Below are 72,089 nucleotides of genomic sequence, written 5' to 3' on the forward strand. Positions count from 1 at the left end.
CAGCCCTGATTCCAGATTGTCCTCTTCCTGCTGCTTTGATACGGTACTTCTTTCCTCTAGCTAAAATTAGAACTCCTAGACGCAGATTCTTCCCTGGCAGTTTTAAATACGACAATGCTAGCTTTTAACTTTAATATTTCATTACAGAGTTAAATCTTAATGTTCATTATGTTCCAGATTTGAATCTCCCCCCAATATAGTACTAATGTTATGAGTCAGAACATCAGTGGGGAAAGTCAACAGAAAGCCACCTGTTTCCACGGATAAAAGAGATGTGAGGGACAAGGCAAGGTTTTCTTAGTTCCAGGTAGCTGCTTAGCTGTCATTCAAAAATCTTGTTCTACATAGTCTGACATCACATTGCATATTTTACAAGATCTTTGGACTGACAGGACAAGCAGTTATACACAAGTGTGATCCCCATGCATGACGACGCCCTTTGCAACAGTGCTGTAATGGTGCCGTTTTGCCATTCACACCTAGTAGTGCCCATTACAACAGCTGTACCCAGCCCTGAACACCCAGCGAATGTATCTGGATGGTAATTGCAAAGATCATACACATGCACTTTTAAATGTGTACATTGAAAATGTTTTGTGCCTGAAAATACGGAACTGTGAAGCAGGGCTATCACATATCATGTATTTTATCACAAATACACAGATGGGGGAGCAGACGACTATACCAGTGTGTGCGTGCGCACACACACATCGCAAAACAAGTCACCATGCCAGACATCATGCACGTGCAAGCTTTCCCCTAAATGATGGTTATCTCAGTGTGAGAAGAATGTTGTGTCTAAACCGGATGTAAGCATATGCCATTATGCCATCAAATTCATGGCTGTGGCCTGGCCTTATTGGTGTACCAGAAAATAGGCTTGACAATTTTACTAGCATGAGTAGCAGAATACAATTTTTTTATATTTGTAACTAAAATATTCTAATTTCAGCTCTCCTGTCCTGTTTAGCAATAGGTAAACGCCACAGTTTATTTATGAGTTTTCTCATAGAAAATGTCGGGGGGGGGGGTTAAGATTCCAACTCGCAGGTGTTTCCCACCACCCCCAGCTATGCTGGTTTTAAGGTAACTACCATTCAGAGTTTAATTACTGTTATCCCAAACATCATAACTAAACAGAGCTTTGGCAGAATTGTGCAGAACCCTCTGAAGAATGATTTTTAAGACCTCAGGGAAGTGTGTGGTGCCCTATGGAAGTTCCTGAATCCTCAGCACAAGGAGTGTGTGTGATACCTGAATTTGTCTGACCAAACATGGGGAAAGTCCATGACCAAAATTCAATGCCGCTTAGGTAGAGGCTCTTTGTATTACTTTGTTTGCAAGAGGCAAGAGAGTAAAAGTAAGCTGTAGCCAGGCTCTCCTGCTGTGGTTTAAACTTGCCACAAACCCCCAATGGCTTGACACGGCTTGCACCCACCCTCAAGCACACACACGCTGTAGCTTTGGATAGTTAAAGTAGGACGGATAATATTTGTTTCCTATAGTAATTTTTAGCCATGAAGATTTTTGAGGTATCTGACCTTCAGCTGCTGGCTTATTTTCTGTTCTAGTCAGTTCACAAAACACACCAGGGAATAATTTCACCCACCAGTGAAGTGCAATCATTTCTGGAATAAAATACAGAAATTGCTCATGAGTGCACAAAAAAACCTTACAGAGGTTAGGACACGTGTGAAGTAGATATTACTGCAGAAGTATTTTAATGTGTTCACCATCTGTTCATGAGCTGCAAACAGATCAACATGCTCTAATGAATGCTCCTGGAGGCCAAGCCAGACGTGACGGTGACAGGTCAGTGCATTTAAACATAGATCCAACTGAAGCACATTGGAAGAAAGTGGCAAGGAGTCTGTCTGAAATAGCAAAAAAAAGGGGTGCACAGGTTAGGAGTGCAGACTTCTCTTCACAGCTTCCTTCCTACAGCACACTTCCCTTGTCAGAGTGGGACCAATAAGAAAATCACTTGGAGAGCAGGTCTCCTGTCGCCAACCCTTATCACCCCTTATCACCACCCAAGTCATGACAACAGGCATTTTCCCAGTAAACTGTAAGGACAAGTTGATATCCACATCATATTTTCCCCAGAAACTTTTCTTCCTTTAGGATTTGTTTGTTTACTATTTTCATACACCAATACCATTTTATCTACCCTTCTAAATATTCATCAGTTTAGTGCCTGCATTTTCTTAGCTTACCAAATTGTGAATGACATGTTAGCAAGCCAGCTTGTAGTTCCCTCAGCTGAATTCCTCTGCATGCAGACAGCACAGTTTATTTCAGTCATTTGTTATGGATTGTTTCACATCATCTCAGCTGCACGAGCCAAAATTATTCATATTTCTTCTCTTTTTCGGGGGAAGAAATGCTTTTTATCCTCTGCCACTTTAAAAAATTATAATTAGCCTAGATCTCTGCTTCTAGGTTCATTCATCATTTTCTTCTATTACTCTTCCCTTTTCACCAAGCTTCAGAGAATTGGCTAGTAACATTGCTACTATGTCACGTTTGAAATAAGGATATCAAAACAGATCAGTTTAAATGCCACTTCTTTGCTAAAAGTATAATTGTAAAGAATAGTATACTATGGTACTGGAATGGAAAATTCTCAGCTGGAATGAAGGCTGTTCTCCTTTCCTTTTCCCCCTCCTGGGCAACTTTGTTTAAAAACCAGCTGGAAACTACAACTAGTCCAGAAAACAGCAGCTAGATTGTTGAAAAGGAGAGCTGAAAAGTTCATATTACACATATTTTAAAGTGCCAAAGTAGTGAGTGCATTGCTCATATCTCATTGTTTTAAAAAGGTACACCAGAAACAGCATAATTTTCCTATTTTCCATGGTGTTTTTTTTTTTGGGGGGGGGTCCTTGCCTTCCCCTGCTGTGCAAGAAGCTGCCACTGGTGCAAGAGAACGGAGTTAAAAAAACCTCTGCCCACCACTATAATCCCAAATCCCACTATTTAAAACAAATCCACATCCATAAAATAGGGCCATGGATTTCACCCCTCCTCTAGTTTGGTCCAAAGGAGCCACACTTGTTTCCAAATCGAATAAAGGTTAGCAACAGCAGTGGTGGACCTTGGGCAACACCGTGCAATTTCAAAATTCCGTGCCCCTTCCTCCCTTCCATTATATATTGTAGATGCAGCGTCCTCCGCGGCACCCAGAATGCTCTGCATCCCATGTGACTGAACTGGCCACACACCCCTAAATCCGCCTCTGGCAACAGCTTGAATTGTACCAGGAAAGCCTAGGTTGGGCCTAGGTTCATATGAAGGGACACCTTCTCCAGTATGAGTTAGGTCAGACATTGTCAGAGGGGAACCTTCCAATTCAGGGAGCAGGTTTGCTGGGGAACATAATATTGGGCCTTCTCTATAGTAGTCATAAATGTAAAGGTACCCCTGACCATTAGGTCCAGTTGTGGACGATTCTGGGGTTGTGGTACTCATCTCACTCTATAGGTCGAGGGAGCCGGCGTTTGTCGAGGGAGACAGCTTCCGGTCATGTGGCCAGCATGACTAAGCCGCTTCTGGAAAACCAGAGCAGCACACGGAAATGCCGTTTACCTTCCCGCCGGAGCGGTACCTATTTATCTACTTGCACTTTGACGTGCTTTCGAACTGCTAGATTGGCAGGAGCAGGGACCGAGCAGCGGGAGCTCACCCCGTCGCGGGGATTCGAACCACGACCTTCTGATCGGCAAGCCCTAGGCTCTGTGGTTTAGACCACAGCGCCACCCGCATCCCTTTTAGTAGTCATAATAATGTCCTATTCTAGACCAGTCTGATGGTAGGAGTAATATTATCCATTTACCTGGAGAGGATGGAAACTGGGAGTCTGGCTGCAGACCAAGATCATCAATCACATCCTTTGTGCTAGTCTATCATCCTGGAGGACATAACCCAGCTGTTTCATTTCTGGATAACTTAGCAAGGGGAAAAGATTGCAAAACTTCAAGTAGCATTTGCCCAGGCAGGCGCATTATGTGACTCATGAGAGTAGCAAAATAACCAGAATGTACAACGGTGATATGCCTGTTGTCTTTGTCCATGGAGTTTTCTTGGGAGAAAAGCAATGACAAACCTAGACAGCTTCTTAAAAAGCAGAGACATCACCTTGCCAACAAAGGTCAACAATAGTTAAAGCTCTGGTTTTCCCAGTAGTGATGTATGGAAGTGAGAGCTGGACCATAAAAAAGGCTGATCACCGTAGAATTGATGCTTTCGAATTATGGTGCTGGAGGAGACTCTTGAGAGTCCCATGGACTGCAAGAAGATCAAACCTCTCCATTCTGAAGGAAACCAGCCCTGAGTGCTCACTGGAAGGACACACAAGCTTGGGTTTGCCATGGTCAATCCTCCCCTCAGAGTCCATATGGGGGCCCCCTATACCATGCTGATCCTGATCAATGCTTTTCCTCATACAATGTTCTTCCTAACAAATGAAAGTCATAATTTCACTGAGGGAAAGGAAGGCAAAAAAGCCCCCAACCAAGTTCCAAACAGGTTGAGAGAGAAAAATGCCTTTCTGGCCCTGTCAACCAGTGACCCAAAATTGCACAGTGAAGGCTCTAACCTGAAGCTCTCAAAGGAAAATGGGTATGAGCTCCAGGGGAAGCAACCTTATATAGGCGGCAAGGGCTTGTGGGACAGCTTTTCCCCATGAGCCCATCACACAGGGAAGATACTGAGCAAAACCTTGCCCAGTATTTAGCTGCAATCCATGGGGCACAGCACTGCCAGGCAAAGGCATCCTGTGCTTATTAGGCATGTAACGGGGCTTCTTAATTAGAAATTTTATATCTATCATCTTGACTTAAAATCATCTTAAAATCATGTGCCTGATGTTATTTTCTTGCTGTATAGCCATGCAGATAGCATAGTCCATGCCTTAGAAGAGAAAAACAATTTCCCCAGAATTCTCCATACCTTTTCAGGTATTACCACAAGTAATGAAAAGAATCCAATCTGAATATTCACATCTACCATCTAGAGCTCCCAAGGCAAAATTAGAAATGCAGAGAGCAACAAATTGTAATTTAGAAAGTCAGCAAGCCAACAAAAATAAAATAATCATTTCATTCCAGGTGCCCCAGAGAATTCTAGGAGAGATGCTTAATGGAAAAAGGTAAAGGGACCCCTGACCGTTAGGTCCAGTTGTGGACGACTCTGGGGTTGCGGCGCTCATCTCACTTTATTGGCCGAGGGAGCTGGCGTACAGCTTCCAGGTCATGTGGCCAGCAGAACTAAGCTGCTTCTGGTGAACCAGAGCAGTGCACGGAAACGCCGTTTACCTTCCCGCCAGAGCGGTACCTATTTATCTACTTGCACTTGGACGTGCTTTCAAACTGTAATGGAAAATACAACATTAAATGGCTTCAAGATATGTGTCTACAACTGTCAACTACAGATGGGAGGACCTCTACAAAGTTATTTCAAAACCCAACTTGTCTGTTGGGAATAAATTAATTTTAGCAAATGAAATGGAATATCCCTTTTGTTATCGCTTCAGTGCAGAGCTGACTGTGACGCAGCTCCAGTGGTTGTCTTCTTCCCCTCCTGCTGCTGCTATGGAGGGGAAGGAGGGTTGCAACAGCCACTGGCCATTGAAGCTGCTCAGCCACCACGTTTTGCTCCACCTCGGCGCTTCCAGGTGTCCTGACGTCACATGCCTGACATTGCCACCCCCAAAAAACAAAATCACCATCGCAAGCTGGTACCTCTGCTTGCCATAGAATGAACATGTCGTCTGCTGATCTACTAAGTGTAGGACTGAGGTTGGAATTTTTCACAGGTATGAGAGCTGCATTCTTTGATATTTTCATTTTATTTTCATTTATTTCTCAACTAGAATTGAAGCCCAGCAGAATCTAACAAATTCCAGGTCCAATCAGTCATTGCTGCTGTCGCAAAGGGAACATGGGGACAGTACTTGAGTCTATCCTTTGGTGAAGAACAACAGGTAGTTTCATCCCAAAAACTCCAAAAACTATGACACGCAGGAACTTCCATGAAAGTTTAAGTACACTTTCTTGTACACCTGTGCTACTTGGTAAGTTTTTGCATTATTGAATATTGAAAATGCAAAATGTTAGACTTGATTTCCAATTGGATGGTGACAGTCAGTTATGCAATTTATTTTTTAAAAATATTTGTTAAACCATATCCCAAGAGCTACTATTTTAAGTGAACTATAGTAAATGATTTTGACACATTCTTAATCTGCAGTTTAGTGAAAGCTGATTGGTTCTCCCTTTGATATACAAGAAAAAAAATCAAGGTTAAGAACAAGGGTCACAGAAGTCAGTGAGATGCAGAGGAAAAAATGACAGGAAACAGCTGAACTATGTGATGCGCCTCAGAACACCTGGGAAAACATGGCTCTCTTAGCTTTCTGAAAGTTGAAATAAATACACCTTTCCATCATTTTAATTAAAGGCCATTAATTATTTGGCTTTACACACTTCACAGACTCTTTAGCAATGGTGACAGAGCACAAGCAATTACATCCAGGAGTTCCTTTAGACACCTTTAAAAATGGGAACCAAGGAAGAAAAATAAAGGAGATGGGGAGCAAAACATTAGGGGGAAAGTTCAAAGCAAAAGCATAAATTTGAATGGAGATTCTTTGTAAAGGGTCAGTCTTGAGTTGAAGGGGCTTTACAAAGAAAATAAATAGGGTACCTTGCACTGTGCAAAAATGCATGTGGATTGCACATACCTGTGTCATGCACTTCATAGCCTTAATGCTTATGCACTCCATGTATCTTTCTACCAGCAGGTTTCACAGGACTTCCTGCCTTTAGACCTCTAAAGCCGTGAGGTGTGCGGTAGTGAGGAGTATCTCAGAGGTTCCCTGTTTGCTGAACAGAGAACAGGAATTACTCCTTTCGTCCATGGCAGTAGAAGAAAGCCAGTGCCATTGGGGGGGGGGCGATGATAGCTGGATTTTTTGACTTGGGTGAAGCCTCCAGAGGGGCACCATTGAGGCTCTGAGCCTCTGTGTGTGTGCAGATGTGGGGGGGGGTCCATACCCTCCAACATTTCTCTGTTGAAAATAGGGACAGCCTATTCCAACATCATCATAACAATCATTTTATTATTCATACCCCACCCATCTGGCTGTGTTGCCCCAGCCACTCTAGGTGGCTTCCAACATATATAAAAAACATAATTAAACATTAAACATTATACAGGGCTGCCTTCAGATATCTTTTAAAGGTTGTATAGTTACTTACCTCCTTGGTTCATGGGGTCTCATAACTCTGTACCCTGAAACCTTTCTCTGAGGAAAATAGGAACGTCCTTAGGAAATTGGGGCATTCCAGGATCAAATCAGAAACTGGGATGGCTTCTGCAAATCCAGGATTGTCCCTGGGAAATAGGGACATTTGGAGGGTCTGGATGTGCCAAACTGGGTCTTTGACCTGGGTGAAATAAAGCCAGTTTCGCCCCTAAGAAAGCTAGTGTACATTTGCTAGCACACCTTTTCAAGCAAAATGGAAAGTTTTTATGTCAAGTTGCAAGGAAAATACTCAGAATGGCAGGGGAACATGCTTTCCTGACAACACTTCCTTACCATCTTCCTCTCAGGGACCCCCCCCCCACACACACTCCCATAATCATGGTCCCCACTCTCACTGTGCGGTTATAGGACTTTACCAATGAAATCACTCCACTAGATCCTGAAGTCCCAACCATAATATACAAAGTTTCAAAAATCATAAAATCTCTCCCGCACACTCACATGGTTACCTCTCATTTAGGAAAGCTTCCCCTGCCACAAACAAGCTAACTTCCAAGCTTGTATTGCCCTGACTCACTGGGCTGGGACAAGCAATTTCAGCACATTTTATAGTAGTCCTGAAATAGTTTAACCACTGAGTGTGGCAGCATACTCTGCCATATCTCTGTTTGTACTCTAAATGCCTCGGAGACTGACTCTCCCCATTGTGCCACCAAGACCATCAGAGGACACTTACTGGGCCAGCCATGAGCCTGAACAGCAAGGCCTTGTATATAGTAGGTGTTCTGCTGGTTGAGAGGAGAGGCCACAGCTCAGGGATGGAGCATCTGTTTCAAATACAGAACACCCAGGGTTCGGTCACTAGCACTTCCAGTCTGAAGGAACTCAGTTTGCAGGGCTGGAAAGCATCTTTGCCTGAGACCATGGACAACTGCTGCCAGTCAGATAGACTGCTCTGATCTAGATGGATCAGTGGCTTGATCCAGTATACGGCAGCTTCCTATGTTCCTATGTTGTGGGACTTCATTTTATATGAAAATCCAGACCTGAAGCTTTTCTTCTTTAGGGCTGGTGGACAATAGCCAGGATTAAGAAGGTGTGTGATGGTTAACCAAAATGGGTATTTGGTTTTTAAATTGTGTTTATTGTGTTTTGTTTTTAACTGTTATCCCTTGGGGAATGTACATAAAAGGAACTGAACTAAATTCTCTGCAGAACCAGCCATTCTTCCTTGACTAGGACCTGGATTCCTTTGTTAAAGAATTTATAATCTAGGCATTTCCTCAATGCTATTAATGGCTGCCGTCCCAGTGCATTATAATCAAGAGCATTTTGACATTGATTTCAATGGAATGCAGACTGTACTCAATAAAACAGCATATCAGGTGGGGAGAGAATGGAATGTTATTCAGGAAAATTTACTCACTTCAAGGTTTACCATTTTACACTCACAAGGCATAACTTGACAACTCCAAAAGCATATATTGGCATCATGACAGCATTATTATAGCTTAACTTGCATTTACTCTGTAATTACTAGAGGAGAGAGAGATGCAGAGGTCCAGTGATACAACAGAGCAAACAAAGGAGATGTGTGATGAAACCCTACACTACAAAGTCAAAAGAGTTCACTAATTCTTTCATTGTGGCAACCAGTACAGCCCCAAAGAGCAGCATCTGGTCATTGTAGCCATCATTATTCACCTTTGAGAGTCTAAATATATCCCTAGTGTTAGCTCTTTCCAGGAAACAATTACTTACTCTATTTTCACAATGTATTTTTAAGAGACTATGAAATATTGCGTGCCATCACAAGACTCAAGTACTCAGCATAAGCACAGTGGAAATAACCAAAACAGACTTATTACAGTTTTGCACAAGAGTATTCAGGCGAGTGAGCAGATGCTGGATTTATGATCAACCAAGTACATTCCTTAAGGTAATTAATGACAGATTTTAAATTAAATCAATCGGCCATGAACAATTCTCGTCTTTCAGTAGCAAATTCAATGCCTTTAGCAAATAAGAGAGTAGAAAAGGACAGACAGGAAGAAAGACCAAAATGTGGTCTGTCAAGCAACAGAGAACAACAAAATCATATTTTCTCTGCCTTGAAGAATTTTCATGCTAGGGTTAGCCACTCCTGAAGTGATGCAGGAACTCTTCATCAAAGCCCCAGAAGGCCACCATGACCAATGCTGTATGTTGCAGCCATGGTGGGGAAAGCCATGTCTCCTTGCATGACACTGCTAACATGAACTTGGATTCCTCTGAAAGCCTGGAAGTAGCTGAAGATGGGCTCTGGCATTTTTATACCATTAGTGGTAACATGCAGTTCCTCACAGCTGTTTCCTGGTTCTGCTGGATCTCACCAACTTTTGATACCATCAACCATGGTATCCTCCTGGACCATCTAGGAGGGCTGAGAGTTGGGGGCACTGTTACGTAGTGGTTCCACTCCTTCCTCCTGGGTCATGTACAAAAAGTGGGCAATAAGGGAATCCCTGAGCACTCACTTGTGGGGTGCCTCAGGGCTCTGTACTCTCCACCATGCTTTTTAACAGCTATATGAAGTTGCTGGGGGAGATCATCCGGCTGGTTGTTCACCAATATGCAGATGATACCCAGCTCTAGGTAAAGGTACCCCTGCCCGTACGGGCCAGTCTTGCCAGACTCTAGGGTTGTGCGCTCATCTCACTCTATAGGCCGGGAGCCAGCGCTGTCCGCAGACACTTCCGGGTCACGTGGCCAGCGTGACAAGCTGCAACTGGCGAGCCAGCGCAGCACACGGAAACGCCGTTTACCTTCCCGCTGGTAAGCGGTCCCTATTTATCTACTTGCACCCTGGGGTGCTTTCGAACTGCTAGGTTGGCAGGCGCTGGGACCGAACGACGGGAGCGCACCCCGCCGCGGGGATTCAAACCGCCGACCATGTGATCGGCAAGTCCTAGGCACTGAGGTTTTACCCACAGCGCCACCCGCGTCTACACCCAGCTCTACATATTGCTTAAATCAGAACAAGTGAAGGTGATGAATATCCTGTGTGAGTGTCTGGAGGCGGTTGGTGAGTGGGTGACAGTCTATGGATTGAAGTAGAATCCCAACAAGACGGAAGTACTGTTTCTGGGGGCAAGGGGCAGGAAGATGTGGTCCTGAATGGGGTAACTACCTAAAGGACCAGGTGCATAGCCTGCAGTGGCGTAGCGTGGGGGGTGCCAGGGGTGCCGGCCGCACCGGGCGCAACATTTGGGGGGGCGCGTTTGGCCGGCCCTCCTCGAGGAAGCAGGAACCCCACTGTCCTCGGACCTCCTCCGAAGGCTGGCGGTGGGGCGGAGAGACCTTCTCCCCGCGCCAGCCTTCAGATGGCTGTCCTGAAGACTTGTGGTGGGAGCAGTGGCGTAGCGTGGGGGGTGCAGGGGGGCCTGCTGCACCTGGCGCAACATCGGGGGGGGGGCAGAAGAGACTCGAGTGCTAAAATCCATGGGTTAGGGGGCGCAAATTACTTGCCTTGCCCCGGGTGCTGAGAACCCACGCTACGCCACTGATAGCCTGGGAGTCATTTTGGACTCACAGCTGTCCATGGAGGCACAGGTCAATTCTGTGTCCAGGGCAGCTGTCTACCAGCTCCATCTGGTATGTCAGCTGAGACCCTACCTGCCTGTGCCCTGTCTCACCAGTGTGGTACATGCTCTGGTTATCTCCTGCTTGGACTACTGCAGTGTGCTCTTTGTGGGCTTTGTGGGCTTTGCTACCTTTGAAGGTGACTCAGAAACTACAATTAATCCAGAATGCAGCTGCCAGGCTGGTGACTGGGACCGGCTGCCAGTACCATATAACACAGGTCCTGAAAGACCTATATTGGCTCTCAGTATGTTTCTGAGCACAAATTTAAACTATTGATGCTGACCTCTAAAGCCCTAAATGACTTTGGCCATGTATACCTGAAAGATCGTCTCCACCCCCATCATTCATCTTGGACACTGAAATCCAGGTCTGAGGACTTTCTGGCCGTTTCCTCATTGCAAGAAACGAGGTTACAGGGAACCAGGCAAGGACCTTATCAGTTGCCACGCCCACCCTGTGGAACACCCTCCCATCAGACGTCAAGGAATATACAACTATTTAACTTTTAGAAGAGAACTGAAGGTATAAGGAAGCTTTTAATGTTTGATGTCTTAATTTGTTGGAAGCCACCCTCCCTTGCTGCCTCTTAACAAACAACTGATTCACAAGAATACCCCAAAAGCTTTTTGAAAGTCCAGGTACACCATATCAGCCAGATGACCTTGACCAATATGCTTTTCGATACTCTCAAAGAATGGAAAAAGGTTTGTGAGACAGGACTTGCCTTTGTAGAAGCCAAGTTAGCTCTGCTCGACAAGGCTTGTTCTTCTATGTTCTTGGCTGTTTTATCTTTAACGATACCCTCAACCAGTTTTCCAGGGACAAATGTTAAGCTAACCAGTCTGTACTTTCTAGGATCCCCTCAGCGGATCCTTTTTTAAAAAATGGTGTTGCATTTGCTGCTTTCTAGTCCTTAGGTGTGGCACTTTTATCACATGGAAGCTGAGACTCTTGAGAAGATGGGGTTTCATACCAGGACTACACAGACTTGCCCCTGGTAATGGAATCACGTCGTCAGCCTTTAACAAAAGGATCATACATAATCCAAATGTGCTAATGTTATATATTACTCTTCTTCTGAGGCAGATATTCACAATAAACTTTACTGAGGATGTAGCAGCTTTCAGAAGGGCTCCAGTTACAAGATTTATATCTGATCTCATTTTAAAATGGCATTTGAAGAGAAAAGTAAAGGCATCAACATGATAATTAAACAGGAGGAACCTAGTGGAATGTGTTTAAAAGCAGAGAGCTTTTTATTTTTTTAAAAAAGCTGAAAGATCACAGCAGTAAGAACTTTGGCTAGAAAAATGAAATTGCTACATCATATTTTCTACAAAACTTTATATAGGGGAGGTGCATTAGATGCCTGTCTGTTAGTTTGCAAAGACAGCAAACGAAGAGACAGAAATAAGGGTGTGATTCCAAGTGCCAAAATTAATCTTATAATGACTTCCCATGCTTATATTGTACACACATCTGCCTCTGCACACTATCACACAGAGCATGGACAAGTCACTGACAAGACTGTACTTAACATAATCTCTCTATTTCCCAAATGCCCTTAATACTGTCCGCAGAGAAGTTATTTCAAAACCCAACTTGTCTGTTTGGAATAAATTAATATTAGCAAATGAAATGGAAGATCCCCTTTGTCATCACTTCAGCAAAATATACTTAAGAGTGACATTTAGAAAAAGGATAATAACACATGAAACCCCATTGCCCAGCAGTTCTGTCTTCAATCTGGTTGAGCATTTTATCTGTGATGCTAGGCTGGCAGTTCTTGCAAACATGCTCAGAACCTCACTGATCAAAATTTAAAAGGAGACTCTGATGGTGATCATTGCACGACTTTTGTTTCCGCCATCCTGGCAGTATGAAGCACTTCCCCAAAATATAAGTTAAATTGAGTTAACGGAGCAAAGTTAACATATAAAACGGGGGTTGGGGGCTTGCTCTTCGCACAAAACAGCACATAGGGAAGGGAAACCAATTCTTCTCTGCCTTACTTACATTATTTGTAATTATGGAGCTGGGAAGATTCAGAAACAAGCCAGCTAAATGCTAACGCAGCTGGTGCAGCTTCCCTGTAAGAAAAGGGTTCAGTGTATGGGACTTTTAAGGTTAGGAAAAGGGTGTGGAAGAGGGGACTTAACGGGGCGTATAAAACTATGTCTAATGTGGAGAAAGTGATTAAACTGAATGTAGGTAGGAAAAATCAGGACAGATAAAAAGAAGTACATCTCCACACTGCACACATTTAAGCCAAGGAATTCACTTCCACAAGAGAAAGTAATGGGCACCAACAGATGGCTCTAGGAGGGGGTTAGACAAAGTCATGGACTACTAGCCGTGGTGATTGTTTACTGTCTGCAACATCGGAGGTGGGATGTCTCTGAATGCCAATTGCTGGAGAGCACAAGTAAGGAGGATGCTGTTGAACTTCTGTCCTGATTGCAGGCTTCTCATAGGCTGGCCCCAGCAAAAACAGGAAGCTTTTCTAGACAGGAATTTGGCCTGATACAGTGGGGTCTTCTAATGATTTACTGACTAAATCTGCAGTTCTGTACCCAGTTATCTGAACGTTGCAGCAAAAAGAAAAAAGCAGATACGTCAGGCTGTTGGTTGAGGATGTACCCACATCCCATCACATCAGAATTAAAGTTCTGATGTGGAAGGCAGGCATAAAGAATGATGGCAACACAAAAACTGGTTAAGGACTAGATCCTTTGACATGATGGTCTAGCACTGTGGCCTAATAGATGGGTTAAGTCAACTATTATACCTTGAGGTGTTAATTTTACAGGATCCTACAAGATTTTTGTTCCTTCAGCTCTACTACCCTTAGCAAAATGAAATTCTTAACAACATATTTTTGTCTTAATCCATCAGTCTTTAACATTTTAGACCCTGTCTTAAAATTTAAACTGCACGTTCCCTGGAGCAGAGAGTAGAGACCTGTCTTTTGTGCAGGCTACACTGTAAAGTGGCATGTAGACTGATGGTATTATTTAAAACCAGCAACTAAAACTACAACAGAAGTACCTTGAGGAGGCCTGCATTTTCTGGGAGATGACAATTGCCTAGGTCTGGTGAACAGTGGCTGGTTATTCTTTATCTGAAATGCTGCTGGTCCCACATTCAGGACCGGCTAGGCAGGCACAGCTGCCTAGTATCAACGTGTGGGTGTGACAGTGGCATCAGGAGGGATTGTGAGGCACTGGGGAACAATTTGGGACAAGCCACGCCTGTACAAAAGGTATGGGTTCCACTTGAACCAGAATGGAACCAGACTATTTGTGCTTAAAATGAAAAAGCTGGCAGAGCAGCTTTTAAACTGATTGTTTGGGTGAAAGCTGACAGAGGCTGTGGAGGGACTGATTGGAACAAATCTCCCCCCTGGGATGAAGCTGAAGGTGAAATAAAGTATGATTTGAATGTGGGAAAATTATAAGCATTATGAGTGCAGAGGCAATTCAGACAGAACAATGCACTGCAGGCCAAAATGCAAGTGCCAAAGTCAAGTAGAGAGCAACACAGTACAGTGGTACCTCGGGTTACAGACGCTTCAGGTTACAGACTCCGCTAACCCAGAAATAGTACCTTGGGTTAAGAAGTTTGCTTCAGGATGAGAACAGAAATTGCGCAGCGGCATCACGGCAGCAGCAGCGGGAGGCCCCATTAGCTAAAGTGGTGCTTCAGGTTAAGAATAGTTTTAGGTTAAGAATGGACCTCTGGAACGAATTAAGTACTTAACCTGAGGTACCACTGTATTGGAAACCTGGTGGAATGGAAAGAACTGGTGCAGCACAGTTGTATCTGGATACAAACTCTATACGAAGGACAGGGAAGGATGTGGTGAAGGTGGATGTGCTCTGTACATAAAAAGAGAGCATGGAATAGGATAAGCTAGAAATCCCAAAGGAGTCAGGTTCCTCCACAGAATTGTTGTGGGTCGTGATACCTGGCTCCAAAAGTAATCTATTACTGAGGTGATGCTATTGTCCCTCTGATCAGACTGTTTAGGACATCTAGAGATGGACAATGAGATCAGTGATGCATCACAAAGAGGAAAAGTTGTAGTAATCTGTGGCTTCAACTATCCTCACATAGACTGGCTACATTTGTGTTGCTGACACAATAAATAGGTAAACTTTCTGGCCACCCTAAAATGACTCTGCCCTCGGACAGTGGGTCATGAGCAGTGGTGACCTGGATTTAATTTTAAGTGACACCTATGACCTGGTGTGCAATGTGGGTGTTGTTAAACCACTTGGGAACAATGACCATAGACATATCAAAGTGTGTGTAACCAGCCACTTGCGAAGAAAACCCAACACAGTCATTCTGACTTCAAAAGAGAAAACAAAAGCAAAGTGAAAGGCTAAGTCAAGAGAGTCAAATCATTTCAAAATGCTTGGGAGTTGATTAAAACCACAATATTAAAAGCTCAGCTGGAATGTTTGCTGCGCATCAGGAAAAGTACCACCAGAGCCAAGAGGATGCCAGCAGGGCGACCTGACAGATTCAGAGACGCTATTAGAGGCAAGGAGGCGCCTTTTGGGAAATGGGAGTCTGGTCCACACAAGGAGAGCAAAAAGGAACAGAAGCTTGGGCAAAAGAAATGCAAGCAGACAACAAGGGGTGGTAAAAAAGGACTCAAAGAGCACATTGCTAAAAACATAAAGCTCATCAACAACATGAATTTCAAACACATTAATAACAGGAGACTGGCTAGGGAGGCAGTTGGACCCTCGGATGACAAGGGTGTCAAATGTGCTCTACAGAAAGATAAGGAGATTGCAGAGAAGCTGAATCTTTCTTCACAGCCGGAGATACAGGGCAGATATACAGTGCTACCTCGGGTTAAGAACTTATTTCATTCTGGAGGTCTGTTCTTAACCTGAAACTGTTCTTAACCTGAAGCATCACTTTAGCTAATGGGGCCTCCCACTGCAGCCACGCCACCAGAGCACGATTTCTGTTCTCATCCTGAAGCAAAGTTCTTAACCCAAGGTACTATTTCTGGGTTAGTGGAGTCTGTAACCTGAAGTGTATGTAACCTGAAGCGTCTGTAACCTGAGGTACCACTGTATATGCAGGCTGAGGAACTGAGGCAAAGAGTGATGGCACAAAAAGAAGTTCTAGCCTTAAAGAACAAATTGCCAGGTCTGGGTGATGCCTCCCGGAAAGTTCTTTGAGAATTCAAATGTGAAATTGTTGGCCTCCCAGCAAGAGACCAGCAAGTGTCCCTGACTCCCTGGGGAACTAGACAGCCACCAGGTGTGCCCTGAAGTTAGGGTTCACTCTGGGGGTCTGAGTGCTCCCAAAGCCCACACTCTTCTGCTGAGCTACACCTTGGATTCTCTCTGTCTGAGAAAGTGTTATGAGGATAAACGCACATGAAGCCATTTGCCATCAAACCCTAAAGGGAGAACATCACATGTACGGCAAGTTGGAACACGTGTATTCTCTGAGGTATGCCCACAGTATACAGTACTTGGCTGCTGTCTCCTTATCTCTGGGTCACCATGAGAACAATGAAACACATTCTTTTCCTTGCACCATTTCACTTACTGAGACATATATAAATCCCTATAATAGCGGTGAAGGTCATCGTCAAGTATCAGAGACTCACACATTTTTTAGATTTGCCGGAGGGATATTAAACTTCCAAAGAATATTAAACATCCAAACAATTATCCTTATTAAATGCAAACTGTATCTTTAGAACAAAAGAAATTACAAGCCTCCAAATCAGCACTCTGGCATAAATCTGTAGCAGCACTTGATTCTTTAAGGAGAATCTTAACTTTATCAACTGCACCAAGGGAAAGGCAGTTTCCATTATGCCTTTCTTAGAGCTGCAAAGGCTGGAGGAGGGCAAGCATTGTAGTTTTAGGTGATGTAACTTATCCAGATACATTTTTTAAAAAGTATTTTGTGTCAGATATCAAGGAAGACTCATGATGAAAGGGATTGCAATGGTAAACCATACCACACTGGCCTACGCAAACAACCCGACTTGCTGAGTAATGTGAATGCACATGTATAAAATCCTTTCCACATAGGTCCCACAATCAGAACACTTATTATCTGAATTTTTGGTTATCCGGACACAAAGGAATTATACCCAAACCTCATAACATGAAAGACAGATTCTTATATCCAAACAGCCAGAGTTTGCCCACTTCCTTATTTGTTTGTGTTTTGCTGCTTGGTGGCAGACATTTTGGGCAGAAGTCATGGAAGGCGGGAGAGATCAGACAAATCATGAATTAGAAAGGTTCCTATAGGGAATAATGGAAATGCTAGCCTATTGAACAATTTCCTGGGAATGCGTTTTGTTCAGAAAGCAAGACCTGCATGTGTACTTTGTTGTTCATTGGTCCCAGAGAATAGTGATACCTTTTCACACACATATTACTTTATTTTATTTTATTTTATTTTATTTTATTAACATTTCTATCTCACCTTTCCTTCAAAGTGGCAAACACGGATCTCCATCCTTTCCATTTTGCCCTTATAACAACCCTGTGACATAGGTTAGGCTGTGAGGTACCAACTGGCCCAAGGTCACTATGAACTCCATAGCTGAGTGGGGATTTGAACTCTGGTTCCTCTGGTCTTCCTCGATGTTATAAGGGAATTCTGAAAGCAAATGTTCCTTAAGAGTCGTTTGGAAGCAATCCCGCTTAATGGGATATTGAAGGGCTTGAGTGTTCATTTTGTGCCTTGGTTTCCTTCCTTGAAGCCTGTGTTGAGGTATACCGTAATTTTCACTCCATAACACGCAGTTTTTTGCTCCTAGAAAGTAAGGGAAAATGCCTGTGCGTGTTACGGAGCGAATGCACTCGACCGGAGCCATGGCTGCCGTCAATCAAGCAAAGGAGCTGCTTGCAGGGCTTTGCACGGCTCTAGCTTTGCTTGCTTTACAGCCAGGAGGAGGGGGAGGAGCTGAGGAGGAGGGAGGGAAGGAGAGCCATGGCAGCAAAGCGGGCAGCAGCCGCTTACACGCGAGGAGGGACAGACGGGAGCCATAGCAAGCCAGGAGAAGGCAGGCAGTTCAAAGCCAGCAGGCGCTTTTAAAGTAGCCGGTAACAGCTGCTGCAGCCTCAGCTAGCAAAGGTCCCAGCGCTCTCTAAATGGAGCAATGAGGCTGCAGAGGGACAGGAGGGCTTGGATCAGGAAGGATAAAGTTTAAGCAACCAGCAGCAAAAAAAACCCAAAACCAACCTGGAGCTCTGAGCCACGAGCGCAGTGAAAACCAGGAAGTAAAAGAAAAGGCTATCCCCCCCCCCCCCCGCTTCTCAGCTGTTTTCAGGCAGGATAGATTTGAGCATTGTCTGGGTCCTAGTGCCCCTACTGCTTTTTGTGCTCCATTGTATTGCTGCTGGTGGCTGCTTATCACTCAAACTGAACCTGATACCAGTAGCCACCTGTACAAACAAAGTAGAAGGCTGCAAGGAGGAGAGCTTTTACACAGCTAATAGCAAATCCCCTGCAATCCAAGTCCTCCTCACTTGCTCAAATCTATTCTGCCTCAAAACAAGGAGCGAAGAAAAAGGCTGCAAACTGTTAAATGGAAAAAACCCCAGGCACAGGGCAAATACCTTAAGTATACCTTTAAAGCAACAGTGCTCTTTCCCTCCCTGCTCAGCTCGCAGAAAAGCTGCTTCTCCACCCACCCCACGCGTGCTCCTTATCCCTTGAGTGCTTTTCCTTCCCTCCCCACTTAAAACGTGGTTACAAAGCACGGATCCACATGGATCCTCAGGATTTTTGCACTGGGTCACCCCAAACTCACCATCAGATCACATGTCTGTGGCCACAGCATGAACCACAAAAATCATACATCTACTGTTTCATTTAGAATATTTTTTTCTTGTTTTCCTCCTTTAAAAACTACGTGCGTGTTATGGTCAGGTGCGTGTTATAGAGCGAAAAATACGGTAATCTTTATCATATTATTCATATTAGTATTATTAGTCATATTAGTCATATTAGTATTAGTCAGTGATCTGTCCAGCAGTCATCGGCACTCATCACAGCTCTGGTAAGGAGCACATCTTTAGCATGGCAATCTTTAGCACGGAAAATAACATAGTCCAAGAGGTGCCAGTGGTTTGACTGAGGATGCCTCCATGAAGTTTTAAATTTATTTTTCTGTCGAAAGAGTGTGTTGGTAATAACAAGGTTGTGCGCTGCACACATCGTCAAACTAAGATTCCGTTCTGGTTGCTGTTGCCAATTCCTTCTTTCCCAGTAGTCCCAGGCCACAGATCGAAATCTCGCCCAACTCTTGCTTTTAAATCGCCCAGGAGGATAATTTTATCTTCCTTAGGTGTCTCTGATAGGACAGTATCCAGTAAAAAATTTCTTTAGTGTCATCATCGGCAACCAGTGTTGGTGCATAAGCGCTTATAATAGTAGCCTGTTAGTTTTTGGGAAGTTTTATTTGAAGGGTTGAGAGTCGCTCATTAATGCCGGTAGGGACTTCTGACGGGAGCGTCACAAGATGGTTTTTGATAGCGAAGCCTACCCCATGTATTTGATGTTCTTGTTGAGATAGACCTTTCCATGAAGAATGTGTAGCCTCCCTTTTCTTCCTTCAGTTGTCCCTCGCCTGCTCTTTGAGTCTCTTGAAGTGCTGCAATATCGATGTTAAAACGTCACAGCTCTCTTGCAATGATGGCAGTTCTGTTTTCAGGACGCTCGCTGTCTGTGTTATCTGACAACGTCCGTATATTCCATGTTCCAAAGCTCAACTGTCTTTTACGACTGCGAGGTGGTGACCCCACTAGCTGCCGAAATCCAGTCAGAGGGAAAGGGAAGCAGACTATGTTTAGGGCACCTTTTCTAGCCCCTCCCTCTTTTCGGGATGAGCAGAGTGGGTCCTAAAAAGGGCTTCTCAGTCATGGATACAGCTGCTGAGCTGCTCAACTGCCTCATTGCTTGAGTCAGAATGACTGAATCTGTATCCACCGCCCATGTGCCGGTTCATGGCTAGGGACTTTCAGATTTCATGATTCTGCCCCCGTTAACATTTGCCGATCACCATGGAACTTTTGGGGCTTGGGTTTGGGAAGGGTTTTGGAAGATGCCCGTGTGTGAATTTGTTTTATGTGTGTAGATCAGTGCACACTGACCAATGCACAGACTTCACAGTAAGGCTCTGTTCCGATGGCATGAGTAGTCATGACAAACCGGTAGATTTCTATATGCTGCAGCCTTCATCCACCTTCACAGCTGTTGTAACATAGAAGAAGAAGAAGAGTTTGGATTTGATATCCCGCTTTATCACTACCCTAAGGAGTCTCAAAGCGGCTAACATTCTCCTTTCCCTTCCTCCCCCACAACAAACACTCTGTGAGGTGAGTGGGGCTGAGAGACTTCAGAGAAGTGTGACTGGCCCAAGGTCACCCAGCAGCTGCAGGTGGAGGAGCGGGGAAGTGAACCCGGTTCCCCAGATTACGAGACTACCGCTCTTAACCACTACACCACTTGTTATCTTCCTCCTGTTCTGCCATTGAGGACTTCTTGGATCATTCTTTGTCTAGCTCCTTCCCTTTGACCTTACTGCCTTGGGTGACCCTGCTGGGAGTATGAGATTCCTAATGGTTCACTCACAAGGGTCATAGGAATGTGCAAGCCCACTCACCACGACAAGGTGATGATCCAGTGAGTGAGTCTCATAGTCAGACATACAGTGATCGTCTTTTTATCACCTCTACCCCATCCCCATTCATCAGCAACTTCAATCATTCACCAAGGAACAGTGTCAGAGAGATCACCTGTTCAACAGCTTCACAATCAGATTAGGAGATATATCCAAGCAAAGAAAATATGAAATAAACAAATAAACCTGTAATGGCAACAACAACAAAAATACAAACAGAGAACATGGCAAACTGTTCATGCATCAATTTTGACTGGAAGGGTGGGTGGAGTGGAACACAAGGCAAAACTAATCCATGGAACAACAACAGAATTTAAGATAACCACCACTCCCTCCTGGCTTCAGTGATGCCCATGGAATAATATTTTCTTTTTTAATCTAAGGACAATTTGTACTATTTGGATATTTACATTAGGAAAGATTACATGTGTTTGTCAATCTAGAGATAAAAATATATTTATTGATTAGTTTAATTAACACTTTTTTAGATGTGCAATGTCCTGAGCAATGGCTCACTTTTAACGCAGAAGCCCAAAGGCCAAATCAAAGTGGGAAGGGGGCTTCAGAGGTTTTCTGGGCTTGTCCAAGGTGTACAAGGTGCCCCAGGTTGAAGCAGGATCTCCATGGTTCCTTGGCGTCTCAGACAGCACAAAACATTGCAGATGAGTATCTGTGAAAAGCAAAATGAGTGTCTCTAGGCTGACAATATAAAGAAAATACCAGAGTGGTGGCAAGAGAGGGCAAAGGTCAGGGTGGGGGACAGGAGCCAAGAGAGCCTCATTGGGGCAGGCAGGTCAAGACTGTAATGATTTACCCCAACTTTAAAACATCCCAGTGCTATGGGAGGGAAATTGACAGATATCAAATAGTGTTTTTGTCTCGTGCTTCTTGCTCTTTGTCTTTGAAGGGCAGCAGTGTTAAAAAGTTCTGCTGGAGGCTTTTGCTGGACACATCATTTCAGCCTAGTTCCTTACTCATGTCTCCCTTTTCTTCCAAATTAAAGGTAAAGGATAAAGGGACCTCTGACCATTAGGTCCAGTCGTGACCGACTCTGGGGTTGTGGTGCTCATCTCGCTTTATTGGCCGAGGGAGCTGGCATACATCTTCCATGTCATGTGCCCAGCATGACTAAGCCGCTTCTGGCGAACCAGAGCAGCGCACGGAAACGCCGTTTACCTTCCCACCGGAGCGGTACCTATTTATCTACTTGCACTTTGTGCTTTTAAACTGCCAGGTTGGCAAGGAGCAGGGACCGAGCAACGGGAGCTCACCCGTCGCGGGGATTCGAACCGCTGACCTTCTGATCGGCAAGCCGTAGGCTCTGTGGTTTAACCCACAGCGCCACCCACGTCCCTTTCTTCCAAATTACTACAGTTCTTTTTCATTTGTTCATTGGGTTTAATTCTGCTTTATTTTTTCTGTTTTGCTTGGGTCTGTCTAAGGGAGCCATCCTCTACACAAGAAGTTGGCATGAAAAAAGCTTAGCGTAAATTAAACAGGCATAACATTTTACCAGATCCAAGCTGTTCAGCAGTTGGGCTACTGCTGCCTAAGCCCGCCCAGGCCTAGCAGAGCGAAAGTGAGCCTTTATGAATTACACCACCTTTTTGGTTGTCTGAACTTACACTGAATTGTCAAGTCAGATGACCAAGCCGAACAGGCACAAGATCCATCCTAAGTTAAGGTTACCAGATTTTTTCCAATGAATCTGGGGACACTTTTCAACTTCAATGGATTTTGTATGGGGACTGATTTGTAAATCCGGGAACTGTCTCTGGAAAACGGGGACGTCTGGTAACCTTATCCTAAATGCCCCTGACATCCTGCTATGTCATGCCACCAAAATGCCATTTTTCAGGGCTTACACTGGCTTAAGATCTGTCAGGCTTGTTAGTCCACTGGGATGGAAGGGAAGAGATACACTGGCATATCTCTGGAAGAGCTGAGCCTGAGGGAGTTAAGCTGGTTTCCTCTGGATGTGCCAAGAACCTTCTGGCTCAGCCAGAGATCCACTGGATCCTAACCATCCTCACACAGTGGATCATGATATTGGATTGTTCCCTAAGTGTAGCTTATTTGTTCTTATTAGAGCCAGTGAATAGAATAGCTTAGAATTGTTCTTTAGAATAGTTCTGAGTTTGTAGTCTCCTTTACACCGTCTCAAGCTATTTTGTTATTTTATTAATTTATCTGCCAGTGTGCCTTATTAATTATTGTACAATTTTTCTTTGTGTGTCTGTTTCACTCACTATTGTCTGTTACTGGGCTTCAGTGCTAATGTGTGCACAAGTGCTCACTGTTGTAAGCAGGAGAGTATCACACAATACAATTACTCCCTATTGCAAATAGAAGGCTTTGCCCCAGTGAAAATAGGAGCACAGCAGAGACAAAGATTTGAGCCCCACACCCTGCTAGAGCCCCGTTTCTAGCTGGGGGCTTTGCACCTAGACATTGCTAATTGCACCACAACTATGGTAGTTTGGCCCTCTGTGATTCATGCTGTTCAGAAGTGACTCAAAACTGACATCCAAATTATGTGGCAACTTATTGGTTAGCCATTGAGTATTGAAACTTTGAAGCCCTCTTCACTTTGAAAATCTTGACAACACTGCCTGAAATCATTACGACAACTGAATGACTATACATTAATGGGATTACATTTTTTTAATGTTTCCAGTGGCAACATTTTAATCAAGTAAATCACTTCTTGTATAGAAAGTGGATGCAAGGTTACTTAGAAGTTCTAATAGACTTTGCTAATCTTCATAATTGCTTAAGAACTTGGACAATTAAATACCTCAGAATATTAGTATCCTGAGGCTGTGTACAGACAATAGTTTTTCATAGATTTGAAGGAGATATAATGCAGCAATCATTGCTCATGGTATGCATTTATTTTACCCATCCTTTGCCAGTGTTTGTCAAACTGGCTTTCTACATATTTTTATAGCGCGCCAAAATTCTGCAAAACCTCTTCAATAGCAAACATCTTATAATAGAGGCGAGGTAACACTATTCAAATGTTTCATTGAACATGTGGGATGGGAAGTCAGATCACTTGTGTTGTTCCCAATCCCAGACACAAGAATGTTCAGCTTAACATGGGCATAGTTTATATGTGTATACATGCACATGACTGGGATCTTTGCTTTTCCAAGGTTCTTGATTGTACATAAAGAACTTGTTCCATTGTACGAATCAATGCATGTAAACGGAACAGATGGAGGTTGGAAATGGAGATGGCAAGTGTGTGATCCCACTCCCCCTACCCTCAGGACATCAAAGAGCAATTATTCCTCCAGAAATACTATGGGAAGCCTCCTCTGCAAGTGATTGCTTTAGGCTCCCCGGGGCCTTATTTAGTTAATCTATTGAGCTTTGTTTTTGGCATACTAGTGTCCACCATTAGTATAAATAAAAAAATTCCTTCCAGTAGCACCTTAAAGACCAACTAAGTTAGTTCTTGGTATGAGCTTTCGTGTGCATGCACACTTCTTCAGATACACTGAAACAGAAGTTGCCAGATCCTTCTATATAGTGAGAAGGTGGGGAGGGGTGTTACTCACCCTTCTGAGTAACACCCCTCCCCACCTTCTCACTATATAGAAGGATCTGGCAACTTCTGTTTCAGTGTATCTGAAGAAGTGTGCATGCACACGAAAGCTCATACCAAGAACTAACTTAGTTGGTCTTTAAGGTGCTACTGGAAGGAATTTTTTTATTTTGACTATGGCAGACCAACACGGCTACCTATCTACTACTGGCACCATTAGTATGAATTGCTGCCATGATGGGACCAAAAAACTCTGTACACCACAGACAATTATAACACCAGCACACAGCAGTGCTGCCTAGATCAGAGCAGTATCAGAGCAGGTGAAGGATCTTAGAAAAGGGATCAGAGATGAATCAGGGGCCCTGGGAAACAAGGTTGGAAGCCGGCCATGAGGGGCAGAGCAGAAGGATAGAGTGGCTTTTCTGAAAGGGAAAGGAAAGACGATAGGCAAAGAACAGAGATGTTCGTGGTGCAACTCTGCAGAGCTAAGAAGAGCTGAAATTCAAATATTAATCTGATAATAAAAACAGCTAAATCCTTGGCTGCAAGGCTCTGGAAGAAATATGAAAGACAGCAAAAATTCTGGTACCCATGAAACATGTCTTAAGCCTGGGACTGGGATCCTGTGTCTTCCAGGTGGTACTGGCCTCCCCCTGCCACTGCCTCATAGCATGGTCAGGGATAGGGGGAGTTGTATTCCACACCAAGAGCATCTGGGGGGCCACAGTTCCCCACTCCTGTCCTAAGGAGTACTGCGGTGCCCCATGTTGCACGTTCAGAAAAGTGATGGCATTCCTACAATAGTTGGACAACTGGGCACTCTGGGGGGAAACCCCATGTACTACATTATCAGTCAGCCTGCTCCCTTCAACAAGCTCCTCAAATACCAATTAGGCAAGCACCAGCTTGTTTCCAGGGGGGAAACTGAATGACTCACATTGTGCTTCTGGCTGATAGCAGAGTGCCCATGTTTCTAAGACAATAACAAATTCTGCCACATCCCTCTGTGAAAGAATTATAGACATGGATACTAGACAGGAAGAGTGTTCCAGGACTTATAAGCTAGCCCCACCGGATGCTCACATCAATTATTAGTCTGGCTAGGTTTAATGGAGCTCAGAAATAAATTTCATGAACAGAATGTGTGCAGCATCTCCTTCCAGATTTTTAGTATGTTTTGTCTGTCACGATTTGACAAGAAAGCAAGAATTAGCAAGTTACAGATGCAACCAGACTCTTTTAACCTATAATTTCATTTTATCTATTTTTTTTTCTTGAATTGCACTGAGACTCATGTACATTTTTTATAGCTATAGAGAGTAAGTTTACACCAGAGGTTGTCAAACTTTGGACCCTCAAGGCCCATTTGAGACAGGTGACAATTACTGCTTCACAAAAGAGTTGTGAAGGGGCACAGCCAGTCACTTAGGGGTTGTCCGCACTTCTGCTTGTCCCATGCCTAAAAAGCACAGGTCCAAGTAGTTTTCCCCTTGCTCTACTCCTTTCCCAGGGAAAAGCCACTCTTTAGCTCTAAATCAGAGCTAAATCTAAATCCATGGAAAACCTGATTGCTGTTTGCTCCGATTGAGCGATAAAGAGCTGTTTTTCCAGAGGAAAGCAGCAAAAGAAGAGGAAGTGTGGATAAGCTGTAAATGGTGGCAGATGGAGACAGAGTTTGGGCATAATCAGCTTGCAATTACTGGTATCTCTGTTGATATCCAATCCATCTTTGGCAACTGCTAAATTCTTTGCCCCAGCATTTTATTTGTGGTGAGGAGTTCCATAGTTCATCTTTTCTCAAGCTAACTACAGGCATTTGCTCTGAAGGTCTTGTGAGAGCCTTGCCAGTTTAATCAGAATTTTCTTTTTCTTTCATATTTTTCCCGTTGCCTCCCTCAAATGCCTCACAAAGTATGTGTATGCATTTCCTGTAATTTCCCTGTTTGAGAAACACTGATTCACACTGTTTCAAATTGTTTCCATTTATAAGTTTGTCCACACAAAATATGCATGACAGCAAAGCACTCTTTTAAAAGGAAAATGAAACAAACCTTAAAACCGTAGCAAAAAAATAAACACACCAAATATTTACATTTTGAGTCAGAACAGTAAACCACATTTATTTGTTAACTTCGTTTTTTCTGTTTTCCCTTTGCTTTTGTTTAAACCAATTCACAAACCAAGAAAATATTGTCCACTAATAATGAACCATTTGTCTTGACATTACTACAAATTTATTATGCTACTTTTGTGATATAAAAATGGCACGTGAAGACTTGGTCCACTTATTTATTTAAATCATTTATTATTCCTATGATCCTTGTTTATAAAACCCAATGCAAGTTATTCAAAGAAAGAAAGAAAGAAAGAAAGAAAGAAAGAAAGAAAGAAAGAAAGAAAGAAACCAGTATACAGTTGTCCCTATTTTCAAAAAGGGGAAAAGAGAGGACCCAAATAATTACCGCCCAGTCAGTCTGACATCAATAGCAGGGAAGATTCTGGAGCAGATCATGAAGCAAACAGTCTGTGAGCACCTAGAAAGGAATGCTGTGATCACCAATAGTCAGCATGGATTTCTGAAAAATAAGTCATGTCAGACTAACCTGATCTCGTTTTTTGACAGAATTACAAGCCTGGTAGATGAAGGGAATGCAGTGGATATAGCCTACCTTGATTTCAGCAAGGCATTTGACAAGGTGCCCCATGATATTCTTGTAAAGAAGCTGGTAAAATGCGGTCTTGACTATGCTACCACTCAGTGGATTTGTAACTGGCTGACTGACCGAACCCAAAGGGTGCTCATCAATGGTTCCTCTTCATCCTGGAGAAGAGTGACTAGTGGGGTGCCACAGGGTTCTGTCTTGGGCCCGGTCTTATTCAACATCTTTATCAACGACTTGGATGATGGACTCAAGGGCATCCTGATCAAATTTGCAGATGACACCAAACTGGGAGGGGTGGCTAACACCCCAGAGGACAGGATCACACTTCAAAACGACCTTGACAGATTAGAGAACTGGGCCAAAACAAACAAGATGAATTTTAACAGGGAGAAATGTAAAGTATTACACTTGGGCAAAAAAAATGAGAGGCACAAATACAAGATGGGTGACACCTGGCTTGAGAGCAGTACATGTGAAAAGGATCTAGGAGTCTTGGTTGACCACAAACTTGACATGAGCCAACAGTGTGACGCGGCAGCTAAAAAAGCCAATGCAATTCTGGGCTGCATCAATAGGAGTATAGCATCTAGATCAAGGGAAGTAATAGTGCCACTGTATTCTGCTCTGGTCAGACCACACCTGGAGTACTGTGTCCAGTTCTGGGCACCACAATTCAAGAAGGACACTGACAAGCTGGAACGTGTCCAGAGGAGGGCAACCAAAATGGTCAAAGGCCTGGAAACGATGCCTTATGAGGAACGGCTAAGGGAGCTGGGCATGTTTAGCCTGGAGAAGAGGAGGTTAAGGGGTGATATGATAGCCATGTTCAAATATATAAAAGGATGTCACATAGAGGAGGGAGAAAGGTTGTTTTCTGCTGCTCAAGAGAAGCGGACACGGAGCAATGGATCCAAACTACAAGAAAGAAGATTCCACCTAAACATTAGAAAGAACTTCCTGACAGTAAGAGCTGTTCGACAGTGGAATTTGCTGCCAAGGAGTGTGGTGGAGTCTCCTACTTTGGAGGTCTTTAAGCAGAGGCTTGACAACCATATGTCAGGAGTGCTCTGATGGTGTTTCCTGCTTGGCAGGGGGTTGGACTCGATGGCCCTTGTGGTCTCTTCCAACTCTATGATTCTATGATTCTATGATTCTACTACACATGACTGATTCACTTTCCTTTTTGCCTTTAGGAGCTGCAAAATGCATCTGCTTAGGGCCACCAGGTAGCAGGCGTGGCAGCTCTAGGAGGCTGAAGGTACCTTTGTTTTCAGGGGAGCAGACCCCTCAATCTCGAGGCTGCCCTATGCATGTCCCACACGCTGCAGGTCCAGTGGCTCCTCCAGCGCACTCGGCCTCCTCCATCATGGGCTCTCTGGGCTGCCCAGTCTTGGGAGCAACCTGGCGCCTCTGCCATTCATTATAGTCATGGAAACTCTGGCCAACCTGATTTCTCAAAGCACCAAGATGGAGGGGATATCGGAAAATGGTAAAGAATATGTTCTTGTTTTATTTGAATATGATATTCTACTCTTTCTGATCAGAGTCTTACCTGAGATTCAAGCTGTGTTGGAGTCCTTTCACGCTGCAAATAGTCTGGAGGTTAATTATCACAAATCCATTATGCTATGTAGGTAGGTACGCCTCTGGATGATCATCTTATGGGCTCATTCTGCAACCAAAAATGTCCAACAACTTAAGAGGAGGAATTATTATCCATTAGTAAAGGAAGTTAAGGCTGATTTACACAAATGGGGCTCTTTAGATCCCTCTTGGTTGGGGAGAACATCTGCAGTAAGAATGACACTCTATTGCCCAGGTTTTTATTTTTCTTCCATTTGCTTCCCAGTTGGTTAGGTGGAAAATGACGTTATCAATGGCAAAAACTCCCCCACAGCCCACAACCACATTTAAAAGGGGATTGGATCTTAATCAGCCAAAGACACATATTTCTGCCTGGTGCCTAGAGGTGTAGAATGAAGGCGCCAACTGAGCCTCCCTGGGGAGAGCATTCCACAAGCAGGGAGCCTCTGCAGAAAAGGCTCTTTCTCATCTTGCTGCCCTTCAGACCTGGAGGAAGCACATGAAGCAGAAGGGCCCCCAATCTCTCACCACTGGTTGTGTTTGATGGTGAGACTGTCACTCTCCACCTAGCAGAGGCTGGTCAGGTGGGCGGGGACACAGCTGGCCCCTTCATCCCCATGCACCCCTTCACATATTAGTGTGCACAGTTGCCAAAGGGCCTGTGGCTCAAACTCCACATTATAGGAATGCCATGTTTTGTTGCTTCACAGATACGCTTCTGAGCACAATTCAGAGTGTTGGTGCTGACTTTTAAAGCCCTAAACGGCCTCGGTCCTGTATACCTGAAGGAGCGTCTCCACCCCCATCGTCCAGCCCAGATACTGAGGTCCAGCGCCCGAAGGCCTTCTGGCGGTTGCCTCGCTGCAAGAAGTGAGGTTACAGGGAACCAGGCAGAGGGCCTTCTTGGTAGTGGCACCCACCCTGTGGAACGCCCTCCTATCAGATGTTAAAGAAATAAACAACTATATGACATTTAGAAAGCATCTGAAGGCAGCCCTGTTTAGGTAAGTTTTTAATGATGTTTTAATGTATTTTTAATCTTTTATTGGAAGCCACCCAGAATGGCTGGGAAAACCCAGCCAGATGGGTGGGGTAGAAATAATATATTATTATTATTATCATTATCATTATCATTATCATTATCATTATCATTATCATTATCATTATTATTAACAGAAAAAAACAGCTGAACATGTGGGTGGAGGAAGAATTATGGGAGAGGAGGAAAGCTGTGTAACCCTTTGTCCGCTGGTCGTTTTTCACCTTTCCCCAAGCATTTTGACTCACAGGTGGAAATGTATCAGGGGAAATATAGAACTCCTTTATGTTTCCCTGTGGTTGGGGCAGGGAAGAACAGCTTCATAGAGAGCAATTTTGAACTGGAAAAGGACAGGAGGAGAACAAATTAAGTAACCGCCATGGCTCCTTCTACTCAAACACAGTCAGACTGATTGTGCTTTAAAATGTCAAGGAAAGACACTCTCTGTAAAATGTGACTTAAGTCTTTCTCAGTGGTAGCCCTGGGCCTCTCAGAAGAACTGTCTCTCAGAGAAAGCCCATCAGAGCGCAGAGTGTGGAGACTGACTGCTTTTAATCTGTTGCTGTGGGAAGGGATTCTCCTTTGTCTGACTAGCTTGTCAGTGCATTTCAATTGTTCAATTGTTCCAATTGCTTCAAATGTTGCTGTGAGCAGCCTCAAGCCTAGGAGAGGCAGGCAGGGCAGAATCGTTTTCAATACATTTTACACTTGCATGGTGCATGTGTGTCTTTTGTGTTTGGGGTTGTTTTCCTGACAACAAAAAGGCATGTGAGATTCAGTTCAGGTATTGCCCTCCGTCTGTTCACTAAAGGATGTTGCCCACAATGCAGATGAAGCATCGTTCATACTTTTGATCTGGTGGGAGATCATCTACACTGCAGCTGAGGCAAAAGCTACACATGTTGGGGGGCTCTGTGGTTTCCCCCTCTGCATTTTAAAACTGTTAGCCTGGGCAGGCAGTGAGTCAGAGCAAGGGAGTGTGGAGGTGTTTTCTCTTCTGGTCCTTTTTCAGTTTGAAAAATCAGACTCTTCAAGCTGCTTTTTCACTCCAAGCTACAGAAAACCCATGGAGAGCCCGTATTTTTTCCTTCTGTGAGGAGGAGAAAGTGTTTGTGCTGAAGAACCCTGAGATGAAAAATAAGTATGAATTCTCCACATACCCTTTCTCCACTTCAACTGATCGTCTGCCCAGGTAAATTTTGTTGTTGTTGTTTTTAAAAAAGAACTGAAGGAAGGGGAAAACCAATGTAACATGTAGCTTGAGCCCGAAACTGAATGGTGGGCCCATTCTTCAGGGGCAGCCTCTAGACGGAATAATAATAATAATAATAATAATAATAATAATTTATTATTTATACCCCGCCCATCTGGCTGGGTTTCCCCAGCCACTCTGGGCGGCTTCCAAAAGAATATTAAAATACAATGATACATCAAACATTAAAAGCTTCCCTAAACAGGGCTGCCTTCAGATGTCTTCTAAAAGTCTGGTAGTTGTTGTTCTCTTTGACATCTGGTGGGAGGGCGTTCCACAGGGAGGGCGCCACTACTGAGAAGGCCCTCTGCCTGGTTCCCTGTAACTTAGCTTCTCGTAGTGAGGGAACCGCCAGAAGGCCCTCGGTGCTGGACCTCAGTGTCCGGGTAGAACGATGGAGGTGGAGACGCTCCTTCAGGTATACTGGACCGAGGCCGTTTAGGGCTTTAAAGGTCAGCACCAACACTTTGAATTGTGCTCGGAAACGTACTGGGAGCCAATGTAGGTCTTTCAAGACCGGTGTTATATGGTCTCGGCGGCCGTTCCCAGTCACCAGTCTGGCTGCTGCATTCTGGATTAGTTGTAGTTTCCGGGTCACCTTCAAAGGTAGCCCCACGTAGAGCGCATTGCAGTAGTCCAAGCGGGAGATAACCAGAGCATGCACCACTCTGGCAAGGCAGTCCGCGGGCAGATAGGGTCTCAGCCTACGTACCAGATGGAGCTGGTACACAGCTGCCCTGGACACGGATTTAACCTGTGCCTCCATGGACAGCTGTGAGTCCAAAATGACTCCCAGGCTGCGCACCTGGTCCTTCAGGGGCACGGTTACCCCATTCAGGACCAGGGAATCCCCCACACCTGCCCGCCTCCTGTCCCCCAGAAACAGTACTTCTGTCTTGTCAGGATTCAATCTCAATCTGTTTGCCGCCATCCATCCTCCAACCGCCTCCAGACACTCACACAGGACCGTCACCGTCTTCACTGGTTCTGATTTGAAAGAGAGGTAGAGCTGGGTATCATCCGCATACTGATGAACACCCAGCCCAAACCCCCTGATGATCTCTCCCAGCGGCTGCATGTAGATGTTGAAAAGCATGGGGGAGAGGACAGAACCCTGAGGCACCCCACAAGTGAGAGCCATGGGGTCTGAACACTCATCCCCCACCACCACTTTCTGAACACGGCCCAGGAGGAAGGAGCGGAACCACTGTATGACAGTGCCCCCAGCTCCCAGCCCCTCAAGACGGTCCAGAAGGATGTTATGGTCGATGGTATCAAACGCCGCTGAGAGATCCAGCAGAACTAGGAAACAGCTCTCACCTTTGTCCCTAGCCCGCCGGAGATCATCAACCAGTGCGACCAAGGCAGTTTCAGTCCCGTGATGAGGCCTGAATCCCGATTGGAAGGGATCCAAATGGTCCGCTTCTTCCAGGCGTGCCTGGAGTTGTTCAGCAACCACTCGCTCAATCACCTTGCCCAAGAATGGAAGATTTGAGACTGGGCGATAGTTGGCCATCGTGGCCGCATCTAAAGATGGTTTTTTAAGAAGCGGTTTAATAACCGCCTCTTTCAGCGGGTCTGGGAAGGCTCCCTCACGGAGGGAAGCATTCACCACCCCACGAAGCCCATCGCCCAGCCCTTCCCGGCTAGCTTTTATAAGCCAGGATGGGCAAGGATCAAGGAGACAGGTGGTTGGTTTCACTCGTCCAAGCAGCCTGTCCACATCCTCGGAGGTAACAGATTGGAATTGATCCCACACAATTTGACTAGACAGGACTCTAGCACTCTCCCGCCCCGGCCCTGCTCCCACGGTGGCGTCTACCTCTTCCCGAATCTGAGCGACTTTATCTGCAAAAAACTTTGCAAAATCATTGCAGGAGATCATGTGGCCAGTACTGGGCCCCGATGTGGCAGGTGGTTCCGCTAAATTGCGGACCACCTGAAAAAGTCTCCTGCTGCTGTTTTCTGCAGATGCAATAGAGGCGGCGAAGAAAGCCTTCTTCGCCGTCGCTACCGCCACTTGGTAGGCTCGACACTGAGCTCTAACCTGTGTCCGGTCAGCTTCAGAATGGGTCATCCGCCACCGGCGCTCTAGCCGTCTCAACGATTGTTTCATTGCCCTCAGATCCATGGAAAACCACGGGGCTGTCCGGGCTCCATGCAATCGGAGAGGGCGCTTCGGAGCCAAACAGTCAATAGCCCTGGTTAACTCCGCATTCCAGCGGGCCACCAGGGAATCAGCTGAAAGGCCATCAACATGGGATAAAGCATCCCCTACCACTCTCTGGAAACCATTTGGATCCATTAGGTGGCGGGGGCGGACCATCCGAATTGGTCCCACCTCCCTGCAGAGGGGAAGGGTCGCGGAGAAGTCAAGTTGCACCAGGAAGTGGTCTGACCATGGCACTTCTTTTGTTTCGCTTTTACTTAGTGTCAGAACACCAACATCCATGGAGGTAAACACCAGGTCCAAGGCATGTCCGCGGCTATGGGTTGGGCCAAACTTATTCAGGGACAGCCCCATGGAGGCCATGCTTTCCACGAAGTCCCGAGCGGCCCCTTGTAAGGTTGTGTCGGCATGGATATTAAAATCCCCTAGGACAACCAAACTAGGTGTCTCCAGGAGAACATCCGCCACGACCTGAAGCAGCTCGGGCAGGGAATCCTTGGTGCAGCGGGGAGGTCGGTACACCAAAAGGAATCCTGTACTGCCCCTATTGCCCAACTTCCAGAACATGCACTCAGAGAAATGGGTCTTCCCAATAGGACGCCTGGTGCAAACTAATGACTTCCTAAAAATCACTGCAACCCCCCCTCCCCGCCCACAAGGCCTGGGTTGCTGTGCGTAAGAGAAACCTGGTGGACAAGCAGCGGCAAGAACAGGCCCATCTGCTTCACCCAACCAAGTCTCTGTTACACAAGCCAGGTCAAATCCTCCATCCATGATCAAGTCATGGATGGCAGTGGTCTTATGAATCATTGACCTGGCATTGCACAGCAGCACCTTCAGGCTATGTGGGTATCCCTTGCTGATTCTAGTATCCGTCCGGACAGGACCAGACCCGGAGGCAGGGATAGTCCTCAGACAACGACTAAACCTGCCTCCTCTGTAATGACATGGTCTGGTCTTAGCGTAACTCCTCCTCCTACCCGTGATCACTGAGATCGGTTGTCCCAGCGCATCCCCCTCTGTGGAACATACCCCAGCCATTTTGATGGCTGGGACCCACTCCCCGGCAGCCCTGACCCTTCCCCTTAAGAACAAAATAAGACCTTAAAACAATCAAAAACCCCAGAAAACAAAAAACAATACAAATGAAAAACTATAAAAATTACAAATCCATTAAAATCAAACAAATTCCCAACCAAACATCCATCCCACCCCCATCCCCGTCCCCGCATATACAAAAAAGAAAAAGAAAAGGAAAAGGAACATTTTAAAACATCTTAAAAAGAACTCTGCGCCCCTCCGGATCCCCCTGGGCCGCAGCAGCAGTGACAGCAACCGTCCCTGTGAGTCCTTCAGGCCCCGCCCTGGGCCAGATGGTGAGTGGCAGGGAGGAGCAGGGCCCTCAGACACCCACACAGGAGAGTCCTCCTGGGCAGCAGAACGCAGCAGTCCCTGTGAGTCCTTCAGGCCCTGCCCTGGGCCAGGTGGTGAGTGGCAGGAAGGAGCAGGGCCCTCAGACACCCACACAGGAGAGTCCTCCTGGGCAGCAGAATGAGTTTTAAGAACTCCAGTCACCAAATGTAATTTAAGAAGCTCCATGACGATTACTCATGAGACGGGGCAGGTGGTTTAACAGCAGTTAACACCACATCTTTCTTCATAGACTTTGCTTTGTTCTCCTGCTGAGCATCACCAAGGGAGCAGAAGTATTGTAACTGCCTACAAATATCTAAAATATTATTTTGTCTTTGTGAAAACTTTCTGTGTTTTAACTTGGCAAAGCCATTCCTATTGGCATCATTAAACAATTGTATTTAACTGGGAAATGTTTGCTACTGATTTGGGGAGCGCAAGCCGATTTTCATTCTGTTACCTTGCCTTGCCTTCCCCCTTCTGCCTTTCCAGCTCTTTGTATACAGGTTATAAAGGATCAAGAGTGAGAATAATGAATGGTCAAAAATCCAGCTGCAAGACGGCTGTGCAAGATGGGGGTGTATCTGGAGTAATGACCTTTAAAAGCAGACAGATACAAATGGGCGGCCAGGCTCTATTCAGCCTTTCACACACAATTTTTTTATGGTCTCAGTGGGATTTCTGTTGTCAGCAGTACGAGGAAGAATATGCCTGCGCTCTCTGCTTAATGACCAACTGAAGGGGAAGAGCTGAAGCTGAAACGGTCAGAATCACACACAATGTCAGCCCTGTAAAGGATCTCATATATGCAACATTCAGGTGTAAATTTTTTTAAGTGCATGTGTTATTTTCCATTATCCTTGGTGGAATCACACATATATTGAAGGGCAAAATAAATGGTCTAACTTCAAAGCATGTGGATATCTCCAGGTAGTTACTGTATGTTTAATTTAGCAGTTGATGAATTGTATTGTCGGTTCTGTTGCATGTCACATCTGGTGCTTTGGGGAAAAGTGGAAGCAACTGATAAATAGTGTCACAGATACTGGCTGACCATCCGTTGTTAATCTGATCACTTGATAATCAGAAAAGATTAACTGATATTTCATCACTGTGAGTTAAGAACAGGATATGTCCTCCAGACAGCTGGGAATTTTTCACCAGATTTTGGACTTTTGAAGAATTCCGTAGCAAGTAGCCTTTCCTATGGGGGGAAAGGTTGTACTGTCTGCTGAAGGTGTACATTTACTAGAAGTGTGCACAGGCCCCAAGATTCACCTGGTATCTGTGCATTTAAAAAAATAAAATCCAATCTGTTTCTGAGTATTCTGCACGCTCTCTCTCTCTCTCTCTCTCTCTCACACACACACACACACACATTGAACTGTAATTCTGGTCTTGTATAAAATGAAACTCTATGTTCTTCACTCACTGCAATGGGGGATCTAATAATGCCAACCACTTTTTCCCTCTTTGGTCAAAGTGAATGAAATGTGCCTGCAGAGGAGGCCCTCCAAAGTGGATTAAGCCTTCCAAATTGCAGTCAAAGATGGCTTTTCATGGGGGAAGTAGAAAAAAAGGATTAAAATTTATCTATAATATATTGGGGGGTGGGGAGTCCGGGCTTGCCTTTCTAGCTTTCAAATAATTAGGAGGCAGACCACTGGTGCATTCACAGATCTCTCTCCACAAAAGGTGGTGAGTAACAGGCTCCTTGCAAGCCACCTAAAACGTATGCGCTGCTGGCAACCCTGGCTCAGACAGAGGGGGGCACCCTGCTCTGCTTGGGGGCGCAGAGCAGAGCTTGTTGGAAGATGTGCAGCAGCAGCCACCTGGCTGCCCTGCTGAATCTAGAGCCCTGCTGCAGCTGACATTAGGATGTGCCTGGTCCTCTGGATCATAGAATCATAGAATCATAGAATCATAGAGTTGGAATAGACCACAAGGGCCATCGAGTCCAACCCCCTGCCAAGCAGGAAACACCATCAGAGCACTCCTGACATATGGTTGTCAAGCCTCTGCTTAAAGACCTCCAAAGCAGGAGACTCCACCACACTCCTTGGCAGCAAATTCCACTGTCAAACAGCTCTTACTGTCAGGAAGTTCTTCCTAATGTTTAGGTGGAATCTTCTTTCTTGTAGTTTGGATCCATTGCTCCGTGTCCGCTTCTCTGGAGCAGCAGAAAACAACCTTTCTCCCTCCTCTATGTGACATCCTTTTATATATTTGAACATGGCTATCATATCACCCCTTAACCTCCTCTTCTCCAGGCTAAACATGCCCAGCTCCCTTAGCCGTTCCTCATAAGGCATCGTTTCCAGGCCTTTGACCATTTTGGTTGCCCTCCTCTGGACACGTTCCAGTTTGTCAGTGTCCTTCTTGAATTGTGGTGCCCAGAACTGGACACAGTACTCCAGGTGTGGTCTGACCAGAGCAGAATACAGTGGCACTATTACTTCCCTTGATCTAGATGCTATACTCCTATTGATGCAGCCCAGAATTGCATTGGCTTTTTTAGCTGCCGCGTCACACTGTTGGCTCATGTCAAGTTTGTGGTCAACCAAGACTCCTGGATCCTTTTCACATGTACTGCTCGCAAGCCAGGTGTCACCCATCTTGTATTTGTGCCTGTCATTTTTTTGCCCAAGTGTAATACTTTACATTTCTCCCTGTTAAAATTCATCTTGTTTGTTTTTGCCCAGTTCTCTAATCTGTCAAGGTCGTTTTGAAGTGTGATCCTGTCCTCTGGGGTGTTAGCCACACCTCCCAGTTTGGTGTCATCTGCAAATTTGATCAGGATGCCCTTGAGTCCATCATCCAAGTCGTTGATAAAGATGTTGAATAAGACCGGGCCCAAGACAGAACCCTGTGGCACCCCACTAGTCACTCTTCTCCAGGATGAAGAGGAACCATTGATGAGCACCCTTTGGGTTCGGTCAGTCAGCCAGTTACAAATCCACTGAGTGGTAGCATAGTCAAGACCGCATTTTACCAGCTTCTTTACAAGAATATCATGGGGCACCTTGTCAAATGCCTTGCTGAAATCAAGGTAGGCTACATCCACTGCGTTCCCTTCATCTACCAGGCTTGTAATTCTGTCAAAAAACGAGATCAGGTTAGTCTGACATGACTTATTTTTCAGAAATCCATGCTGACTATTGGTGATCACAGCATTCCTTTCTAGGTGCTCACAGACTGTTTGCTTAATGATCTGCTCCAGAATCTTCCCTGCTATTGATGTCAGACTGACTGGGCGGTAATTATTTGGGTCCTCTCTTTTCCCCTTTTTGAAAATAGGGACAACATTTGCCCTCCTCCAGTCTGCCGGGACTTCGCCTGTTCTCCAGGAATTCTCAAAGATGATTGCCAGTGGTTCTGAGATCACATCTGCCAGTTCTTTTAATACTCTTGGATGCAGTTCATCTGGCCCTGGAGACTTGAATACATCTAAACTAGCCAAATATTCTTGTACTATCTCCTTAGTTATTCTGGGCTGTGTTTCCTTTGCTGAATCATTTGCTCCAAATTCTTCAGGTCGGGCATTGTTTTCTTTATCGGAGAAGACTGAGGCAAAGAAGGCATTGAGGAGTTCAGCCCTTTCTGTGTCCCCTGTTTGCATTTCACCATCTTCTCCTCTGAGTGACCCCACTGTTTCTTTGTTCTTCCTTTTGCTACGAACATACCCATAAAAGCCTTTTTTGTTGCTTTTAACCTCTCTAGCAAGCCTGAGTTCATTCTGTGCTTTAGCTTTTCTGACTTTGTGTCTACACGTGCTGGCTATTTGTTTGAATTCCTCTTTGGTGGTTTCCCCCCTTTTCCATTTTTTGTACACATCCTTTTTTAATCTTAATTCAGTTAAAAGTTCTTTAGATAGCCACCCTGGCTTCTTTAGGCACCTTCCATGTTTCCGTCTCAATGGTATTGCCTGACGTTGTGCTTTTACTATCTCCCTCTTAACAAACTCCCAGCCATCATGAACTCCCTTTCCTTTTAGTATTGCTGTCCATGGGATCTCACCCAGCACTTCCCTAAGTTTTATGAAGTCGGCTTTCTTAAAGTCAAGAAATTGAGTCCTAGTATGCTTGGCTGCTCCTTTCCGCTGTATAGTAAACTTCAGAAGAGCATGATCACTCGCGCCTAATGATCCTTCCACATCTACCCCACTAACCAAGTCATCAACATTGGTTAGGACCAGATCTAAAACGGCTGTTCCTCTTGTTGCTTCTCCCACTTTCTGGACAATGAAGTTGTCTGCAAGGCCAGTGAGGAATCTGTTTGACCTTATGCTCTTGGCTGAGTTTGACGTCCAACAAATATCCGGGTAATTGAAGTCCCCCATTACTACTATCTCCCTTCCTTTTGCATGCTTGGCCATCTGTTCCAGGAAGGCATCATCTATGTCCTCCGTTTGGCTTGGGGATCTATAGTAAACTCCCACAATGAGGTCTCTGTTATTCTTCTCTCCCTTAATTTTGACCCAAATGCTCTCACTTTGGCTTTGAGGTTCTAAATCTTGGATCTCTTCACAGGTATACACATCCCTGGCATATAACGCCACTCCTCCTCCTTTCTTGTCTGGTCTGTTTCTCTGAAATAGATTGTATCCCCCCATTATTACATTCCAATCGTGGGACTTATCCCACCAGGTTTCAGTGATGCCTATTATGTCATATTTAGTTTGCTGTAACAAGAGCTCAAGCTCATCTTGTTTATTTCCCATGCTTTGCGCATTAGTGTACAGACATTGAAGTCCATTAATCATTCCCCCATGTCTCTTATTTAAGGATTTTTTCCTCCCACCACTAGGTCCGCGTGCTGTTTGCTCCATTTGGTCTATGACATTTGGATGATCATCTTCATTAATTGATAGACTCCTACCTTCAGGAGCACTGTCTCCCTCCCCCACATTAGTCAGTTTAAAGCCCTCCTGATGAGGTTTCTGAGATTTTTGGCAAAAACATTTCTCCCAACCGTTGTGAGGTGCAGCCCATCACTTGCCAGAAGTCCATCTTCAAGAAACTGCAGTCCGTGATCTAAGAATCCAAACCGTTCCTGTTTACACCATTTGCGAAGCCAGCTGTTCACTTCCACTATTTTCCCCTCTCTCCCTGGGCCACGTCGTTCAACTGGGAGGACAGACGAGATGACAATTTTTGCATTTAGTTGCTTCAATTTCCTGCCGAGAGCCTCGTAGTCTCTTTTGATCTTCTGGAGGCTATTGCTTGCAGTGTCATTGGTTCCCACATGAACCAAGAGGAAGGGGTATTTGTCAGTGGGTTTTATGATTCCTTGCAGTCGTTCAGTTACATCTTGGATCTTAGCCCCGGGGAGACAGCACACTTCCCGAGACATCTTGTCAGGCCCACAGATCACTGCTTCTGTTCCCCTCAGTAGGGAATCCCCTATCACCACTACACGCCTCCTCTTAGGTTTGGTCGGGGTTCTTCCGTGAGCTGTCCGTTCCAAGGTCGCCTGCACATTCCCTGAGGACTGACTTTGCTGCTCATCTTCATATACCTGATCGACTGTAATGAGGGAGAGATCCTCAAATGGAGTCTGCTCTTCATCTTCCATGCTAGGGGAGAGGACCTCAAAGCGATTGTGTATTTCTAAACAATCAGAGTGAACCCTGGGCCTCCTACTTCTTTGAGTCACTTTTCTCCATATATCTGGCTCCTGTGTTGGTGAACTATCCTCCTTCTCAGGGGAGTCCCCTGTCTCCTCCTTGGTGGGGACGGTGTGCTCTGTTGCTTCCAAGAAGAGCTCCAGCTCTCTAATTCTTTGGAGCGTAGCTACACGTTCCTCCAGTTGCTGGACTTTGTCTTTTAAAAGGGCAATCAACATGCAATTGCTACACGTAAAGCTGCCTGCAACCTTTGGCAAGATGGCAAACATTGCGCAGGAATCGCAGGCGACTGCAGCTGTTCCCTCCCCTTCCATCTTGAGATCGTGTCGTTGGGGGTGGCTACAGCGGTCCTCCATCATAAAAAGCGTGAAGACAGGACAAATAACTCACCCCACAAAAAAACCTAGGTCTCCCCCAACAAACGTTTGAAACTAGCTCCCCTAAATCTAAAAGATGGGTATAACTGCGCGCGCCGCTAGGCGCGCACCGCTGCCCTGCAAACTCTGATAAGCTCCTCCCCAGCTAATCCCCTGCCTCAACAGAAACCCTGCCCCCTCTGACCTTTACACAGGGAAAACAGCTAATCAGCCACAAAGAAACACACACACACAAGAAAACCCTTTTTGCTCCTTCTTCAACTGCTGCCCTGCAAACTCTGATGCCTCTGGGCGGCACTAAATAAAAGTGAAATTCTTTAGCACTGCCTATGGGCTTCTCAGGAATCAGGCTAGTGGAGAGACAGATAAATTTAGGAAAGAAACACCTCCCCCCGACCTTTGCAGGCTAAGCACAGCACAGGCATCACCCACCCCAAAAGGGGTATGTCCCTTACACCAGATGCATGCTATATCTGGACTAGGAAATATTATACTCAGAAGGGGATGCACGCTTGATTGGGCAGGTTTTAAGAACACAATCTAGATGGATTGGGGAAATCTGCAATCAAAGCAACATGCTAGGCTAGGCACAGCTGCCCAAAGTGTCTCAGGGCAGGTTTGAACTAGGTGAATCCATCTCAGATGGTTGTATGAAATTGGCTCCTACAGGCTGCACCCATGACTTATCCACCCCAAGTAGCTTTAATTACTCAGAAGCACCCCATACTTTGAGCAATGAACTCACCTGGGAGGAAACCATAAAAATCATCCTTGCTCTGAATTAAACATCTCCCTAAGCATGCATGTCTATCCCTTCCCAACATGCGTATCTACCCATATCATAAATCAGACACAGAACAACTTGGCCACAATAAGGAATTTTTGCCCATGGTATGACTATTTTCCACCTTCCCATTTTGACTCTCTGGCACCCTATGTGTATAACCTAGCAATTCTAAAACATAGGTGCGCTTTTACTATCACAAGTTTGAATGTATTGCTATCAGCTGTACTCAAGGGATGATTCCAACAGATTCCACGTACAAAATGCTTATGCCCCTGTGGAAATGGCAGTACCAAATCCTTCTGGCTTGCACTCTTAATAAAAACTTGAGGAATGAGATTATCACCCCTCTTTTATTGTCCATTCCGGGTCGCCCAACCACTGCCACAGTGTCCTTTCTCTTGGCAGATCAAGATGAGCAGGTGACAGCAAAGGTTGCAAGGTTTTTAGCTGGGGCAATCAGAACAAGATCCACTATTTGACTACTGATTCAAAACCCTAAAATGTGTTTTATAGAATTGACTTTTTATTACTGTTTTATTACTTTGTATATAGTATTGTTGTTTTATTGCTATGGCTGATGGCTGACGCAAATAAAGATTCAATCAATCAATCAATCAATCAATCAGAGAGATAATTTTTAACAAACCTTTGTTGCTTGCATGCAGTTGACCATATGGAGATTTCTTGGGGCATTTGGGTAGTCATGGTGTACTTGGGTTTCTGGAAAATTGGAGCTGCCTCCTATACCTCAAGGGCTGTTTCCTCTGCCACTCCTAGTCAGAATATCTTGTCCTGCCCAGAACACAGATAAGAAACTGAGCTTGAGTTGAAACCATGGTGGAACTCCCTTCCTTGTCTTCTGGATTCCTAGTAACTCTTTCCCTGATCCATTCAACTATGCCCTAATATCAGATATGTAACAGCTGGATCACAACTGGCATGCTTTTTCATACAAGATGAAACATCTCAATGTCAAGGAAAACCAAAAGACTTTTTGATAAGGCTAGTGAAATTTATCAGTGGTTGACACATCCCTAATTCTGAGCAGGTTTCCAAGTGAAACAGGTCCTGCCTACATAAGTTCTCGATTTGTCTTTCTTGATACCAGCAGTCAAACACAATTACCCAGATTATGCCAGCAGAAGCTGCCAGTGATGGATCAAGTGATTGGCTACCCATGGCTGCACTCTCTGCTAAACCATTCTATGCACACACTTCGGATGAAAGCCCCTGAAAATGTGTGGGATTTGGATGTACTTTTCCTGAAAGTGCTTCAACTTTGAGACTTACCCAACATGCTTTACATGCTTTCCATTAGGGTCACACAGTCTGACTTGCAGTGCCTGACATTGCTGAGGGAAGAGAAAATATAATGCAATGGCTTGTTTTTATTAGTAAGAGGAAACTGAAGAAAAGGAAGCCAAAGAAATTACCTATTGCTTGTCTTCTGTAGCAGAGAGATACTGAAAACACAAATTAGTCATTAGCATGGCTCAATTTGTTACATTGCTGCCTTGGAGCCAAAATGGTTTTGTTGCTCTTATTATTTCTGCCACAGTATTTCCTAGGGTACCAAGCAAAGGGACTGTGAGATACAACCTGCCAATTATTAAACAGAAACATAAAGTAAAGGGACATTTCTTCCCCACCCCCAAATCAATCTAATTTGTTGAAAAACAATGCTGAACAGTGTGAAAAGAGGGTCGGGAAATGTCAGGGGCAAGTCCTGGTATTTCATTCCCATGCTAGCACTTGGCCTGATCCCCAGAATTAACACTAATGATAACATTGGATGCCATACTAATAGAGCTGTAATCCTCTTGATGAGACGCAAGACTGGTGGCTATCCAAAGTCCCTTCTGCAGCGGCATTTCATCTGGAAATATACTAGGTATATATTTCCTAAGGGAGTTCAATCAGAAGACTGTCCAATTACTACCTTGCTAGCAGAGTGAATGGTAACACTCACAGAAACTTGAAATGGCTCCCCTGGTTATGAGTACATCTGATAGAAACATGAGCCATGGTTCATCCTTCCTTTCCAACACTGAGTGCTGGTGGAGACATTTAAGGGGAAAATGGCCTGTGAAAAATAGCCCTGCTGCTCAGGAGAATAAAGCCAGCTCAAGCAAAGAAGATACAGGTAACCCTGAAAAAATGTGACAATCTGTTGCAAGGGAAGAGCTACACAGCAAAAAGCAATGCAGGCCCCAAACAACATTTTCAAAAAACAGAACACTAGTAATCTGATAGAAGAGAAGGCATTTTTTCCAGGCAGTATATATTCACTTTTAGTCCAGTGATGTGAACATGAAGAGAGGGGAATGCTGTTTATTTCTGTGATCCGTAGGCTACCAGCAACTGTGTCAATGCTGGAACATTATGAGACTCCTTCCAAAAATGAGACATACAAAATACAAACAGAGATCTACTCTTTCGAGCAGATTTTTCTTTGAATGCTACAGTTGAAATTGCAGAGCAAAATCACAAAGGGGCTGCTCACCTATGAAATAGGTTGGACAGAGCAGCAGTCTCACGTGTGCTCCATGACGGGCCCATTCTACCTTGTTTTTTCCAGATTTTGTTTAATGTGTGAAAAATTCACATTTGAATTTATAACCAACTTGGATGAAGGAATTGAGGGGATGCTCATCAAATCTGCAGATGACACCAAACTGGGAGGGGTAGCTAATGCTGCAGAATACAGAATTGGTATTTAAAATGACCTTAAAAAGGTAAAGGTACCCCTGCCCATCAGGGCCAGTCATGACCGACTCTAGGGTTGCGCGCTCATCTCGCTCAAGAGGCCGGGAGCCGGTGCTGTCCGGAGACACTTCCGGGTCACGTGGCCAGCGTGACTAAGCTGCATCTAGCGAGCCAGCACCAGCGCCGCACACAGAAACGCCGTTTACCTTCCCGCTAGAAAGCAGTCCCTATTTATCTACTTGCACTTAGGGGTGCTTTCGAACTGCTAGGTAGGCAGGAGCTGGGACCGAACGATGGGAGCTCACCCCGCTGCGGGGATTCGAACCGCCGACCTTTCGATCGGCAGGTCCTAGGCTCTGTGGTTTAACCCACAGCGCCACCCGCATCCCCAAAATGACCTTAACAGAGTGGAAAACTGGGTCCAAACAAACAAAATGAATTTCAGTAGGGATAAATGTAAGGTTCTGACTTAGGCAGGAAGAACCAGATGCACAAATATGAGATGAGAGACACGCAGCTTACTAATAGTATATGTGAAAAGGATCTAGGGGTCTTAGTGGACCACAACACGAGTCAACAGTGTGATGCAGCAGCAAAAAAAGCTACTGCTATCCTAGACTGCATCAACAGAAGTATAGGATCCAGATCAAGGGAAATTATAGTACTACTCTATTCTGCCTTGGTCAGACCATGCCTGGAATCCTGTGTCCAATTCTGGACACCACAATTTAAGAAGGATGTTGACAAGCTGGAAGGTGTGCAGAGGAGGACAACCAAGATGATTAAGAGTCTAGAAACCAAGCCTTATGAGGAACAGTATGCTTAGCCTGGGTATCTTTAGCCTGGAAAAGAGGTGGCTGAGATATGATAGCTATCTTCAAATATCTCAAGGGCTGTCACATGGAAGATGGAGAAAGCTTGCTTTCTCTTGCCCTGGAGGGTAGGACTCAAACCAATGGCTTCAAGTTACAAGAAATAAAATAGCAACTAACATGAAGAAGAACTTTTTGTTTGACAGTGGAATGGTCTCCCCTGGGAGGTTGTGGACTCTCCTTCCTTGGAGGATTTTAAGCAGAGGTTGGGTGGCCATCTGTCATGGATGCCGTAGCTGAGATTTCTGCATTGCAGGGGGTGGACTAGATGACCCTTGGGTCCCTTCCAATGATTCTGTGATTCTATGAATTATTCTACTTTCTGGTGAAATGTGCGTTTTGAATGAATTTGTTTCCTGAAACACATTTCATATGGTTTTCAAAGCATTTTTCAATGCATTCTTTCTGTAAGATACACATCTTTATCCACACTTTTTGAACTGTTCTGCAAAAATTAGTGAGTAATCTGATTTATTGTGGCATTCCAATCTGCATTTAAGTAGAGGACCAGTGCATTAGCTCAACCCATGTTAAAATGCAGACCAAACAAATTTCTCTCCATCCTTACTGTTTAAAGTCCCTGGTATACAACCGTCAAAAATAGAATAAATGTATGTGCTTTGGGGGAACCATGTTCTGCTTGCTAAGATTTCTTCTCATTTCACTTTACAGGAGCTTGTGAGGGGAATAAACAAATACCTCATTTACGACAAAAAGAATACTGTTTCAGTTAGGCTATTTGATTTTACTTTTAACCACGAGTGTTCAAGATGGAATACAGAGCAATTAAGACAGTACAAATATTTTACTATACTTTGGTGTGACAAGAATTAACTTAATGTTTTATATAGTCAAAAAGAGGAGCTCTTAAGAGTATTTAACCAGATAATTAATCAAGCTATATATAAAACAGTAAAAGAACCTGCAACTCCAGTTTATAAAAAAAGTATTATTATTACTGGTTGAAAGGCAGCAACCTGTGCTCATGTTACTAGGAATAAGGCTCGGTAAACATGCGCAGGACGGCACTGTAGTTTCAGAAGTTCCTACTGTGATCTCCCACAAACAATTTATGTTAACATGATAAGACACTGTAGGGTGGCATACCAGCATGATGAAAGCTTTGGGGCCAACATAATTGCTTTCAGCTAAGCATTATTGGCTCTAAAATATTAATCAATAGGTTGTTAATACTCAGAATCCCCTTCATGGATCACTGCCTTGCCATGGCGAAGGGGCTTGAATAACTCAGAGAAGCTATGAGCTATGCCGTGCAGGGCCACCCAAGGTGGACAGGTCGTAGTGGAGAGTTGTGACCCAACGTGATCCACCTGGAGGAGGAACTGGCAAGCCACTCCAGTATCCCTGCCAAGAAAACTCCATGGACAAAGACAACAGGCATATAAAAGTTATGACGCTGGAAGATGAGCCCCTCAGGTCAGAAGGCATCCAACATGCTACTGAGGAAGAGCGGAGGACAAGTACAAGTAGATTCAGAGCTGATGAAGGGGCTGCGCCAAAGCTGAAAGGACGCTCAGTTGTGGAAATGCCTGGAAGCGAAAGGAAAGTCCAATGCTGTAAAGAAAAATATTGCATAGGAACCTGGAATGTAAGAACCATGAACCTCGGTAAGCTGGATGTGGTAAAAAATGAGATGGCAAGAATAAATATTGACATCCTGGGCATCAGTGAACTAAAATGGACGGGAATGGGCGAATTCAGTTCGGATGAGCATCATATCTACTACTGTGGGCAAGAAACCCGTAAAAGAAATGGAGTGGCCCTCATAGTCAACAAAAGAGTGGTGAAAGCTGTACTGGGATGCAATCTCAAAAATGATAGAATGATCTCGATACGAATCCAAGGCAGACCTTTTAACATCACAGTAATCCAAGTTTATGCAACAACCACTGGTGCTGAAGAAACTGAAATTGACCAATTCTATGAAGACTTACAACACCTTATAGAAATGACACCAAAGAAGGATGTTCTTCTCATTATAGGAGATTGGAATGTTGAAGTAGGGAGTCAAGAGATAAAAGGAACAACTGGCAAGTTTGGCCTTGGAGTTCAAAACGAAGCAGGGCAAAGGCTAATAGAGTTCTGCCAAGAGAACAAGCTGATCATCACAAACACTCTTTTCCAACAACACATGACTACACATGGACATCACCAGATGGGCAGCATCGAAATCAGATTGATTATATTCTCTGCAGCCAAAGATGGAGAAGCTCTATACAGCCAGCAAAAACAAGACCTGGGACTGTGGGTCAGATCATCAGCTTCTTATAGTAAAATTCAAGCTGAAGAAAGTAAGAAAAACCACTGGGCCGCTAAGTTACAATCTAACTGTATGAATATACAGTGGAAGTGAGGAACAGGTTTAAGGATTTAGATTTGGTGGACAGAGTGCCTGAAGAAATATGGAAGGAGGCTCGTAACATTATACAGGAGGCAGCAACAAAAACCATCCCAATGAAAAGGAAATGCAAGAAAGCAAAGTGGCTGTCCAACGAGGCCTTACAAATAGCGGGGGAGAGAAGGCAAGCAAAATGTGAGGGAGATAGTGAAAGATACAGGAAATTGAATGCAGATTTCCAAAAAATAGCAAGGAGAGACAATAAGGCCTTCTTAAATGAGCAATGCAAAGAAATAGAGGAAAACAATAGAATGGGGAAATCCAGAGATCTGTTCAAGAAAACTGGAGATATGAAAGGAACATTTCGTACAAAGATTACCATAATAAAGGACAAAAGTGGCAAGGACCTAACAGAAGCAGAAGACTTCAAGAAGAGGTGGCAAGAATACACAGAGGAATTATACCAGAAAGATATGGATGTATCGTACACCCCAGGTAGTGTGGTTGCTGACCTTGAGCCAGACATCCTGGAGAGTGAAGTCAAATGGGCCTTAGAAAGCACTGCAAATAACAAGGCCAGTGGAAGTGATGATATTCCAGCTGAACTATTTAAAGTTTTAAAAGATGATGCTGTTAAGGTGCTACACTCAATATGCCAGCAAATTTAGAAAACTCAGCAGTGGCCAGAGGATTGGAGAAGATCAGTCTACATCCCAATCCCAAAGAAGGGAAGTGCCAAAGAATGTTGCAACTACCGCACAATTGCACTCATTTCACACGCTAGCAAGGTTATGCTTAAAATTCTACAAGGCAGGCTTAAGCAGTATGTGGACCGAGAACTCCCAGAAGTGCAAGCTGGATTTCGAAGGGGCAGAGGAACCAGAGACCAAATTGCAAACATGCACTGGATTATGGAGAAAGCTAGAGAGTTCCAGAAAGACATCTACTTCTGCTTCATTGACTATGCAAAAGCCTTTGACTGTGTCGACCACAGCAAACTATGGCAAGTTCTTAAAGAAATGGGAGTGCCTGATCACCTCATCTGTCTCCTGAGAAATCTCTATGTGGGACAAGAAGCTACAGTTAGAACTGGATACGGAACAACTGATTGGTTCAAAATTGGGAAAGGAGTACGACAAGGCTGTATATTGTCTCCCTGCTTATTTAACTTATATGCAGAATTCCTCATGTGAAAGGCTGGGCTGGATGAATCCCTAGCCACAATTAAGATTGCCGGAAGAAATATCAACAACCTCGGATATGCAGATGACACAACCTTGAAGGCAGAAAGTGAGGAGGAATTAAAGAACCTTTTATTGAGGGTGAAAGAGGAGAGCGCAAAATATGGTCTGAAGCTCAACATCAAAAAAACAACAAAGATCATGGCCACTGGGCCCATCACCTCCTGGCAAATAGAAAGGGAAGAAATGGAGGCAGTGAGAGATTTTACTTTCTTGGGCTCCATGATCACTGCCGATGGTGACAGCAGTCACAAAATTAAAAGATGCCTGTTTCTTGGGAGAAAAGCAATGACAAACCTAGACAGCATCTTAAAAAGCAGAGACATCACCTTGCCCACAAAGGTCCGTATAGTTAAAGCCATGGTTTTCCCAGTAGTGATGTATGGAAGTGAGAGCTGGACCAGTAAGAAAGTTGATCGCCAAAGAATTGATGCTTTTGAATTATGGTGCTGGAGGAGACTCTTGAAAGTCTCATGGACTGCAAGAAGATCAAACCTCTCCATTCTGAAGGAAAACAGCCCTGAGTGCTCACTGGAAGGACAGATCATGAAGCTGAGGCTCCAATACTTTGGCCACCTCGTGAGAAGAGAAGACTCTCTGGAAACCCTGAAGTTGGGACAGATTGAGGGCACAAACAGAAGGGGACGACAGAGGACGAGATGGTTGGACAGTGTTCTCGTAGCTACCAGCATGAGTTTGACCAAACTACGGGAGGCAGTGGAAGACAGGAGTGCCTGGCGTGCTCTGGTCCATGGGGTCACGAAGAGTCGGACACGACTAAATGACTAAACAACAACAAATACTCATATTCTTTACAAGAATTACTGAGGTTTGCACCCAGCCCATCATCTGTCTGCTACAGACTGGTGATTTTATGGTTTGCTACTACATGAATAAACCTGAATTAACCTTGGGGTAGAGATTGTGTGGCCCCACAAGCCACCCACAGATAGAAAAATGAAAAGGCCTATAATTCAAACATAACACTAAACCACTACTTGAATGATTTAGAGAACCCTCGGCCTCGCACAAGGTGAATCCCTGCCATCCAGTCCTGAGTTGAGGCGAACTGTAACTCATTTCAACATCCAAATAGTTTGGATTATTCCATGATCCTGCAAGCCATGGTTGCAAATTGGGAAACTTTGGGCTAGTCATAATTTTTAAAATCAGCCTAGGTTGCATTTTTTTTTCAAAGGACAAGTTGGGATGGTGCCATAGATGCCCTGGAGCTCCATGGAACTGACTAAAACTGTTTCAATCTGTGAAATTAAAAGGAGCAATCATTTTTAGTCAGGCTTTTTATGCAAGTAAACTGCTTAATAATTGCATACAACGTTTTAGAACAACAGCAGAAACAAATTTAAACGATAGGGCAGGTCATCAGTTGACTTAAACCAATGCCAAATTCTAATTACATTTTTTGAATCCTGGGAGTTCTGATCTTTTTAACACGCCAGCACTTGACATTTGTAGTGATCTATTAGCAGCCCCCATCAATATAAATTCAGTGTTTCAAGATGTTCACCCAACATATTTGCTGAATCATATCCGAAACATTCATTAGCTGTTACAACACAGGTTTAACTCGCTGTGGCTAAGGGCAGAGATAGAAGAATCTGTCAATTTTCAAAGGCCAGAACACAGCTATCCTTCAAAATCTGCACTTATCTGAATTTTGTGGTATAGTTTTCCAAGCACAATGTTTACCAAAATGCATGTACAAGGGTAAAGTATGCATAAAAATAAATATGTTACTGGAAACATTGTGCAAAAAATATATTATATTAGAGAGAACCGCTTGCAGATATGTGTACATTAGTCAAAGCTGCATATAAAATGTGCTTTCTAGGAGAAATTATCACTCAAATACTAAAACAAAATATTAAAATAGTAAAACAAATTGCTGCAAAATGTATTGAAGATTGGAACAATGAGAAATTGAGGGTGAACATTTGAATCCAATTTCTCTCCCATCCTTAGCTGAAGGAGTTCTAGTTAGCTGACAAGAGAGGAAACATTGTTTAATCACTACTTGCTCCCTATCTGTAAGATATACAAGATTACAAAATACATTGGTCACTTTCACAATTTTGGGGGAGATGTTTTAACATATGCCTAAGAAAGTAGCATGAAAAGATGTGCTGAGATAGTCATACTAATAGTCAAGACACGTTTGTGGAGAGAAGATGAGATATGAATGACAGGCTGCTCTCTGGAATTTTGTCATGTGCAGTTTTATGAAAATGTGTTGACACCAACCCCTCAAGGCCCTTATTCTAATAAAGCAGAATATTAGGGAAAGGCTGGCTTTAGCCTTCATATTTGAATTGGTATTTAGATGCCCCCTTTGGGGGCCCAATGCTGACTCCTATTTGCAAAGCTGCTTTATGATCTGGCATTAAGTGAGGGTCATGCTTTCATCGAGGTTCGTCCTCGTCTGAGTGTCTGAGACATGAGCACCCTTGAAGTCTATTTCCTTGATGAAAATAATATTTCTAACAAATGACAATCAAGTGGTGTTTTCATTATTTCAAGTAGTTTTCTGCCCGTATTTCAAGTCTCCTTAGTAACAGAATTTGGGGGAGAAGGGTAGCTTTTCAATGCTCAATTGTATGCATCTTACTGTCACTCACTGGGAACAGAAGTATTTAGTAGAGACACTTGTACATTGGAAAAACACTACTCACTCCCCCCCCCCCACCGCACATCATTTTCTTCCTTCCCTCCTGCCCCTGTAATTTTATACTTATTTCAGTCAGAAAGTGCTGTTTCCACATCTAGCTTCAAGTTACAACTATGATGGAGTGGAGCTTTAAATTATCGGCCCAGAGGGCAGCCGACACCTGGTCACCCCCTTAAATAGGCCAGTCTCTGATTGGGTGAGTGGGCACTGCTCACCCTTACCTGAGAATCTGACGCAGTCAGAGGTGGGCAGTGCCAGCCATCCCCTCCCCAGGCCACACCTGGAAAGATGGCAGCCTCCTTAAACCCACCACGGCCGCGCCATGCAACAACGGTTGCCTACTTGGAGTCCCAGGTGAGCAGATATTATTTATTCATTATCGTCATCATCATCAGTGAGGCATTGAATACATAAAACAAAATGTCCTTGCCGAAATACATATATAGGCTGCTTCTAACAACAACTTACAGAAGTCAACAATCAACATCAGAAAAAGAAGAGCAACGAGGCACCTGTTGGGACAGCAGCAATTGTACATTGGTGAATAGGTAACTAACATTCTTTGCTAAGCAATGTATGAAAAAGTTGGAACCATTTTGTGTGGGAGTTCCATTCCCAGCCCCCATGCTCGTCAGCGGAGCACATATAAGCAAGGCCTGCCCCCCTTCCATTCAACCCCATTCCACCTCCGTTCTGCCTTTTTCTGGGTGCAAAAGAACCCACGCGACTCTTCCCCTCTGCAGGGAGGTGGAACTGATTTGGATGGTCCACCCCCACCACTTAATGGATCAAAATGGTTTCCAGAGAGTGGTAGGGGATGTTTTATCCCATGTTGATGGCCTTTCAGCTGATTCCCTGGTGGCCTGCTGGAATGTGGATTTAACTAGGGCTATCTACTGTCTGGCTCCGAAGCATCCTCTCCGATTGCATGGAGCCCAGACAGTCCCATGGTTTTCCCAGGAGCTGAGGGCAATGAAACAATCGCTGAGATGGTTAGAGCGCCAGTGGTGGAATCATAGAATCATAGAATCATAGAGTTGGAAGAGACCACAAGGGCCATCGAGTCCAACCCCCTGCCAAGCAGGAAACACCCTCAGAGCACTCCTGACATATGGTTGGAAAACTCACTCTGAATCTGACCGGATACAGGTTAGAGCTCAACGTCAAGACTACCAAGTAGTGATGGTGATGGCAAAGAGGACCTTCTTCACCGCCTCTATTGCAGCTGCAGAAAACATCAGTGGGAGACTCTTTCAGGTAGTTCACAATTTAATGGAACCACCTTTGCCATCAGGGCCTGGTACGAACCCCAAGATCTCCTGCAATGGTTTTGCAAAGTTTTTTTGCAGATAAAGTTGCTCCGATTCGGAAAAAGTAGACTCCACCCTGGGAGCAGGGCCAGAGAGGGAGAGTGCTAGAGTCCAGTCTAGTCGAGTTGCATGGTATCAACTCCAATCTGTTACCTCCAAGGATGTGGGAGGGCTGATTGAATGAGTGAAACCAACCACCTGTCTCTTTGATCCTTGCCCATCCTGGCTCATAAAAACGAGCCGGGAAAGGCTGGTCGATGGGCTTCGCAGGGTAGTATCAGGAGTGCGTGCAGGAGCCGGGCCTTGTGACCAGTAGGGCTTTTCAGGACTGGGGCCTTCCTAAGTATGTTCTGGAGAGGCAAGGCATGGCCGCACAGGTGAGGCCGCTTGGTAACTCACTGTACCTGGTGGTTAAAGCTAGAAGGGATATAAGGTCAGCATTTCCCTTCGGCCCTTTGCCACAGAAACACATTTCCTGCCTTGCTGCGCTTGGCTTCTTGCTTCCTGATCCTCGGACCTTGGCTTCTTGACTCCCTGCTTCCTGACCCTTGGACCCCTGGCTTCTGGACTCTTTCCTGCTTCCACCCCGCCATCTTGCCCCCAGTCCCGATGTCCTCAGCCGGGACTTCGATCGCCCGTAGACCGGACCGTGACAGGTGGTGAATGCTTCCCTATGTGAGGAACCTTCCCAGACCTGCTGAAAGAGGTGGTCATTAAACCGCTTCTTAAAAAAACATCTTTAGACCCGGCCAGTATGGCCAACTATCGCCCAGTCTCAAATCTTCCATTCTTGGGCAAGGTGATTGAGCGGGTGGTTGCTGAACAACTCCAGGCACGCCTGGAGGATGCGGACCATTTGGATCCCTTCAGGCCTCATCATGGGATTGAAACTGCCTTGGTCGCGCTGGGTGATGATCTCTGGCGGGCTAGGGACAAAGGTGAGAGCTGTTTCCTAGTTCTGCTGGATCTCTCAGCGGCGTTTGATACCATCGACCATAACATCCTTCTGGACCGTCTAGAGGGGCTGGGAGCTGGGGGCACTGTGATACGGTGGTTTCACTCCTTCCTCCTGGGCCGTGTCCAGAAAGTTGTGTTGGGGGATGAGTGTTCAGACCCCATGGCTCTCACTTGTGGGGTGCCTCAGGGTTCCGTCCTCTCCCCCATGCTTTTTAACATCTATATGAAGCCGCTGGGAGAGATCATCAGGGGGTTTGGGCTGGGTGTTCATCAGTATGCAGATGACACCCAGCTCTACCTCTCCTTTAAATCAGAACCAGTGAAGGCGGAGAAGGTCCTGTGTGAGTGCCTGGAGGCAGTTGGAAGGTGGATGGCGGCTAACAGATTGAGGTAGAATCCTGACAAGACAGAAGTACTGTTTTGGGAGGACAGGGGTGTGTGTGTGTGGAGGACTCCCTGGTCCTGAATGGGGTAACTGTGCCCCTGAAGGAGCAGGTGCGCAGCCTGGGAGTCATTCTGGACTCACAGCTGTCCATGGAGGCGCAGGTCAATTCTGTGTCCAGGGCGGCTGTCTACCAGCTCCACCTGATACACAGGCTGAGTCCCTACCTGCCCACGGACTGTCTCGCCAGAGTGGTGCATCCTCTAGTTATTTCCCGCTTGGACTACTGCAACGCGCTGTACGTGGGGCTACCTTTGAAGGTTACCCGGAAACTACAGCTAATCCAGAATGCTGCAGCTAGACTGGTGACTGGAAGTGGCCGCCGAGACCATATAACACCAGTCCTGAAAGACGTACATTGGCTCCCAATACGTTTCCAAGCACAATTCAAAGTCTTGGTGCTGACCTTTAAAGCCCTAGACTAAGGTTACAAGACGTCCCCATTTCTCAGGGACAGCACCCAGATTTACAAATCAGTCCCCATACAAAATCCATTGAAGTTGAAAAATTTTTCATTGGAAAAAATCTGGTAACCTTACCCTAGATGACCTCAGCCCAGTATACCTGAAGAAGCGTCTCCACCCCCATCGTTCTACCCGGACGCTAAGGTCCAGCGCCGAGGGCCTTCTGGCAGTTCCCTCACTGCGATAATTGAGGTTACAGGGAACCAGGCAGATGGCATTCTTGGTAGTGGCGCCTGCCCTGTGGAACACCCTCCCTTCACATGTCAAGGAAATAAACAACTATCTGACTTTTAGAAGCAACCCTTCAGGGCAAGGCAAGGTTTAGGGAAGTTTTTAATTTTTGATGCTTTATTGTATTTTTAATATTTTGTTGGGAGCCGCCCAGAGTGGCTGGGGAAACCCAGCCAGATGGGCGGGGTATAAATTATTTGTTTATTTATTGTCAATTGGATGTGCCTAAAATGGTCGCCACCTGTATCGATTTATGTATAATGTGCATGTGTTTTACAAATTGTAGAGAACTAAAGTGTAAAGTTTGGAGCAATGGATCCAAACTACAAGAAAGAAGATTCCACCTAAACATTAGGAAGAACTTCCTGACAGTAAGAGCTGTTCGACAGTGGAATTTGCTGCCAAGGAGTGTGGTGGAGTCTCCTTCTTTGGAGGTCTTTAAGCAGAGGCTTGACAACCATATGTCAGGAGTGCTCTGATGGTGTTTCCTGCTTGGCAGGGGGTTGGACTCGATGGCCCTTGTGGTCTATTCCAACTCTATGATTCTATGATTCTATGTAAAGCATTCATAGCATGATGCTGGGCTATGATGGGGGTTGAATGTGCAAATGGAAAGAAATCCACACAGATTCCTCTTAAATCAACCCCAAGCAGGGATGATGTGAATTGCAGTTCTCCTGTGCAGCTGCAAGGAATTCAGAAGCAATGTCATGTAGACCCATAACTGTGGTTAACATTAACAAAGGTTAGCTTAAACCAGCCAACTTCAGGAATGACAGCTTGAAACTATTTGAAACTAACCATAATTAATGTTAACTACAGTTTGTTACTGGGACGCGGGTGGCGCTGTGGTCTAAACCACAGAGCCTAGGGCTTGCCGATCAGAAGGTCGGCAGTTCAAATCCCCACGATGGGGTGAGCTCCTGTTGCTCGGTCCCTGCTCCTGCCCACCTAGCATTCGAAAGCACGTCAAAGTGCAAGCAGATAAATAGGTACCACTCCGGCGGGAAGGTAAACGGTGTTTCCGTGTGCTGCTCTGGTTCACCAGAAGTGGCTTAGTCATACTGGCCACATGACCCGGAAGCTGTACGCCAGCTCCCTCGGCCAATAAAGCGAAATGAGTGCCGCAACCCCAGAGTTGTCCGCGACTGGACCTAACGGTCAGGGGTCCCTTTACCCTTACAGTTTGTTACTACAGACAACACAACAAGCTTTGGTGATCCTAAAGCGTAAGCAACCCCTTCCAGACTCCTCCTCACAGCCCAGCAGAAGGAGGGGGAGAGTGTGCAAGACTAAGTCTTGCTGCAGTGCATTCATGCCACACCAAATCAAGTTTAACATGTTGTTCATATGCAAACATTTCTCAATACGGTATTCTCAATCTTTTGTGTAGCAGGAACATAAATTTTAAGGAACCAATAGCACAGTCCACAATATATACTATTGTACCATAAGGTGTGATGCTTGTCCACAAAACAATATGTTATATTGTATTTTTTCCTGCTGAGATGCGCACTAAGGCTACTACAAATACATGCTTTTAATAGTGCATGTGACAAAGCATAATAAGTAGTACTTGAGGCAGGGAAGCTGTGAAAATGCATTTTCTGCTCCTGACACAAAATCACAGTTGCTGATGGAGGTGCCCTGAATAGACAGCAGCCTGGTCATGGGGGTTAAGGTGGCATTTGCTCCCCCCCCCCAACCATATTCCCCGGATTCCCGGCTTTAAAAATAAACAGCAACCTGATCCTTTGCCCTTGTAGAACCTGAGAAACAAGGCAAAATATACAGGCTGTATTTTCTTTCTTTCTTTCTTTCTTTCTTTCTTTCTTTCTTTCTTTCTTTCTTTCTTTGTGAGAAATTAGCCTGTTCCTGTCTCAGTATTAAGTCAATGAAAGAAGTCTGAACAATGATTGACATTGAAGAATAGCCTATATAGCCAAATGGATAAAAAGAAGTCTAGAGGAAAACACCCATTGTACGTAGAAAGAACTTTTTGCTTTATTTTTAAGCCTTTCTCTCTATCATTCCTGCTGGAGAAGTGATTGCCATCCAATAGAAAACAGTTCAGTTATCCAAGATTTTAGTCTAGCTCTGATTGGAGAGTGCTTTATCAACTCAAAAACAAAAGACTGCAAGAAAAAAATTGGAGTTCACAATCTTTTTAACTTGGGTCTTACTTCATACTCAAACATGGCTTATTATTTTTCCTGAGCTTGTAAAGTTTGTTTTTTTTAATGCTATTGCAGACAAATGATTTGTCACAAATCCATATTATACCCATATTGCAGGGAACTGTGCTGTGGCTTACACCACCTTGCATAATAATAGTGTAATAATACCCAAGGCTTTTTTCAGAGGGAATTCACAGGAACCTCTCAGGTGGACGCCATTGCCATTCTAAGAGAACAAGGGTGGTGTTCATGGTGAGTTCCAGCACCTCTTTTTCTAGAAAAATAGCACTGGTTTGCTGGGGGGATGGGGAATTCGAGTAGAGTACGTCAACCCTGAAGTGTAGTCCCATCTTTGAAGGTAAACATGGAAGCAATGCATGGAGAAACCTAGGGAAAGAAATAAGCCTTTCATTTGTGGGTCAAAGAGCATTGCTCGGATGCCAGGGCTATCTGCAGATCAGGGGTGGCAAACCTCCAGCCCATAAACCAATTTTGGCCTGCCAAGTTTCCATTCTCTCTCCCAGCATTCCTCTTTCACAAAATCACAGAATTAAGGGATCCCCAAGGGTCATCTAATCCAACCCTCTACAACGCAGGAATCTCCACTAAATCATCCATGACAGATGACCATCTAACCTCTGCTTAGAAACTTCCAAGGAAGGAGAGTCCACCACCTCTCATGGGAGTCTGTTCCACGGTCAAACAGCTCTTACTGGCGAAAAGTTATTCCTGATGTTTAGTCAGAATCTCCTTTCTTGTAAGTTGAAGCCATTGATTCAGGCCCTACCCTCTGGAGCAGGAGAAAACAAGCTTGCTCCCTCTTCCATGTGACAGCCCTTGAGATATTTGAAGATGGCTATCATATTTCCTCTCAGCCTCCTCTTATCCAGGCTAAACTTACCCAGTTCCATCAACCGCATAAGGCTTGTTTTCTTGATCATCTTGCTCACATTCCAGCTTGTCAATTTTAAGCAGTCCCTTCAACTTCTGAAATTTGGGTGACTTGCAAAGGGCTCAGATTGGCTGTGTGTGCCTGTTCCCTCCTGGGTTCAGGCATGTGCAACCAGGGAAAGCAGCCTCTTTTAGAGACAGTTGCATTTTGGAAGATTGGCTGTGTGAGGAACTTCTCCCACAGGCAGCTGATCCTTCCCAAAGGCACCTTTCCCCCTCTCAGCCAGGTGAGTCCCAGACTACCTCAAAAGCCTAGATAGAGTGTGTGTAGCAATTTGGCACAGACTTGCACTAAAAGGGAAATGTGAGGGGTATATCTGAACTTGGGACAATAGTAGCAGAGGCCCAGGCAAAGGAAGCAGTATTTTCAGACACTGCTGAACAGCTGACTGGTTGTATCTGCAAAGCTCTGTGTCTTTGCCCCATGAATTTTGAAACCACACCAAGTGTTGCAAGGAAATTGAGTTAAAATGGACCGTGGGGTTTGGGAGAGGCTGGATCCAGTCCCCACCCCACCCCCAGCTTACTCTCCTTATAGTCACAGAGGCAGAGCTAAGCAGCCTAGACGAGTCCGACACAATCAGCACAAAGCAATCTATTTGATAAACTATCAAAGGCACAGCTACTAATAGCACTACCTCACTGTCAGAACATCATTACAGGACTGAGAAAATTGTGCTCCAAAGAGATCTCCCTGGTGGTCAACAGTCAGTGCTCATCACAGATCATATATGCAAAATACTGAAATACGGTAAACTTCCTTGCTCAAAATTAAGTAATCAGGTATTGTGCTGTTGCAGTGGCTTTCAAATGACTACACAGACCTTTTCATTGCTGGGAGCAGGAGGAGAGAAATCCTTACACAAGCCCCAAAGACAAGGCTGAAATGCATGCAGCCTACACAAAGGATTAGAGAGGGTTGCTCTTATGTGCTGAGATTGGCTGCATCTTCCCCTTTCCAGAGGAGATTGCTTACACCATTATCATGCATTTGAAAAAGGCGAGAGAACGTAAGCTGACATGTTTAAAGCAAAAATATTTAAAGCTTGATAGGATCTGAAGCGTGGACTCTCTTCTCTTCTCTCCCTTGCCGCACACATCTGTCAAGAAGCGGCAGTGTGCCTCTAATAACACAACCTGGCCTTTGTTTTCTCTTGTCATTTAGAATTACACTTAATGTACGGCTACCTGCTGAGACACTAAACAAGGCTCCTCTGCAGTTTTTTTTCCAGTCAGGAAGGCTCACTTCCCAAGCTTGAGGGTAGTCAGTCTAAAATATGTCTCTGAGGGCTCAAATTAGAAATTCCATGTCATCGAAGATGACTTAACACAGCCACTATTCATAAGGGTGCATTCTTTCCTCTATTAATTATGCCTCCTTTTTCCATCTCACCAATACTAGAGACACATCACTGTACATATTTAATGGAACATAACTAAAAATACATCAGAATTAATTAATGGCCATGCTGTCCCAGAATGTTCAAACTTACCAATGCTTTTGCCCCCTTAAAGACCAGCTGCTTTTTTGCTAGAAAATCTAGGAACAAAAAGGAAGAGGTTGCAATAAAGTATTATTTTCACAATATTCTTTTATATAGTCTATGTGTGGGGTTTTGTGTCAGCATCACTATTTGGGTTTTTTATGTTGTATTTATTTTTTACAATATATAAAAGAAAAGCAGTGTTCAATGTACAGAGCAATATAAAATTATAATTCACAGTTCTTCTCTTGCCAAATGCTTAGCACCTAAGATGCCTCACCTTTGTTCAGAAGGGGCCCCTGTTGTCACACTGTTTCTCTGCACTCACAAAGCCAGCATGGTATAGTGCAGTGTTTTTCAACCACTGTTCCGCGGCACACTAGTGTGCCGCGAGATGTTGCCTGGTGTGCCGTGGGAAAAATTGAAAAATTCAAAAGATTTTTTTTTAAAAAGTCAAATTTTCGCCCACTAGGCGGGCGCCGGACTGTGTCCACCCTATTTTCCATCCGTCCTGGGTGGGGATCAGATCGGATGGGATCGGATGAGAGCGGACAGGCGGTCCGCTCTCATCCGATTCCCCATAGAGAGCAGCGGGGCTCTGACATCTCCCTCTCCGCAGACAGCGGTGGTGTGCCTCGTGATTTTTTTCATGAAACAAGTGTGCCTTTGCCCAAAAAAGGTTGAAAAACACTGGTATAGTGGACTAGGACTTCAGAGACCAGGGTTCAAATCCCCAAGCAGCTATGGAGCTCCCTTGGTGACCTTGGGCCAGTCACCACCCACTGAGGAGGGGGAAGATCTGTGTACATCACCTTGAGCTCCTCACGAGAAATAGGTGGGATGCAAATGGAATAGAATTGTAATAAGCACCACCTCCTCTCACTGGGTTCCCTTTCAAAACCGCTCCCTCCCTTTGCCATTTTGCCACATTTCTATCCAATGTGTTGCTTCAGCCCCAAATCTTCAGTCTTAAGCCACTCAACAAGCAAAACCTGCTACAGAATTGATATACTGTAAGACAACGAAAGCAACACGACTTACCTCAACCAGTAATGGTTCTGCACAAAGCAGTAATATGCCGAGAAGCTATTTTCACATCATGTGTTTAAAGGAAGACACTTGCTGGAACCAGTTGCCAGTTTCCCTTCTCACAGCAGCAAAAAGAGCAGTTTCCACCACCACCACCACCCCACCCCCATACATAGAATCATAGAATTGTTGAGTTGGAGGGGGCCGTGTGGGTCATCTAGTCCAACCCCCTGCAATGCAGGAATATTTCACCCTGAGGTGAAGAGTCTCATGCTCTGCACACTGAGCTATCTGTCTGCCACAAGCTCCTGGCACTTTTGCTGCTGTGCTAGGGAGATGGGGATGAGGCAACCTATGCCAGCATTAACTCTAAATTTTATTTGGAAATGTTTGGCATAGACATCATGCATGAGATGGTGTGGAAAGACTCTGCTTGCGTAAGACTGTACCCTGAAAGCACCTTCAAAACACACTATTTCCCTCAAGGAATTCTGGGCACTGCAGTTCACCCCTCCCCTCACCGAGTGTCAATGATTCCCAGAAACCCTTAACCAACTGCAGTGCCCAGAACTCTTTGAGGGAAATATTGTGCTTTAAAGATATAATGTGCACACAATCTCTAGCATATGAGTACTGGAGCATGAATTATTATCATTATCCCAAACAGAAAAAAGTAAATCCCCCCTTCCAACACACACACACACACACACACACACACACGGTTTTTTCACACCTTGGGGGGGGGGGAGGGAATATCACTTAATTTATTTTCAGATTTATAGCAACACACCAGAAACACGTTTTTATGGCCACAGTTAAACAAAATATCAGTGCATTTATTTCCCCCACCCAAATTGCTTCATGAATGTAATTTCCTTTTAAAAAGTTCTTTCCTTCTTTTTTTATTGACAATTTTTATGAAATGCAATAACAATAAAACACCAGGCACTGTGTGGAAGGCCCAGTACATCTGTATTGCCAATTCCAGGAAGACGACATACAGCAGGTCACGCACGAAAAATATATCCAGAGAAGATCCTGCTAAATTACGTCAAAGCAAAACAAAATGGGTTCTGGCCCTCTGGGTTTTCTTATACTAAACATGTTAACCATAGCAAATATTATGACATTTACATGAACTGTTAACTATTCCAGGTACAGAATGCAAAGCACGTAAAGCAGCATAAAATGCTTCCCTAAACCCAGCGGAGGTTCGCTCTCCAGGGGAGCCTTGGCACTGCCCTACCACCTGGAATTACAAGCAACTCCTGAAAGTTGCCCCCACAAATCAGAACAACCTTGAAGCCAAACCTGTCCTGTCCTGCCCCACCCCAATTCATTATCTTTCCATTTGAACTCATAGAAGGACTCCTGGTGACATTTCCTGTCAATCAGAACTTAGCAATGCTCAGCCAAACTTTTTTTTTAAATCTTAATTATTGATTTTTCACTCCATGCCAAAACTATTGCTATTGCCAGGTGGTCCCTCCCACCCATCTCCAGGCAGAAAAATACACGGTTAGCAACTCCTTGGAATTCAGGGGGCTTTATTGGCATCGCCTCCTTCTCATGTCTCTTAACTGGGATTTGGAATAAATTAGGAAAGGAGTCTAATCTTAGGGTGTTGGCTTTGAAACTTTAGTAAACCCATCAGCCTAGATATTTGGGGGGGGGGCGTTAATACTGAATTTATCCAGCGTTTGCTAAATTGTTGGTTTTTGTAATTCTGAAGTTACTGACATGTTCTGTATTTTGCATATCTGTATTTCCAGTTTTGAGGTTTTGCATGTTTGATGTGAGCTGCATTGGGCACACCTCGTTGTGGGAAAATGGCAGGTAAGTAAAATCAATCAGTCAGTTGGAATCATTCATAAATTCTGGGCATTTTTTTCTTTTTGGAAGAGGGAAATGTGAAGAGAATGGGTCAAATCTAGTAATCTAAATTATGCAAGCTGTTTGGGTCATTTAAAGCTGATTTGTCAGTGGAGGGGCATCTAAAAGCTCTGAAATCTGCAGGCAACAGAAATATTGTCTCTCAGTAAACCTGCCCTACAGGGCTGCTCTGAAGACACCAAGGGGAAGAAATAGAATCATGAATGGCATCTCCCCCAAATTGCTCAAGGTGCCATTCATGGTTCTCCTGTTGCCCATGCTGTCTTCAGAAGTTTATATTTCAGGCTTAAGTTACTGTTGTAGAATCATCTTATTAAATAAAAGCAGTTTTTCACCATGCCTGCCCCTGCTCATATTCTGTGGTGGATAGGAATGATTTCTTGGTATAATAGTTCCACCACCCTAGGCAGCAGCATGCTTTGAATTGATAGGATATTGCCTACACGTTTTCCTTCTCTGAAGCCAACGGCCAACTCTTGTCTTCACACTTAAATAAAATCCCTGCCCACTAGGGATCTTGGCACCTTATTTAAAACCCCTCATTTCTGTCACAGCCTCATTGTATGGTGCTCAGTACTTTCAAAGGGGTAGCCATGGCTTCAGGAAAAAAATGAAACAGTGGTGGAATCTACACACCTATAAAAACTGTTCAGAAAATGCTTTTTTAAAAAGGTGTTTAAAAAAATACATTGAATTTTTCATACGGCTCAACATCGCCATCAAGTGTCACATTGTATATTGCACTTAAAACACACTTAAAATGTTTTATTTGCAGCTGTATAGCTGAGCCCACAAGTCCAGTGCCGACCTAAAGCCTAGCAAATGTATTGTTCATTAAAATTTCACAGATAACCAAGAAAGATGAACCTGTGCTCTACTCTAATAAAGCTCATGCCATAATATATTCATTAAGTCTTCAAGGTGCTAGTGCATTTGTTGCTTTGCTAAAATTACAGTGTGTTGCTGGGTTGTGGTGGGGATTAAAGACTAGAAAACACTTTGGCAAATTTGAAATTCTGTTACCAAAAGTGGGATAGTGCAGATATATGAAGTCTGGGAGCATGGAGGGCCCCCTCGCTGCACACTCCACCCAGGCAAGCCTGTCCCAGCAGACAACCACAAATCGGCCTTGCTATGGACAAATGTTTGCAGGCATTGATTTCCCGACTGTGTCCCAGATTATGCTGCTGCTGATTGATTGATTGATTGATTGATGATTGATTCTAAACCTGGCCACACATAAGTCTCGTCCAGTTCAAAAGAGGGGGAGGCAGGCTGGAGAGATATGGAGAAATAATGTTTAAAAAGTATTACATTTATTTCCATCCCACCTTTTCTCCAAGGAGCTTAAGGTGGTATTCACTGGGTCTCCCTTTCACCACGTTATTGACACAACAGCCCTATGAGGTTAGGCTGACACAAGATCACTTAGTGGTCTTCATGGCCAGGTTCTCCCATGTTCCACCATCAGTGAATTCCGCTGGGTGACCCTGTGTAAGGAGAGTTGCAGTCCCAAAAATGGAACACTTTACTTCCATTGTATCTGCCAAAATATCACTATTGTAAACCTTCTGGAGTATAAGCCTTTCTAAACATCCTAGCAATAGTCCGAATGACACTGACGATAGAGGTAGACCCACTCATTTTCAAACATACCTTCGTAACCATAGGAGGTAAATGCTCGCTTTAAATTTAAAAGTCAGCTTTCTTTACAAAGCTGAATTCTGTACCCAACCACAATATTTGTGCTTTCTCATCTTCCCTGTGGGACCTGCAAGATACACACAGCCCTGCCAATAATGATCATGAAACCTTGTTGTAAGGTAAGAATAAAATGTCTACACTGGGTGTTTCTGGGAATTTAGCCATTATAAATCAATTGAATGTTCTTGCGTGTGTGTGTATGTGTGTGTGTGTGTGTGTGTATATATATATATATATATATATATATATATATATATATATGGGATAAATCAATTGTGATTTAGGTTTACAAGAGCTTATCTCAGTCTTCCAATCATTCTGATCTATGTGTCTTTCCTTGTTCCAGCTTCACTTTGAATTTCTGGTCCAAATCAATCACAAAACCTCCAAGCAAAACTCACTCAAAATGACCTTCTTTAAATTGTTTCCACCTGAAACCATAAATCTGCCAGTGTTGCTTCCAAAACAGCCCTGCACCAGTTGACAAATTCACAAATTTTAGCTCATCTTTTGACAGGTTTCTCCCGCTTCCAAAGTCTCAATGTCCCTGATGTTGCCACCTTGGCAATGGTCTGTCTCTGATCCACAGGCCTTCATAGCAGGCAGAGGAGGAAAAGCTCAAATGTCATTAGCCAAATGCAAGTCTACCAATATTGGCATTAAGCTTGTCAGTCTAAGCTCTCACCAAGACAATTTTTAGGCATAGCACAGACGGCAATGTGTATTCCGCATGATGACAGCTCCATGCAGCTGCCTAACCTGGTGTTCCTGGCTGCAATTACATAGGGTGAAAAGACCAGAAACACTAATCACAGGAAAAGATGTGGTGCTGAGGTAGAAATTTACAAGATAATCCATTCAATTAATGTGCTTGCAATTTAGAAATGCAACATTTAGAACAGGTTTCGTGAAGGCAACCCTATCCTCTTTACAATGTTATAGGAATAGTTTAGCTCTACGTGGGGCTACTGTTACTCAAAAATTCAATACACATCCTGCATAATGCAGACAGAAAGCTGATCTTCACACCATTCCAAACGCATCTCAGCATTTCCAGAGAAAGCAAAGCATTCCCCTCTGCTGGGTCACACGTGTGGAAACCACATCTGTCATGCCTCTCAGCCAAGCCAAACCCACGTGTTCCCCTTTGTTCCAGGTAGCTTGGATTTGTCTTCAGAAAATGCTGTTTTGCATACAGTTTTAGAAACCCGGTTATTGCTAGGTATGGGTCACTGAAAATTATTTAGCAACTATGTAATCATATTATCCAAATGATTCCACCATCCTGAATTTAGCACACCCAATATTACTTCACTGAAGATAGGAAAGTCAAGTTGTGCTGCATGTTGACCGATGCCATTGATTTTACTCAAATTAGTTCAACTGCAACTCTGTGTATAGGGCTGAGGTTGAATCATGCAAGCCTATGAAGGAGAGGGCAGGGCAAAGAATAAAGGGCTACAATATTAGCCAACTGAGCAACCAGTTAAGAGGAAAGAGCAAAAATCTTTGAGTAAATGAAACAAGTAAATCATTCCATAACATTCCTTGGGAGAGAAAGCAGCTGAATGCAGAAAGAAGGAATCTTCTTTAATAAGATATTATGAAATATTACATCACATAGCCATGAAATGCAAGAGGTACAGCAAGTGATATTTCTAGCTGAAGCTGGACCTCTGCCCATGGACAGTGGGCACACACTGTTTGTACAAACCACGTGGCCACAAGTGGGCAGTCAGGAGTCACCCAACCTGCTGCAATTCCACTCTGTCCTCAACATTCCTTTATTGTACCCAGAGTGGCCAGGCAAATTATACTAAACTAAGTTCACACAGGTCCTGCTATCCACCCGCTTCTTATCCAAAAATTCACTTATCTGAATCACTACATGCACGGCTGATTCAGATATCCAAACAGCCAAAGTTTACCCACTTCTTTACTTTCTTTTTTGTTTGCGCTTTGTTGCGCTTTGAATTCTTTGAGAATTCCTGGAGAACAGGCGAAGTCCCGGCAGACTGGAGGAGGGCAAATGTTGTCCCTATTTTCAAAAAGGGGAAAAGAGAGGACCCAAATAATTACCGCCCAGTCAGTCTGACATCAATACCAGGGAAGATTCTGGAGCAGATCATGAAGCAAACAGTCTGTGCGCACCTAGAAAGGAATGCTGTGATCACCAATAGTCAGCATGGATTTCTGAAAAATAAGTCATGTCAGACTAACCTGATCTCGTTTTTTGACAGAATTACAAGCCTGGTAGATGAAGGGAATGCAGTGGATGTAGCCTACCTTGATTTCAGCAAGGCATTTGACAAGGTGCCCCATGATATTCTTGTAAAGAAACTGGTAAAATGCGGTCTTGACTATGCTACCACTCAGTGGATTTGTAACTGGCTGACTGACCGAACCCAAAGGGTGCTCATCAATGGATCCTCTTCATCCTGGAGAAGAGTGACTAGTGGGGTGCCACAGGGTTCTGTCTTGGGCCCAGTCTTATTCAACATCTTTATCAACGACTTGGATGATGGACTCAAGGGCATCCTGATCAAATTTGCAGTTGACACCAAACTGGGAGGGGTGGCTAACACCCCAGAGGACAGGATCACACTTCAAAACGACCTTGACAGATTAGAGAACTGGGCCAAAACAAACAAGATGAATTTTAACAGGGAGAAATGTAAAGTATTGCACTTGGGCAAAAAAAATGAGAGGCACAAATACAAGATGGGGGACACCTGGCTTGAGAGCAGTACATGTGAAAAGGATCTAGGAGTCTTGGTTGACCACAAACTTGACATGAGCCAACAGTGTGACGCGGCAGCTAAAAAAGCCAATGCAATTCTGGGCTGCATCAATAGGAGTATAGCATCTAGATCAAGGGAAGTTATAGTGCCACTGTATTCTGCTCTGGTCAGACCTCACCTGGAGTACTGTGTCCAGTTCTGGGCGCCACAGTTCAAGAAGGACACTGACAAACTGGAACGTGTCCAGAGGAGGGCAACCAAAATGGTCAAAGGCCTGGAAACGATGCCTTATGAGGAACGGCCAAGGGAGCTGGGCATGTTTAGCTTGGAGAAGAGGAGGTTAAGGGGTGATATGATAGCCATGTTCAAATATATAAAAGGATGTCACATAGAGGAGGGAGAAAGGTTGTTTTCTGCTGCTCAAGAGAAGCGGACACGGAGCAATGGATTCAAACTACAAGAAAGAAGATTCCACCTAAACATCCGGAAGAACTTCCTGACAGTAAGAGCTGTTCGACAGTGGAATTTGCTGCCAAGGAGTGTGGTGGAGTCTCCTACTTTGGAGGTCTTTAAGCAGAGGCTTGACAACCATATGTCAGGAGTGCTCTGATGATGTTTCCTGCTTGGCAGGGGGTTGGACTCGATGGCCCTTGTGGTCTCTTCCAACTCTATGATTCTATGATTCTATGATTCTATGATTGGTGGGAGCCATTTTCAGGCAGAATCCTTGGAAAGAGGGAGCAGGGGGAGAGATTAGACAAATCACGGAGCAGGAGAGATTGGCAAATCAATTTTTCCTTTGTCTCTCTTTTGCTAGTAGGCAGCAGCCATTCTAAGAAGAAACTGTGCAAAAAATGGGAGGGAGGAGGAGACAATGGATTAGAAATGTTCCCATAGAAATAATGGCAATGGTCAGCTCATTGTGCAAATGCACACCTGAGGAACAATTTCCTGGGACTGCATTGTGTTCAATAAGCGGGACCTGTGTGTACAGCGACAATTCACAACCGCAGTGAGTGATAGCAAGAGATGGGTGAATCAGTCAATTTCAGCTCTGATTTTCGTTTTTCTAATCTTAAATTCAATTCAGTGGCATAGCATGGGTTGCCAGTGCCTTGGGCCGTGTGGGGGAGTGGGTAGGAGGGAGGGAAGTGGACTGAATACACATGCACATTCAACTGCCTAACAGCATCCACATCACCCAGGGGATTGCAGCTGCAGAGTTAAGGAAAGAAGATTCACTTCATTGTCTGGAGAGGTCACTTCCTCGTTCACATGGAGAATCTGTTTTCAATGGAGCCCAGTGACAGAGGTGCACAACTGTATTGAGGCAGCACCGGGTATTGAAATTTTGCACCCCTAACAATTTTGCACCCAGGGCTACCACCCCTGTGCCCCCTACACACACTATGCCACTAATTCTACATTTCCACTAACTCCACATTTCAACATCAGCTTGAGTTTTTTATTCGAAAAGGTTTTCTTGAAAATTCATCAACATTCCAATATAAATTCCTCATAATATACATATTTATATGTGGTTTTGTCTAATATAATGCATTTTTGTATCTTATTTTAACTGATAAATGTGTTTTCATACACACTTTACCCTGCTAAATGCATCTTTGTGCACATAACCTGACTGGATAATTGCATTGCAAAATCTGAAGAACTGCAAATTCTGAAAGATCGCTGTATTCAAGTGCTCATTGTTTTGCAGACTGTGTATTAGGCAAGTTCACCTCTACATGCAAAGTGATTTGATTTATTCCCCCATCCCTAGTGACAGCACAAACTTCCTAGCTTTGCTATCTTAAGCTAATATCCAAGGCATTCAGGTACAACACAGAAGCAACATTTGCAATGCTGTAAGCAGTCTTGTCATTCGTTCGACTGTCAAACAGTTGTTATAAATATTTGAAACACTACGAAAACTGGAAACCTGTGTTCTATAATGTCAACTTCAACTGTCTGGAGAAAGATGTTGTCTGTCTCCCACTCAGCCCTGCAAGAAATCGTGGTTCCTTACCATTTTACTCAAGGAAAGAAGGCTCTCCTTAGATTTCCTTTTATTTTAAACAAATTATGTGGTTGTTGATTTGTAGGGAGTCCAAAGGTGACGGTCAATGCAGCATGTTGACTCAGAGTTAAATCCATGGGGCTTACTCCCAGGTAAACATGATTAGGAATGAGGATTTAGTCTCAGCTATTATATTCCTATGTAAAAAAAAAATGAGTATCTTTTAGTGACTGACACTACAAATAGGGTTGTTTTTTTCCTGCTTAGAAAAAGTAAGAACAACAAGTCAGAACCTGTCTCCCTGGATCTTTCACAGTTTTTACTCATGTTACAGTGAAATTTAGGAGGAAAGGAATAGTGTAGATGACAAAATAGAAATCTCCAATAGTTTTAGCCCCTTCCCCTTCCTTGAACAACGTGTGCTGTTCTCTGAAGTGACCTTTTTGCCTTTTGTGATGAGGTCAAAAAACTTGCTGTCGATTATGATTAATGATCCATCAGCAGTGACAGAAACCCAGCCACCCTTTCCGGAGTGCAGTGTGGCCGTCCTAGTGGGCTTTCACTGCACCAGCAAAGAGTTCTGTCTACAGCAATCAGTAGCTTCAATTTCAGGATGGCAGCCTTGCATTTCTTTCTTGAAAAAAAATCATATTCTGAGAAGTACAGGAGGCATGGCTGTAAAGAGGGGATAGAGCTATATAAAAAAGACTTTTTGTACCAATTAGCAAAATATAGAATAATGAATAATTAAACCCTTAATAATGTAATCCTCTTAAAAGCATAGAACAGCTATGCAAAAAAGATTAAGCACTTAGCAGCTTTCCTGTGCAATGAAAATGGTATAAGGAATAGGAACCATTGCCCTATCATTTTTCTTCTTCCTCTTAAAAAAGAAAGAAAGATTTGAAGGTCATTAATTGAATTAAAGTTAATATATACATATTTTTTAATTATTCAGACAACAAAGCAGGTGACATTGAACAAAGAAAAATATGCACTACAACATCATGTTGACTAAAACTGTGTGATGGAAACTATGTCTTGGTGTGTTCTGAGGCACCATGCCCCACAAAAGTGCAGCCTGAAACCATGCAAGATTGCAGCAGCCATTTTGGCCCCTGTTCTCTTGCAAGAAAAACTGGAATGTCCTGTTTTTTCTGGGGCAGTTGATGGGTATGATCTGGCTCTGTAAGAATAGTGACCTGTCCTGCAAACCTGCACAGCTTTAACCTCCTTGCAACCCAGAATGTAGTGATCACATGCTTGCCTCATAAATGCCTTCAAGTTTCTGGTTATGGGGGAAATTAAAGAAGCTTCATGGCCTGTTCAATACGATCCTGATTTGTTTGTTTTTTTTACACTGTGAACTATCTGAATACGGTCCTATCAGACATTTCTCTGAGAACAAGAGACCACCCACATTTCTGAAAATTCTTGGGATTGGGTGTTGGGATAGAGTTGACATTGAATTTTCCAGTTTAAACCTAAATCGAAAACAGTTATTTACCGTATTTTTCGCCCCATAAGACGCACTTTTTCCCCTCCAAAAATGAAGGGGAAATCGGGGTGCGTCTTATGGGGCGAATGCCTGCAATCCTCGCGCGCCCGGCAGGAGGTCCCACCGGGTGCGCAAGGCTTGGGGCGGCAGCCTGTCGCCCGAAGCACGGGGAGCCCTCCGGAGGGCTCTCCCTGCTTCGGGCGAATGCCTGCAAGCCTCGCGCACCCGGCAGGAGGTCCCGCCCGGTGCGCGAGGCTTGGGGCGGCAGCCCGTCGCCCGAAGCACGGGGAGCCCTCCGGAGGGCTCTCCCTGCTTCGGGCGAATGCCTGCAAGCCTCGCGCGCCCGGCAGGAGGTCCCGCCCGGTGCGCGAGGCTTGGGGCGGCAGCCTGTCGCCCGAAGCACGGGGAGCCCTCCGGAGGGCTCTCCCTGCTTCGGGCGAGTGTCTGCAAGCCTCGCGCGCCCGGCAGGAGGTCCCGCCCGGTGCGCGAGGCTTGGGGAGGCAGCCCGTCGCCCGAAGCACGGGGAGCCCTCCGGAGGGCTCTCCCTGCTTCGGGCGAGTGTCTGCAAGCCTCGCGCACCCGGCAGGAGGTCCCGCCCGGTGCGCGAGGCTTGGGGCGGCAGCCCGTCGCCCGAAGCACGGGGAGCCCTCCGGAGGGCTCTCCCTGCTTCGGGCGAGTGTCTGCAAGCCTCGCGCGCCCGGCAGGAGGTCCCGCCCGGTGCGCGAGGCTTGGGGCGGCAGCCCGTCGCCCGAAGCACGGGGAGCCCTCCGGAGGGCTCTCCCTGCTTCGGGCGAGTGTCTGCAAGCCTCGCGCACCCGGCAGGAGGTCCCGCCCGGTGCGCGAGGCTTGGGGCGGCAGCCCGTCGCCCGAAGCACGGGGAGCCCTCCGGAGGGCTCTCCCTGCTTCGGGCGAGTGTCTGCAAGCTTCGCGCACCCGGCAGGAGGTCCCGCCCGGTGCGCGAGGCTTGGGGCGGCAGCCCGTCGCCCGAAGCACGGGGAGCCCTCCGGAGGGCTCTCCCTGCTTCGGGCGAGTGTCTGCAAGCCTCGCGCACCCGGCAGGAGGTCCCGCCCGGTGCGCGAGGCTTGGGGCGGCAGCCCGTCGCCCGAAGCACGGGGAGCCCTCCGGAGGGCTCTCCCTGCTTCGGGCGAGTGTCTGCAAGCCTCGCGCGCCCTGCAGGAGGTCCCGCCCGGTGCGCGAGGCTTGGGGCGGCAGCCCGTCGCCCGAAGCACGGGGAGCCCTCCGGAGGGCTCTCCCTGCTTCGGGCGAGTGTCTGCAAGCCTCGCGCACCCGGCAGGAGGTCCCGCCCGGTGCGCGAGGCTTGGGGAGGCAGCCTGTCGCCCGAAGCACGGGGAGCCCTCCGGAGGGCTCTCCCTGCTTCGGGCGAGTGTCTGCAAGCCTCGCGCACCCGGCAGGAGGTCCCACCGGGTGCGCGAGGCTTAGGGCGGCAGCGGACTGCTTGCGCGCACCTAGAAGCTTGGGGCGCGCTGAGCTCAGCACGCCCCAAGCTCCTGGTGTAGCGCAGCGATCCGCTAGCCCTGGGAGAGCCCCGCGGCTATCCCAAGGATAGCGGACTGCTTGCGCGCACGCAGAAGCTTGGGGCGCGCTGAGCTCAGCACGCCCCAAGCTCCTGGTGTAGCGCAGCGATCCGCTAGCCCTGGGAGAGCCCCGCGGCTATCCCAAGGATAGCGGACTGCTTGCGCGCACGCAGAAGCTTGGGGCGCGCTGACCTCAGCTCGTCCCAAGCTTCTGGATTAGCGCAGGGGTCCGCTAGCCCTGGGAGAGGCGCCCAGCTCTCCCACGCTAGCGGAGACCTTGCCTGCACGCAGATGCTTGGGGCGCGCTGAGCTCCGCACGCCCCAAGCTCCTGGTGTAGCGCAGCGCACCTGGGGGGGAAATAAAAAATTTTTCCTTTATTTCCCCCCCAAAAAACTAGGTGCGTCTTATGGGCCGGTGCGTCTTATGGGGCGAAAAATACGGTACATGATGCTAGGTGGACAAAATACTTACTAATGGTTACATTTATTGTTCTCTCTGCCCTGGTAAATTGATGATAGCATATTTCACAAACACCACCTTGGGACAAAATCGCTCAGAACATTAATGGAGCTCTACATTTGCCAAACTTTTTTGTTCAATATGCAGCCCGGGCTATTGCTTGCTCGCATTATGTATCATTACTCTGAGTGTGTGTCTTATCAGCAGCTCCAGTTGTTGGGAGACGATTGGAATTAAGCACAGAACACAGCTTTATTATTTATCTTACATGCTTTATTCCTTCTAGATT

At 45.1% G+C, this 72,089-nt stretch overlaps 1 long non-coding RNA gene across 1 annotated transcript; it reads right to left on the reverse strand.

The window, feature by feature from the left end:
* Positions 1 to 21,094: 21,094 nt before the first annotated feature.
* Positions 21,095 to 59,268, reverse strand: LOC308589511. Its single transcript, XR_014009338.1, has 5 exons — positions 59,201 to 59,268; positions 58,930 to 58,976; positions 41,687 to 41,832; positions 28,345 to 28,464; positions 21,095 to 21,243 (listed from the first exon to the last, which is right to left on the reverse strand). It is a non-coding gene; the product is annotated as an uncharacterized lncRNA (long non-coding RNA).
* Between the last annotated feature and the right edge of the window lie 12,821 nt (positions 59,269 to 72,089).

The sequence above is a fragment of the Podarcis bocagei genome, assembly GCF_964188305.1.
Source record: "Podarcis bocagei genome assembly, chromosome: 6".
Classification (NCBI taxonomy): Eukaryota; Metazoa; Chordata; class Lepidosauria; order Squamata; family Lacertidae; genus Podarcis; species Podarcis bocagei.